This window comes from Coptis chinensis, chromosome 1, assembly GCF_015680905.1.
Source record: "Coptis chinensis isolate HL-2020 chromosome 1, ASM1568090v1, whole genome shotgun sequence".
Classification (NCBI taxonomy): Eukaryota; Viridiplantae; Streptophyta; class Magnoliopsida; order Ranunculales; family Ranunculaceae; genus Coptis; species Coptis chinensis.
The window spans coordinates 10,445,379-10,502,889 of NC_141456.1; the positions used below are offsets into that span (position 1 = coordinate 10,445,379).

The 57,511-nt window shown below is 36.5% G+C and overlaps 1 protein-coding gene and 2 pseudogenes across 4 annotated transcripts; all 3 read left to right on the forward strand.

Annotated features, from left to right (window-relative positions):
* The first annotated feature begins 8,675 nt into the window (after positions 1-8,675).
* LOC147522049 (U4/U6 small nuclear ribonucleoprotein Prp31 homolog) lies at positions 8,676-11,905 on the forward strand (annotated as a pseudogene). Its single transcript, XR_015211952.1, has 6 exons — positions 8,676-8,823; positions 9,018-10,009; positions 10,119-10,189; positions 10,966-11,068; positions 11,225-11,300; positions 11,546-11,905. The product of XR_015211952.1 is annotated as a U4/U6 small nuclear ribonucleoprotein Prp31 homolog (transcript).
* A 1,176-nt stretch (positions 11,906-13,081) lies between these two features.
* On the forward strand, positions 13,082-22,433 carry LOC147522050 (ras-related protein RABE1a-like). Its single transcript, XM_086567032.1, has 6 exons — positions 13,082-13,298; positions 16,248-16,327; positions 21,715-21,732; positions 21,812-21,874; positions 21,955-22,047; positions 22,135-22,433. Exons 1-6 carry the CDS (start codon positions 13,082-13,084, stop codon positions 22,216-22,218), a joined length of 555 nt encoding a protein of 184 aa, XP_086423158.1. The 3' UTR covers positions 22,219-22,433.
* Positions 22,434-41,333: 18,900 nt separating this feature from the next.
* LOC147522051 (putative pentatricopeptide repeat-containing protein At1g26500 pseudogene) lies at positions 41,334-46,420 on the forward strand (annotated as a pseudogene). Of its 2 annotated transcripts, none has more exons than XR_015211959.1 (2): positions 41,334-43,587; positions 46,289-46,420. The product of XR_015211959.1 is annotated as a putative pentatricopeptide repeat-containing protein At1g26500 pseudogene, transcript variant X1 (transcript). The 2 variants fall into 2 exon arrangements; XR_015211960.1 differs by lacking the exon at positions 46,289-46,420 and having other exon boundaries at positions 41,334-43,335; positions 43,448-44,507.
* The last annotated feature ends 11,091 nt before the right edge of the window (positions 46,421-57,511 follow it).

Consider the following 57,511-nt stretch of genomic DNA (forward strand, 5'->3'; position numbering starts at 1 on the left):
AGTATATTCAATATAAATTTCGTCTCATTGGACATTCTCACAAAATTTTTATCAAACTTCTATTATTAAACAACAAAAATAACTCGAAGGGTTTTTATAAAAGTGCATTATTATTATTATTATTATTATTATTATTTTCTGGAGTGTGGTTTTCAAGTTGCAAGAAATTAGGATGAGTGACCAATGTAATATTCATATCTCATAAATAGATCTATCTACATAGTTCAAATATTTTTTAGAATAATTTAATATAACGGCACCCGTTCGTAGGACGGGTTCGAAAGTTAGTCTTCAATAATAGCAGTCCCTTTTCAAGCTCATTGAGGATGTCCACGTCAGCAGGGGGATTACGACAACTTAGGAGAAAAAAAACTGTAATCTAAAAAAAATAATATATAACTACGTGCTATCTCCCAAAGAGAGTCCTAATCTAAATCATACACTTTAAATAGATGTTTCTTAATGAATCGAATAAATCGTTACTGCCTCTTGCATTTCCAATTGTGATTGCTCTTCCTGTTTTTGGATCGGAAGTCCTCAACAAACTGAGCAGCTTCACATAACGATGGGCGACATTAACTCTTTCTAAGCCCGACTTCGAAGTTATCTCTGTGAAACATCCTCTGCACAAGATTGTTTCAACGTCAAATCCTTACTTCAAGTAACATCAGTACTAACGGACTACTCCTAGAATCGTAGATGTACACCAACAAGTGAACCTAAGCAGCAACAAAGCATTTGAAAGTTGATCTAATCAATCTTCCGAGATATACTGAAGGCCTTTGTTATAACCTTAAGAGTACGTGCTTCCAAACAACAATATATTTGATTTTCATCAGGCACTATATAATATATTTTTTTTGAGTTAAATTCTTTTTGATTATTAGTTATCAAGTTATTCTTTTTATTGATCCTGAAGAAACCAAGAATATGTATATTGCAATTTTATTTTATGGAAACTCATTGTCTCCACAGACCACAATACACCAAGCGTGTTCTCACCTACTTGCCAAAACATCATACAGTCAAACATGGAGCTCTGTGTGGTGTTACCACATCGATCGGTGGTGGACCACTTGTGAGAAATCTACATGGTCTTGGACTCACAAGTAAGGTAATGGTGTTGGTGGGACGACAAACTCTTGAGTCCGTGTAATGTGGGTCGAGTAGTAATCTTCATAGCCGGGGAAACTAAGTGGATCGGTCTTTGGTGATTTGGGATTGTATTAGTTGGGTCATGCATTGATGAGCGGTGGCATAGGATGTTATCTCTTCTACAACCGCCACTAGGTTTTAGCTTGCACCAACAAATAGCTCCCCTCAAACTCATGTTAGTTCACAATACATACGCCAGCTCGCTCAGATGACTATGGAAGTATCAAGTATAAGGCATACACTGTTGTTTGAAGCACTTTTAGGGACCAAAAAACTATATATATTAATATCTCTGCAAAACCTTTCACGAAAAGTTGTTGCTGCTCCAACTGCTATTGCAGCCACTGAGGATTTCTTCTCAAGCAACTTGGTGTTGCTAAGACTATAATTTGAAGAAATCTATGGTCACACACACTCTCATGCAGCACGAGTCACTAAAGCTTACAAAACAGTTGCAACTCATACAAATGCAGAGAATCCTGAAGAAATAGAGTTTAGTACTGAGAAGAGAGTGAAATACAAGCATTGGCAAAAGGTTTCTTATGATGGAGCCTATGAGACAGAAACGGGCAGAGGAGTAGTAGCAGCTGTATGCAAACGGCAAGACAGAAGTACATTTGGTGCAGTTTATAGTAAGTTCAAGTGCCAAAATGCTATGCAAGCAGAATGTAAATGTGTTACTTCTTGCTCAGAGACTACAACTGTCACACCCCAAATTTCCAAAAAATCTAAAATAGGGAATTTTCTAGGATATAAATATCTCAATTGTCACCCTATTCAATCATCTGAAAACTCAAGATGAAACGAAACCCTAATAACCCATTTTTTCCAAAATTAACTCACAGTATAAAAACCACTTACATTTCACTTATTAAATACACATATAATCACTTATTTAAATATGAGTTTTATACACTTTACCTTTAAGCCAGCACATCATCTTAGGATAGGATATTTACGTCCCTGCATACAAAACTAACGGATCCTACCCCTCTGCAAAAACAGAGTTAGACATCACAATAAAAAGATTTAGCTCAACCAGTCAAATTTCCATTCATAATCAAAACCTCATTTAAGACATTGAACTCTAGTTGATACCACATAGTTATCACTAAAACTAATATATAATATATAATATGGTGGCTGCACTTTTGCTCAAAGCTGCCTATGTATCCAAATCTTTCAAGATTGGAATCAAGCCTTCGTAGTTCTTAGTCTTATTTATCTCGCATAAATATCATATATCCCTCTTGTAAACTTGTACTTGTGAGTCACAGCCATCTATGGACTTTTAATGCTCATAAAACCAAGCCTCTTATGGCATAAAACTCAAGTCATTCATGGCACATTCAATGAATACCTTAGGTCATTCTCGCCACATTCAAGGAATACCTATCATATCACTAACGGGCCATTCATGGCACATTCAATGAGTACCCTGGGTCATTCCCGCCACATTAAAGGAATATCCAACCCTACATTCCCGTACACTCAAGGAATACAATTAACCCGCAAGGCGAATACCTTAGTTCCTCTCTAGGGCAGTCTAAACAATCTGGTCATTCATGCACATTCAATGAATACCCGGGTCATTCATGGCACAGTCAATGAATACCCCTTTATAACGCTAACGGGCCATTTATGACACATTCAATAAATGCCCACCTAGCATATGACATCATCAGTCATAAAATCTCATTTCTAAAACTTGAGGTGTGGAGAGATTCAAAAAGGGGTGGTAAATTTGTTTACGCATTATTGAACTTTATTGCATATATTATTTCAGAGAACGGAAGAGTATCTTGTTTCTTGTATTATTGTTTACGCGTTATTAATATATCGATGTCTAAGTGTCATAGCGTCGTATATCATAAAAGATTGAAATGTCACATAGTAGTTAATACACATACACACGTATATATAGAAATGTCTTAGCTTAAAGCCCAGCACGCTTATAACCCTAGACCTATCCCAATAGAAGGTTAAACTTGGTCAACTTGTCAAAGTCAACCTGCCAAGGGTCAACCAGTCCTAAAGTCAATCTAATCAAAACCCAAAGACTAAGAACCCAAGTCTAAAACTTAAGCCCATAAGTGAAATCTCAACATAAAACACTCAAGCCCACATATTGATTTCGGCCCAAGCCCAACAAAACAAAAAAACTTCACTGTTCATCTTCCTCACCAACGCCACTCGCCACCACTATTAAACCACTCGGTTTTAACCCTCACAAAAAAACCTTCCAATCTCGATTCCCTCACACTTCAAAAATCGCATCCCACGCCATTAACGCTCCTGTGACAGCTTCACCATCACTCAAACACTAGCCAACCACACCGAAACTACTCAGTTTCAATCCCCAACTAAAACCCCAACAATATTGTGTAATCAAACTTGTTTTTTCCCCCACTCCTCACCATCGTGTTTTTACGGCCATTAATGCTCTGTCAGAGCTTCACAGCCCTCAAACAACAATCATTCACTACCCATCATTCCCCGACAACCCACGAATCCTAATCCAACCCAAAACAACAACCATATAAGTTCAATCCCACAACAAAAATAGTTCAAACCAAATCCAGGATGATTTCTGTTGTTGGGCTTACGCCACCATTAACAGCCCATAAAGCTTTACCAATTCAATTTCATAGTCTCGCAAATCAATATGTTAACATGTTTATCAATTTGATGAGGAAAAAAACGAGGAAGAATATCTTGGAACAAAAATACTGAGTGGAAAACTAGGTTTTTCCTTCATACCCGTAAAACTGTAAAACTCTAGGTTAGGTGAAATAGAAACAATATAATATAACTACTCACCCATAATTAGCTCCGACTATCAGCTATCTATCAGAAAAACCTTCCTTTTCCTCTCTCACCCAGTAAAACTCTTTTTTTTTTTCTCTATATAAAACTCTCTGTATTTTAAAAAACTCCGTGTGAACTCCTTTTTGTTTTTCAAATCCCCCTAAAAACAAGGAAGGAAGGTTTATCTTTTAACCTTACTGGGTTTCCTATCCTTACTAATATCTATCATATTTTTGTTTTTATCTATTATTATTATTATTATTATTATGGTACTAGGAAAAGTAAAAGAAAAACACGGGATGTTATAACAACTTTCAAATCTGGTGGTACTCGGTGATAACCAAAGATTAATGAAAGCTCTTGCAGCAAATGATAACAGTTTTCTATGGAGTTCTGAAGACAATTACAATGAGATTCAAGCAACAATGACGGATTATCATGCAATAAACACCTCCTTACAGGTTCATTTCTTTTCAATAGCTAGAAATTGTAATAAAGATGCGAATCAGGTAGCTAAATGGGCCAAACAAGTATGCTGGGATTAGCCCTCAACCTGATTGGCTGCATGACAATGTAGAACTTCTGGTCAAAGTTTAAGTATTAAGGAAAGTTTTCTAACGACAAATAATAATAATAATAATAATAATAAAGAAAAAGAAGAGATAATCGTTAATTAGACTTTGATCTTCCTAAATGTGAGCCAACCAGGTTGACTAAGATGTGGCGTTAGTCTATCTCCTATTTTCTTCTAATACCCAAACTACAACGTCACTTCCATCAGTTGGACCACCATTTCGATGGGGAGTCCATTACCCCAATTAAAGTGGCAATTATTTTGCATGGATTGAATCGAACATTCATCTTTGGTTTTTAATTAATTTAGTTGGAGTCTAGATGAGTGGGACTGTTAGAGGACAAAAACTTACTCGAACTCATGTTAACATTATATTCACCACTTGGAATCAAATATGAGGTTATGCAATATCAAATTATCAAAATCGATTACCTCACTGTTTCCCCATGGGAATGTTCCAAGGCCTAGAAGCATTTTGGGTGCCTTAAAAAGGTTAGAAAAAGATAAATATGTCTTTTCATTGGACACACAGATCTTGACATGTGTACGCCATTTTTAATTACAAAAATAAACACTCATATGTGTGGCACGTTAAGGGTAGTCTGGATATTAGAAGAAAACTAGATAATTTGCCCGGCATTGGCCGGGCTTACTGCATTAATAGTTGATGATGAAAGTACTCACATGTCTTAAAATTTGATTGAATACCATTAAATGTACGAACAAAACATGTAGTACAACTTATTTGATATCTTTCTCTATAATTTTCTTATTAGATATCAAATGCTTGAAAAAAATGCTAGCTATCGGATTAAGACACAACCACCTCTCTAAAAGGTATACAATGGTGAGAGAGAGAGTCATCCATGAATAGATTGGATTTTCCGAAAGGAAGCATCAAAATTAGATACAATATCAGTTCAAAAGAAAAATGAATGCATAAATTAATAATAGAGAGAAATTGAAAACAACGATAATAAGAAAAAGGAAAAGGAAAAACCATACCTGATTTAGTGTAATTAAACAGAGCGACAGAACTGGTGCGTCAAGAGACCAAAAAATATAAGAGAAAACTGCGAAAAGTATAGAAAGCAGAGTTTGATATGATTTAATAAAAATCCCAAGTTTCCAGTCAAAAAATCTTGGACCTCATAAGCAAGTGTAAATGAATCCTTAGCTTTTCAATAGATTAGCTGATAAATTGATTATTGGAGAGTGAGAGCGATTAAGGTTTTAATAGAGACAACAAAGGGTGGAAAAACGATCATTTCACATGATTTCCGACATCAGTGCATATAATTAGTTTCAAGTAATGAAAAATAGCATTTTAAATAATTCGGGTCATAGATAAATGCATTTTAAGATTTTAATTCAATGCAACAAAATACAAATATATAAACCGTGAGAGTCAAATATAGTCATAGGTAAAGTACCTTCTAACACTGAAAGGTAGAGATTCCATTTACTTAGGTTGTCTTTCAATATAGCCCACTAATGGAACCAAAAACCAAACCCCAAAAACTATCCTTGTGTGACCTAAAAGAATTTTGAGCATAAAATTCACAAAAACTGTAAATATAGTCATTACTCACATTTTTACACATCCATCATGGGACGACGTAAGGTCGTGCTCTCCTGAGAGCATTCTCACACAGCTAACCTGAAAAGCAGATTGCATGCCATTAGCTCAAGCACAACTGGCATGGTGCCACTGCATCATGTATTCATAGACAACTTGTCTCCCCCCTATAGGCAAACCAACGTAACCATTATATAGAAAAAGAATGCGGAACAGGCTTCCTAGGACAATTTCTATTAATAAAAAGTTTGATGCACCAAAAATTGATATATAATAAAAATGACAGTGATGCAAACAACAATAAAAAACAGATGGTGACATCGAATGGATAAAGAGAGAGTGAAGCAAACTAAGTAACTAACAGTGTAACTGATGATGACTTGGCGAGGTAACTTTACAACCACAGGTATCCATAAGAAATAGAGAATGAGAACATCTTATAACATAAACAGTTGCAAAGAAACTAACTACATAAATACATACAGAGGTAGGTGAACAAAATTTCCTAGAAAAAACCTTTTGTACAAAGAGAGGTCTCTTCAAGGGGTGGAACCTTAACACCAGTGGCTAATCCCATCAGTAGCAGCTCAGTGCCTCATACTTCATCGGAATTTAATGGTTAAAATTGGCTTTTGATAGCATGTTTGCGACAATAACTATATCTCTGCAAAACCTTTCCGCGAGAAGTCATTTCTTTGCTCCGGTGCTATTGCGACCAGCGAGGATTTCTTCTCAAGCAACTTGGTGTTGCTAAGACTATAATTTGATGGAGCCGACTTACTACTTTGGTTCGCCCCAATAGGTTTAAAATTACTAATGACATCCAATGTTGATATATTCATTTTTTTCTCGCAATGGACACTGGGACTTGGACTATAACCTTCAATGTTGTTGCTTGTGCAGCAACAGTTTTCTGCCTGCGCCTTTTTGCTGCTTCCTCCCCCATGATTGTAGCCATCACACTTGAATAAGCTTTCTGCAACAATCGATAGAGCAATAGAGCCGACATCCGTGCCTAATCCTTGACCAAATCAAGATCACAATAGTCCAAGAACTCGCACCGATCAATAAAATTTAACGACTTATCTGGCCCATGTCGCAAGCAAAGCAATAAGTGTGCCCTCTCCAATTCAGACCGAGAGCATCCCCTCCTTAATCCAATTAATCCAAACTAAGCAGCTAGTTCTAAAAGCTTATACCACAAAACAAAGAAAAAAAATAATGAAATAGTTATACATGTGCAAGCTCCAATTTCACATTGCCTCTTCTCATATGCTACAAACACACCCTTCAAAAGATTTGACAATTTCAACATAAAAAGAGGAGAGGAAAAAGCTTAAATTCACATACGTTTGATTTATCTCCTTATCATTCAGACCACCCATCATCCACACACATTTTACATAAGATGGAACAAAAAACAAACCCACTTCATCTTTATCCAGTGTCCGAAACTTCGACTTGAGTAGCAACTTGTGTATCTTAACCAACAAAGTTATTAAAAAAAATTGACAATTTCAACAGAAAAAGAGGAGAGAAAAAAGCTTACCTTCATATACGTTTGATTTATCTCCTTATCATTCAGACCACCCATTATCCACACACATTTTACATAAGATGGAACAAAAAACAAAACCACTTCACCTTTATCTAGTGTCTGAAACTTCGACTTGAGTAGCAACTTGTGTATCTTAACCTACAAAGTTACTAAAAAAACTATGCATTTCACTCAAAAACATCAAACATACCAAAATGTAGTACTTTTAAAAAAAAAAAAAAAAATAGACATCAAATGCCCAACATATACATTCATCGAATTGCACAAAAACCATGAAATTCAACATAATCCCAGCTCAATGATCGACATTTCCAATCCTTAAAAATCAGAAGGTGAAGCACTAATTCGAGGAGCTATAAATTCACAAAAAGATTACTTTTTTATTTAATACCAACTAAATTATTTTCACTAATTTATTACCCATATCAAAAAAGTTACTTGGTTAACTTAAGAGTCGTTGTGTTTCCTGAACAATGAAAACAAACAATCAACGGTTTAAAAAAAATGGGCTCTTTTAAGAAGGAAGATTGAAAGAAGGATTGAGAAGTTTGAAAAGAAGCAAACCTTGATGATTCTTCGAGGTAGATTGTTGCTCGCCATTGAAATTCAAGAAACAGGGAGAGAAAGTGAAAGTGAAATTGAAAGAAAGTAGACAGAGACTATTTTTTTTTTTTTAATATTAGCTTTCGTTTTGTTTTTTGTTGTTTTTTTTTTTTTGAGAAAAATAGAAGAAAGGTTTGGGGTTTGACTAAGGGAAAAGGTTATCTGTTTTGGGTTATTACTATTAATGGCGAACAATTGTAAAAATAGGGCGTGCATTTCATTTTTTTTCCTGCCGAATAATTGTAAAAGCTGAGGTGCTAGCTCAGAGAAAAAAAAAGAGCTGAGGTGGCTTTTTGGGAGCATTGTGGATTGTTCAGTATTAATAGTCTTTGATAAGTGAGTTAGTCCACCTGGTTGACTCAGGGTCAGGATTATCTCTGGACCAAAGTATAAATAGAAACCATCTAAATGTGGACCACGTGGTTACCGAAAAAGAATTGGAAAAAAACGACTATATATAATACAAGAGAGCTTCTAGGGCATCGATATTCCTTTTTTTTTATGGTTTGCTAGCCTGAGCGTGGAATCGAGATGGACAACACTGAGGTATGTTTACTACACACTTGATGATTTGATTTTACTGGAACGTGTCAATTGATTTTGTTCGCAATTTTATCGACGGCAGATTAAATTTCATTCTGCTTTGTTGAAATTGTTAGTTACTTAACAATGTTTCATAGTTTGAATCTGATTTAAAACTTATTGTCCTTTTCATTCATTTTGTTTTAATTTATTTCTAGGACATAATTGGTGATTCTTTCTTAGCTGATCTGGACGATTTGAGTTTTTGTGACTCAAAAGAAGAAGACATGAATGTCAGTGTGAATTATGATGACCTTGAGAGCGTTTCAAAATTGCAGAAAACACAGGGCTACCTTGACATGATGAAGAAAGTTGAGGATAAACTCGAGAACAAGGGGAATATGTCAGACCTAGGCGATGATAATTTAGAATACAAGCTTATAGTTGAGTGTAATGCCCTATCTGCTGATATCGACAGTGAGATTGTTACTGTCCACAATTTCATTCGCAGCCACTACCGACACAAGTTTACAGAACTTGAGTCCCTAGTACCTCACCCAGTTGATTATGCTCAAGTCGTAAAGAAGATCGGAAACGAAACCGATTTAACCTTGGTTGATCTGCAAGGCCTTTTGCCTTCAGATTCTATTATGGCTGTTATAGCGTCCACTACTAGCGGGAAACCGCTGCCTGAAGAAAACCTCAAGAAGACAATTGATGCGTGTGATTGCATCCTCTCTCTTGATTTGGGAAAAAATAAGGTCCTTGAATTTCTTGAGAGTATATTGGGATATGTTGCACCTAATCTTGCTGTCTTAGTTGGAAGTGCTGTTGCTGCCAAGTTACTTGGGACTGCTGGAGGTCTACCGGCTTTAGTGAAGATGCCTGCTTGTAAGGTCCAACTTCTTGGTGCAGAAGAAAAGATTCTGGCAGGACTTTCTTCTGCACACGTAGGCTTTTTACAGGAAACAGATATCTTGCAAGGCACACCTCCTCTTTTAAACCAGCGTGCCTGCCGGATATTGGCTAGTCAATAAGTGGTTGCTGCACGGATGGACTTTACGAGATGCAATCCAACAGGTAATACTGGAAGGCAGTTCAGGAAACAGATTCTGAAGAAGATTGAGAAGTGGCAAGAGCCTCTGCCTGTTCGAGATGCTGACCATAAAAAGAAGAGAGGCGGTGGTCGTATCAGTAAGAAGAAGCATAGGTAGAGTTACTCCACCTCCCCCCTTTTGGTTTGTTTTAATTATTTATTTTTTGTACTACTTTTGTGTTTTTCGTATTGGGATTAACTTTTTTTCAATCACATCTTTTAGGTATGGAGTGACAAATACAAGGGAGCTTGTCAACCAAATACAGTTTGGATTGCCAGAGGAAAGTTTTTTAGGTAATATAAGAGGTGTCTTTGCCTTTTCATTCAAGGGAGTCGATGAATGATCTGCATGTGGTACGATAATTAAGTTCTAGTGCAATACCTATCTACTAATAAACATGCAAATTAATAAATAAATAAATGTGGTAAGAAATATAAGCTCTACTGCAAGGACTGATTGAGTATAGATTATCCAGGTCAAGTCTATCAAAGTTCATTGTGCCTTGGTAGCTGAAGTAAGGAGCTCTAATGTTCATTGTATCGTTTATATTTCCTGGATCAAGTTATAAAGTTTTCTTTTGTATTTTAGTTTGATAAAAGAAAAGGGTTAATACCAATTTATTAGCTATGCCGTACTTAGTTATGACTTGTGAATTGTGATGCTGTAAAGCAAGATAACAACCTTCTAGAGAGGCATGGGACATGCAATATTTAATTTTGTCAGGGTATTTTTTTCATTAGCTGCACAGTGTTAATATGATCTCTTCCTCATTATTGAGATAATTGAAGTCTTTCTTGGCAAGGATTTCTCTGCTATGGCCTATGGGTGTTTGTGGGTTGCTTTATAAGTTCATCTTAGCTGGTCAATTTTTCCCATATATATTGCCTCATCTTTTGCTACTTACAGCTGGGGGTACAGTACTACAGTTCCTTGTTATTCATATTTTTATATGCTTTCTGATACTTGATTGGGTTTCTAGATGTTTTAGAAGTTAATGGATTAATATTCTCGAGGAGTTTTTTTTTTTTTTTTTTTTCCTCTGACTGCTGTAATCCTCTCCTTCATGTAGATGATAGATTTGGGGAAGGTTATGGTATGCTTGGTCCATCTGGAAGTGAGGAGGTCCGACTACCAATCCGTTGGAGACGATTAGTGGCACACTTTACAAAGAAGTACGCTTTTTTTTTGCTGTCCTGCTATTAGTGCTTTATTCTTGATGTGGAATGCTATTGATGTTCACCGTAATTTCTTCATGTATTATATCATCGATATTTTTCTTTTGTTTGCTTACCTTGCTTCGTGATCTCATACTTACTTGTTGATTTCAGGTTCAAGGACATGCACGTTGTGAGGAGTGGTGCTTCCACAGGATTTACTTCATGTCAGGCATTTACTCATGCGCAGGTGACTATCGAGATATATTATCCTTTGTTGTATTAAACTATTTATCATATCATATAAAGAATGCTTGACTTCTTCAACTGCTTCAAGACAGGGCCTATTAAGGTTGATGGTCCTCAACTCCTAGTTATGACTTGAGTAGGGTTTGGCTTGAAATTGATTTTAATAGAGCCCTGATCTCAATTTGCATTTGCTTAATTCCAACTTTTTAACTTTCCCTTTGATAAGTTGTTGGTATCTCTCTGCAGGGAATTTAGCTCACTAATCCCCAGGTCCTTGTAAACCCGTTCGGCAGCTGAATGCTATTGGAGATCAATAGGAGATGAATATGAAGGCAACTGGCTATCGATTATCTTGTTTCCAATGGCCTGATTATGGGAGATTATTGATGTACTCCTGTAACAGTTTGGGAACCGATCCTCTATGCTCTTTGAAATGTAAACTGCAATGTAAAAGCGAACTGATTTTGTAGAGAGGAATAGTCAAAGTAAATTTCTGTTGTATGGAACTTAATCGTTTTTCCTATTCCATGTCATAAATTTCTTCTGTACGGAACTTAATCGTTTTTCCTATTCCATGTCATTATAGAGTTTACCTTCAGTGTCTAACATGTGGTTTCATTCCCGCTAAATTAGTGTCTACACTTCGCACTTGTGGAGTTGTGGCATGTGTTTATCTATCTATTTATCAGTGTCCGATGATGCATGCTTTATTTTTATCTTTTTCTTCGATTCAGGGATAATGGTAAACCTTTTATCAAAGAAGCGAGCTGCATATAGGAAAATTATGAGACATACTACGGCAATTGGCAATTGGTTTGACTAATGACGATGACTAATGAGAATGACTTGGTCAGTAGCTTTGAAGTCTTTGATAGGCCACAAGGTCAAGAGGAGCATTTCTTCCTATACATATCAATACCATTGCACCCTGAAATTATACATTTGGAAGAATCTTTTAGTTCTTCCAAGAATGCGTTTTCTTTGTCCACTCCCCTTGTTACTGTAGTAGGTGAGAGCTGATAGCCTGAATGCCTGATATCAAATGATCAGGGTGACATTCTAGACACACTTTATATAATTATTTATACTGTATATTTCCAACTCTCGACAGACATCCTTGAGGGGACATTCATCAACCAGTTGCATGACACACTGGAATAACTCATTTGTGAAAACAATGGATATTCATCTAACCAAGTCAGTAAGGCATTAATCAACTCATTGTGAATGGGGAAATGGTTATTCTAGAAAAAAAAACAAAAAACTCATTGTGTCCTGACTAATTTCGAAAGAAAGTAAGGGATATTTTCAAGTCAACAAGAACGAACATTCTTACAAGCTGTCAAATTGATTAGGTTCACTATTACTCAAAAGAGTCAAAACCAGTCAATGTGCCATTTGTTTTCCACCAGAAAAAGATGCAGTGTCTAACGTTGGATTTCGACTGTCTGCTATGTCCATGACGAGGTCTTAGACGTGTTTCCAAGTTGTAAACTGTAAAAATTGAAATCCCCAATAATGGATCATCTGGGAACTCAAATACTAGACTTTGTTGGTTTTTCTGTACCCAGTGGTGTTTGGTTAAGGGAAGTTTAGGTCCACCCACACCCACTCTCACCCCTCTCTTTTCATAATCGCTATTTCCACCCCTTCAATTCCCTCACCCAAAAATCCATACTAGCCACTTTAACCCTCCCCGACACAAAAAACACTCCCCATCCTTTGTCTACACTATTCCTAACTCTGTTAATTACCATTCAGTCCTCCACCATCCCATCGGAAATGTTACGTGCCGTTGTGAAATTTATATTAGACAAAATTAACCCTAAGAAGGTATTGATATTGGGTTCAGTACAAAGCCGTAACTATCGTGGAAAACTTGTCCCTGACGAGGAAATGATGTTTAAGTTGGAGACATTGGAAGAAAAGAAGAGTGGGGGTGGTTTGATGGTTAAGGGTGTGGATTATTTTCCGTCTGGGAGTTTGATTGATGGATTGGGTGCGGCGGTTTTGGGGCAATGTCATGTTAGGAAGATTACAGGGAGTTTGTTTGTCAGAGGGATTCAAATCGTGGGATTGTTTTGAAATTAGTGTTGACTTTAGGCTAGAATCCCCGTTCCTCATATTTTCCGTGGTAGAATATAATAAAAAATAATCCCAATAATATTATATGCACATGGGGAGACGTTTAGAGAACTCAATTGCAAGATAGTTTAGAGACCAAGTTTTATTTATGTAACTCAACCTGATTATGATTACTTTATATTTTGTTTGTTTTTTAATGTAATTTGTCAAGATTAATTATTTTAAATAAAGTTTCATCTTGATATTATTTTTGGGTACTTTTAATATATTTTAGGGAAGTCTAATCACCGCCAATATCTTATCTATGTATAAATCAATGAAATATGATTTATGCTCAGTACAGATTTTGACTACAATGTGATTAGTACACTTAGTACAATTCTATACAGAGAGCTTACCTTAACAAAAATATCTCTATTAGATGTTAGCTATTTTGCAAAATAGGTTAGAGGATTTTTTTTTCTTCTTCTTCAGTGATGGGAAACCAATCCTATACTACTTTGCTATGTGAAATGCACGATAAATTCAATCCCAACTCATCTGAAATCAATAGATAATCCGTAAGGGAAACCAATAATATCGTCGAGTGCCATCTCACATAGTATATATATATATATATATATATATATATATATATATATATATATATATATATATATATATATATATATATAATAAGCCTCAATCTAGCGTCACATTTTTGTGTGAGTGGGTACAATGAGGCATCCAACATCGACCAATTAACCTTGGTAGCATATGGAAGACGTACAAACTTCTACACATGGGAATCTAGGATGCATAACGTAACAATATTTTTAGTCAGTTGGTTATGTATTCTTCTTTTTCGTGTGTAGTTAAACAAATTTGGGGTGAATGTTCGAAGAAAATGTCAAGGCATAATGAAAAATGTACAACCTTTTACATTGTTCCTCGGAGCCTCAAGAACTACAAATGCTCGAGCTTTATACATATGGAAGAATTGCTAAATGCCTAAACCAATAAACAATGTGTAAGTATTACAAGGGATAGAGGTAGGGCAGGGAACGGGTCAGATACCAGTTAGATATTCCAATATCCGAATCATCCGAATCTTAATAAAAAAAAATTGAAATCCCCAATAATGGATCATCTGGGAACTCAAATACTAGACTTGTTGTTTTTTCTGTACCCAGTGGTGTTTGGTATCCGGTGATTCTGGTCTCTTTATGCTGTATTCCACCCACACCCACTCTCACCCTCTCTTCTCATAACCGCTATTTCCACCCCTTCAATCCACGTCATCAATTCCCTCACCCAAAAATCCATACTAGCCACTTTAACCCTCCCCGACACAAAAAAAACTCTCCATCCTTTGTCTACACTATTCCTAACTCTGTTAATTACCATTCAGTCCTCCACCATCCCATCGGAAATGTCACGTGTCGTTGCGAAATTTATATTAGACGAAATTAACCCTGAGAAGGTATTGATATTGGGTTCAGTACAAAGCCGTAACTATCATGGAAAACTTGTCCCTGATGAGGAAATGATGTTAAGTTGGAGACATTGGAAGAAAAGAAGAGTGGGGGTGATTTGATGGTTAAGGGTGTGGATTATTTTCCGTCTGGGAGTTTGATTGATGGATTGGGTGCGGAGGTTTTGGGGCAATGTCAGGTTAGGAAGATTAGAGGGAGTTTGTTTGTTAGAGGGATTTGAGTCGTGGGATTGTTTTGAAATTAGTGTTGACTTTAGGCTAGAATCCCCGTTCCTCATATTTTCCGTGGTAGAATATAATAAAAAATAATCCCAGTAATATTATATGCACATGGGGAGACGTTTAGAGAACTCAATTGCAAGATAATTTGAAGACCAAATTTTATTTATGTAACTCAACTACTCAACCCGATTATGATTACTTTATATTTTGTTTGTTTTTTAATGGAATTTGTCAAGATTAATTATTTTAAATAAAGTTTCATCTTGATATTATTTTTGGGTACTTTTAATATATTTTAGGGGAGTCTAATCACCACCAATATCTTATCTATGTATAAATCAATGAAATATGATTTATGCTCAGTACAGACTTTGACTACAATGTGATTAGTACAATTCTATATAGAGAGCTTACCTTAACAAAAGATCTCTATGAGATGTTAGCTATTTTGCAAAATAGGTTAGAGGATTTTTTTTTTCTTCAGTGATGGGAAACCAATCCTATACTACTTTGCTCGTTGAAATGCACGATAAATTCAATCCCAACTCATCTGAAATCAATAGATAATCCGTAAGGGAAACCAATAATATTGTAGCGCGCATGTCTAACATAGTATATATATATAGCGTCACATTTTGTGTGTGCAGAGTGGGTACAATGAGGCATCCAACGTCGACCAATTAACCTTGGTAGTATGTGGAAGACGTACAAACTTTCACACATGGGAATCTAGGATGCATAGCGTAACAATATTTTTAGGATGCATAGCGTAACAAATTTGGGGTGAATGTTCAAAGAAAATGTCAAGGCATAATGAAAAATGTACAACCTTTTACATTGTTCCTCGGAGCCTCAAGAACTACAAATGCTCGAGCTCTATACATATGGAAGAATTGCTAAATGCCTAAACCAATAAACAATGTGTAAGTATTACAAGGGATAGAGGTAGGGTAGGGAACGGGTCGGATACCAGTCAGATATTCCAATATCCGAATCTTAATCCAATTTTTTTGCAAATATATCTACATCACCCATAACCTCAACAACAACAACAGCAGAGAAAACAGAAGAATTTTCGTTCTTTTTATCTTCTCCAAAGATTCTTTGTCAATTATATATATATATATATATATATTTTAAAATCCTCTCTTATTTGTGAGTTTGTAGACATTAGGAATTGGATTCGGAACATTGAACAACATGCATCCGATAATGTGAACAAAATATTAGTAGGAAACAAGGCTGACATTGTCACACCCCAAATTTCCAGCCAATATTTAAAACAATGATATTCAATCATGTGGAAACCCGGGGTGAAACAAACCCAATACCCTATTATCAAACATGATATAAAAAAAAACTGAAATCAAAAGAAAATTAAAAGGAACAACTCTTCATTACATTATTAAACTACAAAGAAACTAACCAACTCTACTCAAAACAAAACCGTACACTTTAGAAAAACTTAAACTAGAAGACTCCAAGAGCAACTCCAAATCACGTGTCCACATCCACTCCACTCCACCATCTATGTTTCCAAGAACACACCCACGTTGCAAAACAAAGCAAACATGGGTCAGCAAATTGAATTTGTTGGTATGAGTAAGACTAAATATAAAATAGCAATACGTTCATATCTTTCGAATAAAGAAATATAATATTCAATCATTTCAACTTGGAAGACAAGTTAGTTCCATATTCTCAAAACGGCATGTAGTTTCTTCCCAAGTAAGATTTTACCCCCGAAAACAGGGATGAAGGTTTATCTCTTTACTTTTCCTATCTCCACTAATCTTTATTCTTTTTATTTTTATCTATTATTATTATTATTATTATTATTATTATTATTATTTATTGTACTAGGAAAATAAAAAAAAACGTGGTGTTATAATATACACACCTTAAAGGAATCTGGTCCCGAGATTCTAAGAAAGAATATAGATCAACCAAGCAAACACTACGCCAAACAATAAATCTTCATAGACTCTAAAGTTAACAGATTATATCCCAACAACTAAGCTTTATGAAAATAATCTAAAACATGTCATGAAGATTTATTAAACACGTCATTTACAACTTGCATATAGAATTCATGATAAACATATATAAGAAATGAAATATAGGTGTATACCTAAGTATACACACCTTAAAAAGAATACACATATACAATAACGTATAACCTTACCTGTGGACATACGTAAATTAAAACCACGTAATGAGAAACACCACTTTATACGAAAATGCATAAGAACAAAATCCAAAACGATAATAAAACAAACTTGAAAACAACAAGAAACTTAACACCACAAAGAAACAATCTTACCACCCATATACTACAATCCAAGGATCACCTAGACCTTCTCATTCTAGGCTAACCTAAGCTCCGATACCAAACTGTCACACCCCAAATTTCCAGACAATATTTAAAATAATGATATTTAATCATCTGGAAACCCGGGGTGAAACAAAACCCAATACCCAGTTATCAAACACGATATAAAAAAAAAATTGAAATCAAAAGAAAACTAGAAGGAACAACTCTTCATCACATTCTTAAACTATAAAGAAACTAACTAACTCTATTACATCTGTCTCAAAACAAAATCGTACACTTCAGAAAAACTTAAACCATAAGACTCCAAGAGCAACTCCAAATCACGTGTCCTCATCCACTGCACTCCACCATCTATGTATCCAAGAACACACCTGTCACACCCCAAATTTTCATAAAATCTAAAATAGGGAATTTTCCAGGATATAAATATCTCAATCGTCACCCTATTCAATCATCTGAAAACTCAGGATGAAACGAAACCCTAATAACCCATTTTTTCCCAAAATTAACTCACAGTATAAAAACCACTTACATTCCACTTATTAAATACACATATGATCACTTATTTAAATATGAGTTTTATACCCTTTATCTTTAAGCCAGTATGTCGTCTTAGGGTAGGATATTTACGTCCGTGCATACAAGACTAACGGATCCTACCCCTCCGTGATTAGCTCCGACTATCAGCTATCTATCAGAAAAACCTTCATTTTCGTCTCTCCGTAAATTTTTTTTTCTGTATAAAACTCTCTGTGTTTTTAAAAACTCCGTGTGAACTCCTTTTTGTTTTCAAACCCCTCTAAAAACAAGGAAGGAAGGTTTATCTCTTAACCCTACTGGGTTTCCTATCCTTACTAATATCTATCTTATTTTTTATTTTATATTATTATTATTATGGTACTAGGAAAAGTAAAAGTAAAACACAGGGTGTTATAATATACACACCTTAAAAGGATCTCGTCCCGAGATTCAAGGTAAAGTGTAGATTAACCAAACAAACAGTACGTCAAACAATAAATCTTTATAGAGTAGAAAGTTAACAGATTATATCCCAACAACTAAACTTTAAGTAATAATGTAGAACATGTCAGCAGGGAAATTAAAGTAAACACCTCATTTACAGCTTGCACCCAATGATCATAGTAAACCAATATCAGAAATGAGACATACGTGTATACACAAGTATACACACCTTAAAGGAATACACATATACAATATCATATAGATAGGCATACTAATGTGCAAATCACATACTTTGAAAGTGTGTCCATATACGTATAGAACCCAAGAAATACGTGTATAAGCTAGCATACACAACTCAAAAGAATAAACGTAATTAGTTTCTTCAATTGCCAACACTTAAGTAAACTCATTATTTCTCAATTTAGCAAAACTCATATTCTTCGAGTTAAACCATACTAAGAAGGCAAGGTAGTTCCTCTCACACCGAGGCAGTTAGTTCCACTCTTAGTATTTCCCAACTAATCCAAGGCATTTAACAATACATATACATATAATAATTTCCTTTTCAGCGATCTTCCTTGTCAAAACTATTCGTTTAAAAACTCATATATTTCATCTACCATCTTGGTGTTTACAAATATATTAACATTTCTCTCAATGTCTCACGAACACCACATGTCCGAAATTGAATATATAAAACGTATAGGCTGATTCATATCATCAACGACCTACACTATGTCCACCATCACATAGGATCAAACACCTATAATGTGAGGCATGCACACTGGCTCACACACCAACGATATGCAAGTATACACTAGTTCACACACCAACGATGCATATAAGCTCTCTACCATCACATAGGATCAAACACCAATGATGTGTGGTATGCACTATGGATCACACTCCAACGGTGTACATGTATACACTTGATCAAACTCCAACGATGCATACAGAGAGATGTTATGTATATTGGATCACACACCAACGATATACATAACTTGGACAATATCAACAATTCCAAATCCAACCTTTACCAAAGGGTTTCTTTATTCCAATTTACTCAAATATGAAATTTTAAAATAACAATTTTTTCTTTAGCCAATACTTACTTAAAATAGAAAACTCAATTAGGAAAACAACACTATAACATGCTGAATAATTTCGATTCTAAATTTCATAAGAAACTAACCGTTAAAACAACCAGCATTTTATTTTCATAATCATACGATAAATTTTTACATGCTAAGTACCAATAGAGGAACTAGTAAACAACAAATTTAAACATACCTAACATTAACCAGTGCAGTTCTTAACATAGTGTCCCAACTGTCCACATTTATAACATTTGCCTATTAGTTCATTTGGTTTAGAACATCTTCGAATAGTATGCCCAGCTTCCCCAGAGTTCAAACAATTACCATTAAATTTCTTTAGCGAAGTACTAACGTCTTTATTCACATGCTTACTTGTTTGCCTATTATATGGGTGATGCCGACTTTTTCTCTGCCCTTGACGTGGTTGATTAGAAATAAGGTGTAAGCTGACTTGTTTTGGGGCATTCTCTTTAAACCTTTCATCTTTGGATTAATTATCCAATTGTTCATATTTTAATGCCAAATCTAACACGCGATCGAACGTTTCTGAATCAAAGGGTATCAAATAACTCGATAGATATGGCTCTAGTCCACGGATGAACTTCTGGTTCTTCTTTACTTGGGGTATCCACTAGATAAGGAGCATACCTCGATAGTTCATTGAACTTAGTCACGTACTTTGTAACAGTTTTCCCTCCTTGGGTCAGATTAAAGAATTTCTCAGTTAATTGCTCCTTAACAACATTAGGAACAAACCTTCCCTCAAATCTTACCTGGAAATCCTCCCAAGTCATAGTTCCTACATCCACATTATCCTTGATAGACCTCCACCAAAATAAAGTTGACCCCTCCAATTGATGAGAAGCCAACTCCTGCTTCTGCACCTCAGTGAGTTACATCTTAGCAAACACGGACTCACATATAGTAACCCATTTCTTAGTATCAATGGCCCCTTTCTCTCCCTTGAATTTCTGGCCTCCTAAAGTTGCAAAATCGTTGTTTCTCCTAGCAAAAGGATCACCTAGATTAGCATGTTGACCACTCTGAATGGTTTGCACCAACTGAGTTAATATTGCTCCCAAATCAACACATATGGTATTACTTCCAGTACCAGTAATGTCATTGTAATCTCTAGCCATCACCTTAAAACAAAACGGACTTCTATTAGTACTCCAAACATCTTAAACTCAAACACACCCAATCACCACATTCCGAGGATCATCTAGACCTTCCAAATCTAGGCTAACCTAAGCTCTGATGCCAAGCTGTCACACCCCAAATTTCTAGAAAATCTAAAATAGGGAATTTTCCAAGATATAAATATCTCAATCGTCACCCTATTCAATCATCTGAAAACTCAAGATGAAACGAAACCCAAATAACCTATTTTTTTCCAAAATTAACTCAGTATAAAAACCACTTACATTCCACTTATTAAATACACATATGATCACTTATTTAAATATGAGTTTTATACCTTTTACCTTTAAGCCAGCACGTCATCTTAGGGTAGGATATTTACGTCCCTGCATACAAGACTAACGGATCCTGCCCCTCTGTGATTAGCTCCGACTATCAGCTATCTATTAGAAAAACCTTCATTTTTCTCTCTCCGTAAAACTTTTTTTTTTCTCTGTATAAAACTCTCTGTGTTTTTAAAAACTCCGTGTGAACTCCTTTTTGTTTTCAAACCCCCCTAAAAACAAGGAAGGAAGGTTTATCTCTTAACCCTACTAGGTTTCTTATCCTTACTAATATCTATCATATTTTTTGTTTTATATATTATTATTATTATTATTATTATTATTATTATGGTACTAGGAAAAGTAAAAGTAAAACACGGGGTGTTATAACACCCACGTTGCAAAACAAAGCAAACATGGGTCAACAAATTGAATTTGCTGGTATGATGAGTAAGACTAAATATAAAATAGTAATACGTTCATATCTTTCGAATAAAGAAATATACTATTCAATCATTTCAACTTGAAAGACAAGTTAGTTCCGTATTCTCAAAATGGCATGTAGTTTCTTCCTAAGTAAGATTTTACTACCGAAAACAGGGATGAAGGTTTATCTCTTTACCTTTCCTATCTCCACTAATCTTTATCCTTTTTATTTTTATCTATTATTATTATTATTATTATTATTATTATTATTATTATTATTATTATTATTATTATTATTATTATTATTATTTATTGTACTAGGAAAATAGAAAAAACGGGGTGTTATAGACATGGATGAGAGCAAGAGGGTAACACCAAACTTGGATCAAAATGTCAAATTCCCCAAGAGTTTTCTAAATTGGGCCTGATTGATTTTTTTTAAACTAGGTTGTGCCAACTTCTAGGGGTCAAGCCCTTGCTGATGAATATAGCATCAAGTTCTTCGAGACGGTAAGTTCATACCAGTATCACATTTCATCCTACTAACCCATTGTCAACATATTGACCCACACGAAACCTGTTTTATGCAGAGTGCAAAAACTAACCTGAATGCAGAGCAGGTTTTCTTTTCTATTGCAAGGGATATAAAACAAAAACTTGCAGAAAGTGATTCTAAAGTTGAGGTACACTCTACTCTTTGAACCAATTCGTGGAATGAGGATTAATACCTGGAACAGTGTGTTCTGACTCATTTATTCTTGTTTTTTCAGCCCCAGACCATTAAGATTAGTAAACCTGATCCCGGCAAAGGTTTGAGTACAGTTACTGAGAGATCAGCTTGCTGCGGTTCCTAAAGTTGTTCAGTCAATAATGATTGTTCTGGAAATTCTAGAGTTCATACTATAATCTAACTCTTGAGAAAGTCATATGTGGATGCCAATATGTTTCAGGGGGCTCCTTTTGCTCTATTACTCTATTTGTGTTTGTTAAACCTTTGATGTTGTAATTTATCCTGTAGAGTGAATCCTTGGTATACTTTTAGGTGTGGGGATACAAGTTGCTTTTTATGCTTTGTACCTGTAATTGGCTTACTCTTAGGGATGTCCATCTTGCCCGAAACCCAAAACCCGCCCAAAATACCCGCATCGAACCCTGTCCGAACCCGAACCCGAACCCAAACCGAAATACATAGGATAGGATTTGGTCACACTCTAAACCCGGACCGACCCGATAATTTAACCCTAAACCCATTAAAAGGGCTAAAAAACCAGAACCCAAACCCGAACCCGAACTGAACCTGAACTCCAAACCCGATTTCAATTGCATACTACTAATCTCATATAAAAGAACGAGTTAGATAAATATTTGGATTATAATCTCATTCATGTTTACAATGATGAGTTATTTAATATATTGGATTATGCATGTGCCAACTAGCAAAGTCGGTAAAACCTTTAGGTGATGATACCAGAGGTCTGGGGCTCGAACTCCGCCAGCATCAAAGAGTTACTAATCTCATTTAAAACAGGCTTGCCAATGATAATAATAATAATAATAATATATAGCCCGACTCCTAAAAGGACATTAAATAAGTATCAAATCTAAAACACCCACAGCGTCACCTATAAAATGATTTAAAACCTAATCTTTTGTGCATATAATCTACTAACCATAAAGAACATTTCTATAAAAATTCAACTCGTTTGATATTCTCTAACTTAGATAAAATTGTCGTCCACTTTTGAAAATATATATAAAGGTCCAAAAATGTCTAGTTTTTGCAATCACCTTTTGCCAATGTTAAAAATTGTCAAACGAGTTAAATTTTTGTCGAGATGTTCTTTATGGTTAATAGATCATATGCACAAAATATTAGGTTTTAAATTATTTTGTAGGTGAAGTTGTGGGCATTTTAGATTTGGTACTTATTTAAGGTCCTTTTAGGAGCCGGGCTGTATATATATATATATATATATATATATATATATAGGGGCTGGCTACCTTGACAGCTCCAATTGACAACTTATCTTGACAGCTCGTCACGTCCGTTTGATCACAACCCATCCAACGTCCAAGAACTATTCCTTATCAAACAAAGAATTCAGGGTGGGTATAATGGTCATTTTGATTTTCTATTCATAAAAAAAAAAAACCCAACAAAACACTCACGAGACTTCTTCTTCCTCTCTTTCCTCACTCACTCTCTGAGAGAAACCCACACCGGTTTCTTCTTCACAAAAGATCACCCGACTATTCAATTGGAGCCCATTATCTTTCTTTTTCACAAAAAATCACTATACTATTTTTTTGGAATTAGCCATCTCTGTAAACCAAGGTAAGTTAATCTTATTTTATCGTTCTTTTGGTTTTTCCGATTTGTAAGAAGTTAATATTCTTTGCTTTGATATTGTCCTTTTGAACTTAAGTGCTTTCTTTTCGAATTAGAATTCTTAGTTGTTTGTTCTCGAAGAATTGCTCTATAGCCCTCTTTTATACCATAATCGTTTTTTGCTAATTAGAATAGTAGCGTTAAAATTGTCAATTTAATATATGGGAGTCATTAATATCTATTTTGCGTCATTTGATATTTTCTCTGTTTCTTTTTTTGCTAGAAATGGAAGAAAATGTTAGAGCTTTTGTTGGCACTTCTTCTTGTTGTACTGATTCTCAAAGTAATGACGTTAATAAATTAGTTGCCACACACTTAGGTATGAAATTTAATAGTGTTGATGAAGCAAAGATTTACTACGAGAGTTTGGTAAACAGGAGGGATTTGAGATTCGTGTTCGGACTATGGATAAAAACAAGCGGGTGTGGAATTGCCTTCTAGTTGTCTATTGGTTTGCTCACGAGGGGTCCATAACAAGAAAGAAGAAATTGAAGGTGTAGCTTCGAAGTACCGACTATTAGATGTGGTTGCCAAGCTAGAATGTGAGTTACAAAAGAAAACTTGAAGATATATATGATGTGAGTTTGGCTGAAAATCGCCATAGCCATGGTTTAAATCACTCCATCAAAGAGACAATATATGAAAGGTAACAAAAATATGCCTAAAGGCTGCAAAAAGAGTTTGACAGAGGTTTTTCATGACAACGGTATACATGTAGGGAAAGTGGCGTTTTTTTTCCATGGGGATGAGATTGGGTTTCGGAGAAAGCATTGTTGGAACCACCATTATGGTTTGACGAGAAAAATGCCTAAAGATAATGATGTAACAGCCGTGCTTCACTATTTTAAGGCGTAAGAGTGCTGAAAATCCTCGGTTCTACTATCTTTGTTCAATTAGATACAAAAGGTGTAGTAGTAAATTTCTTTTGGGTTGATGGAAGGTCCCGTGTCCAATATGAGTACTTTGGGGATGTCGATCTTTTGATACAACATATAGAACTAATGTTCTGGTATGCCGTTTGCCCTTTTATCGAGAGTCAACCACCACATGCAGTCCATTCAGTTTTGGTTGTGCCCCGCTACTTGATGAAGAAGAAGAGACATTTGTGTGGTTGTTTCAGACATGGCTTGCAGCTATGGGTGGTCGATCCACCAACTTCAATACTTAATCGACCAAGATTTAGCGATGACTGCAGCAGCTTAGAAGAGTTTTCCTACTATTCGACATCGATTTTGTCTTTGGCACATTATGCAGAAATTTTCAGAGAAGTTGTCATTTGTCTACCATAGGCTCGATGCTTTGTGTTCGAGCTTACATATATTATTTGGAAGTCATATAGGATTGTTGATTTTGAAAGTAGGTGGTCCGCACTCATTTGTTGAAGTATAACTTGACTGAAAAATACTTGGTTGACAAAAATATATAAAACCGTGCGTCTTGGGTTCCGGCTTATCACAATGACATTTTTTTTCTTTGGTATGCATACGGTGAAGTGAATCAATGAATTCTCATTATGATTAATTAGTTAGTTCGACGACTACACTTATGGAATTTGTCCATGGTAATGAGAGGTCTTTGGAATCGATAGCCGGAATGAAAGGGAATCGATTACCGTCACCGAACATACTTCTCGCATTGTGGCTAAGGATGCTTTCCTCCTCGAAGCATGCGGTAAAGTTTATACCATTAGTGCTTTCAATAAATTCAAGAAACATTTAGAAAAGGCTAAGATGAAGTATAGAATTGTTGGAGAAGAGATAGACATACATGGAACAGGAATTTATCACGGTGAAGACAAGAGACATTAAGCAAACTTCAATTTGGAAAGTGACTTTTAATAGAGGAACTTTGGAGGGACTTGTGAATGTAAGAATTTTCAGTTCGAAGGATTACTTTGTGCTCACATTTTAAAAGCTTTTTCAAGCGTTATGACATCGAAGAGATTCCAGATCATTTTATTTTGAAGCGGTGGGCCGCAAAAGGCAAACACATCTGAGGCGGTGTTTGATGGTGGACTAGTGGCGGTCATGAAGACCATGAGCCATTAAGAGTTGCCCATTGTATCAAGGTTGCTACTCAATTGGCTTATGATGCATCAACTAGTGTTGAGACATATGCATATTTTATTCAAGATGAGTGAAATGTCTATTGGAGTTTCGAGCTCAAGGAAACTATCAACAAAATGGATGCAATGAATAATGAAGCACCTCCAGTTGAAGAGCCTATAGTTGATACCTCCGCAATAATTTATTTAGTTTGTTTTTTTTATCTTTGCAATGATAAAAATCCTATTTGATTTTAACTCTTAAATCTTCTTTTCAGCTCTTGGTTTTAAATCCCAACATTTCTCAAACGAAGGGAGGAAGAAGAAAAAACGGAGAGAATGAAAGGCCCCGGGAGGAAGCCTTAGAGAATCCAGAAGAATGTGTAAAATCTTGTAATAAGATTGCTAAACCGACTCTCGAAATTGTCGAAAAAATTAAAAACAAGAGTGTGGAATGACATGCTTGTTGAGTGTGGAAGGACCGTTGGTTATGTTCTTACTGTCTTGTTTTTTTGGGTGTTTTTTTTCTAATTGTAAGAATTATAAAACTATGCAATTTTTTGGGAGCTTACACCAATGATTTCGGTTTTTTTTTTATGTCGGATAATTGATACTAGAAAAATGGTATGAGGCAGCTGATCCTAGGTTGTAGAAATCATTGGTGTAAGTCCCAAAAAATTGGATAGTTTTATAATTCTTACAATTAGAAAAAAAACACCAATGATTTCTAATTAGCAATTCAAACAATTCAAACAATTCAAACAATTTAAAAAATTCAAACAATTCAAAAAATTGACATCATTCGTGTTCGTGGTGGCACTTCATTCCAATTTTTTGAATTGTTTGAATTTTAAATTGACTATCCAGTTTTTTGGGAGCTTACAGTGTGGAAGGACCGTCATTTTAAACATGCCTCCACGAACACGAGGAGGATTAAGCACCCAAACCCGAAAAAGAAAATGTAACGAAGTGCCACCAATTCCCATTGTTTATGAACCCAATGAAGAAATCACAAAATCAACAATGAACACTTAATGTTCATACTCTTGTTGGACTATGAACATTCAGTGTTCATACTCTTAGTGGACTATGAACATTGAATGTTCATACTCTTGTTAGACTATGAACATTCGGTGTTCATAGTTGATGCAATCTGATTTGCCAATGATGTCAATGAAGTTAGCATATGATGTGTATGTCAATGAAGTTGACATACGCCAATGAACTGAAAAAGGGTAACAAAGTTCGAGGAAGACATGGACGTGCCCATATTTGATTGGAAATGTCAAAATAAGCATAACCCACAGCTTTGTTGTAGGCACCACCCTCGGTCCCTAAATCCATCATTTAGGTCTTCAAAATCATTTAGGCCTTCAAAAATCCATCATTCTTCAAAAACAAAGAATGTTCATAGCTCATGACTATGAACATTGATTGTTCATAAGATAGTATGGACTATGAACAATCAATGTTCATAGTCATGAGCAATGAACAATTTATGTTCATAGTCATGAGCAATGAACATTCTTTGTTCATATCCATGATTGGACTATGAACAATGATTGTTCATAGTCATGAGCTATAAACATTCTTCGTTCATATCATTCAAAAAATGAGTTGGTGCAATATTGTCAGTGATAGAAAATTAGTCAGTCTAATTAAATAGACTAATCTAACCCTAATTAAACCCATGGCCTTACGCGGTATCGTTGAAAATAGTCAAAACGGGGTCGATCCCCTATCCCGCGGATTTCTGTTTTAGGGACAATTGAATACTAAAATATTACCTAACCTAATTCGACAATGTTGTTTTATAGAAATTTGGAATTACTATTTAACTAAAGCTAATTATTTTAACTACGTTTACTAAAATAATAAATTAAACAATTGAAATTAAACGAACGATTGGAGAGAAATACTAGGACTTTAGATTCCACCACTAAACCTTTTAGTAAATATTTTAAGATTAGGTTTCAATGTTTCAAATTAATAATGAAACATCCTAATGAGAAATCGATGCTTCTCGATTTTATCGTGACAACGCTTAATTGTATATAAAAAAACATCTTTCAAATTCAGCACAAAAGATCAAACGTAAAAGATTATTTGTCTTTTTAAGGCACAAATAATATCCAAATATGATATTGGCAATGGAACTTCGGGCTATGATTATTAGGCGATCGGTTTACACTACCTAGGATGCTTGACATACAAGGTGCACAAACAAAACTAGCTATTAATCGAGAATGCGACAAAAGAAGGTTGAACAGTAAATTGTATATGTGAAACAACCGAAACCCAATCATAAAACAAATACATCAAGGCTAGGGCTTCATCATAGCCCTAGCTTTAAAAGTTTAGCTAGACATAATAACAATTGAACTTAAACAAAGGTAAGGGAAAGAATAACTCATGCGTTCCGGAGCCTCTATTCTCTAGTTCGATCTCCAGTGTTGTGTTCTCCAGCTTCAGCCTCCCTTTCCGTTTTTCTGTGTTGTCCAGCCCCGTTCCGAGAGAGAGCCACACTTCACTGCTCCCAACCAGCGACCTCCACGCTCTGTGCTGGTTTGGTTCTGCCTTCTTTTCCAGCCAAGAGACGCCTTCTTCACTCACTGCTGTTGCCTCTTTCCAGCCCCAAACCTCCCAAATCTGACCTCCTTCATTTGCTTTGTGTTCTACCTTTTCTCGGTAAAACCAGCCCCCAATTGCTCGCGCCCCCTTTCTTCTTTATTTTCACTTGTATATATAGAGGTTTCGGTCTTTAGCAGTGTTTGATTTGGAATGGAACTAGGAGTATCTAATTTGGTAGCGAGATTTTCGAATTCGATCAGTTTTATTTGAATAAGGACTTTCGGCCTTTTGTTCTCTGTTCGTGAAAAATGTTTCTGTTCATGAGCGAAGGGTGGAGAAACATAAGGTTTGATTCGGTGCTCTCATGTGGACATGAACCGGTATGGCCATTAATTGTTAACTGTTCGGTCCAACCTTTTAACTCGGTTACGGGCTTTGGTCACTTGGGCTTAGTCAAGCCGCTAGGAAATAGAGGCCTCTCTATATAGCACAATCATCCAACTTCCAAAGACTTTTCAACCTTGTTCACGATTCATACCATTTCTGCAAAAAAACCAAGGAAACACGATAATCAATACGAAATTATATAAAATAACCGGACTAACTCATATAAAATTGAAGGAATATGTAATAATTGTGACTTATCAAATACCCCCAAACTTACATTTTGCTAGTCCTCGAGCAAAACTAAAACTAAACTAATGACAAAAACAAAAATTCTAACTCACTTTCGTAGGAATCACGATTACACTTAGCATGTGTAACAAGCCTTTAAACCTCTAGGTTACCCCTAGTGGACGAGTTTAGTCTCGTGAGGGTTTTCAGAAATGGTACCCACAAACATTAACATAGTATATAACAAATGGTGATATAATTTTCTCAGAGATAAATTTTTTTTCGCCCACTACTAAACAAGTTCATCAGCAATTGTCACAGTTTACATCATCATTACCAAGACTCATCACTACTTCCAAAGATAGAAATCATTGATTACTACTCCAAAACAAAGCGTGTGTGTGTGTTTAGCCAAACTAATACAATCTCTTATCCAAGTAACGGAATTCCTAACTTACTATCCAAAGAACATATCAACCTCAATCCTCACCATTCATACACTCACAAGAAAGTCTCTCTCTTAGATAAGTTTTCAATTTTACCTCGTATGATGAGGAAATGAGTAAAATAATAGAACATCCCACATACTTAGCGGAAAAGATCTTTAACTTATGAAATTTCAAAACAAATTAGTCTCATGGAAAGAACATCAATCACATGTGAAGTGTCCGTCCTTCACTTTAGCATCCTCTCACCTATTCTACACTTCATATCATACTTTTTGTGATAAGTCCTGGTATTAAGGCGGGGCTTAGGATAGGTTGACAAGAAAATGGTAAAAGGAATCAAAAATTTCTGAGAATCAACTAAAGACCATTTTGTACTTGACCTTCATGGAAAATTTCTTCACTTTGTAGATCACATTACTTGACTTTCTCACTACTTCTACTCAATGATTTTTTTTTTTTTTTTTTTTTTTTTTTTTTTTTTTCTCCCCGGCAGCGGCGCCATTGACACAACCTCCTTTTGTGTATGTAAATGGTATAGTCGTTGAACAAAAGAGAAGCGTATCAAAACCTAATTATCCCTCAATGAGTAAAGGATGAGTAGGGTATCATTCCACTTTTAAGTGTATGTTTATATGAAGGACGATGTGGATTTGGAAAGGGGTTTGAGGGATTAAAAACTATGATTATAGATATTGTAGATTCTAATGCTAAACTAAACTAAACTAAACTAACTAACTAAACTTATACTAAAACTAAGAATTGGAAATAGGGAGAGAATATGAGAGAGATAGATTCAAGAGATTCAAATCCACCAATGCTTTTGATTCAATGACCTTTTGCTTCATGTTGTTCTCCAAGTAGACTACAATCGGGCAATCGAGCGAGTGCCGATGCCTTTTTGGGTGAAACATCGTTAAACAATTAACTCTACTTAAGGTTGTTCCTATGTTCATGTTACTAGTATCTTCTTTCCTTTTATGTGAGCTTGGGCATGAATATTCAATGAATCACCATCTAAACAAACCGAGGGAATACTTCCTTTTACTCTAAAACATTACACAATTAGAAGAAAAGTAGAGAATAATAGTATAATATTCAATTACAATAAATAAAACTCTATTCTAGCATGATATTCAATTGTAATAAATAAAAACCTTAATCTATACTTCCATCCCCCTGTGGGCAATGGAACTAATAACTAAAAACATAAAGAACTAACCCATGAAGAACACCATAAACCGGAAGAATCATTAAACCTTAAGCTTAGGCCATCTCCTCCCTTGAAGGAGAAGATTAGCCTTCCATAAAGAAGGAAGAACACGAAGAGCGAGAAGAAGAAGAGTTGAAGAACATAAGACTAGAAAGACTAACTTATTAAGACTCGACTAGTTAAAACCGATCTTTTATTATTAATCTCTCTCGCCTCAAGTTCGGAGACAAGAATATAAGTGAATTGGCAAATTACATGAGGCACTTAGGTCCTCTATTTATAGGGGTTACAATGAGTTCTAGAAGCATTCCAAACCGTCATTTATTTCCTAATACAAATAGACTTCTTTCGAGTCCAACTTCATGTCCAAAACCGAAGGAATTGGCTTTATTAATGCGATCCATGCGTCGGACTCATTATCCATGCGTCTCGGACTCAAGCAATGCGTCTCGACGCTTTCGATCTATCGTCCCGGACTTCATTCAATGCGTCACGGGCCTTCGATCCATCGTCCCGCACGTAAGCCGATTTTCTCTTTTTGCTCTATCCTTCTATCCTCTTTTATGGGCTTTGGTCCAAGCAACGAATCCTTTGGCCTTGGGCTTCCAAATAGACTTTAATATAGGTCCAAGTCGCATCTTTAACAGCTCCAATTCCTTGGCCTTCTCCATGATTGTCCACGGGCCTCCCATGTGATCCTTAATGCTCCGAATTGCTTCGTTTTACCCTATTTTCTCTAATATTCTATAAAACTCTTTTTTTTACCCTAGAATCTTAAAACACAACTTATAAACACTATTAGTCCACTAAGATGGCTAAACAAGAGGCATAATCGAGGGTTAAATAGCACTTTTGAGCACTTATCACAACTCCCAACTAGCCTTTGCTAGTCTCTTAGCAAATAAGATAAAAAATAGATAAGTGATCAAAATCATATCCTAATAAAAATAAAATCCTAACTTCACTTTCGCAGGCATCGCGATTGCATTTACCATATGCAACAAGGCTTTAAACCTTTAAGTTCCCCCAAAAAGGACGAGTTATAGTCTCGTGAGGGTTTTCGGTGATATACCCACAAAATCAATCAATAGCATGTTCAAGAATGATAGTATTTTTCGAGAGAGAAATTCCTTACCCACTTTGTGCTTACTCCAATAGACAATCTCCATTGCTAATTACATTCTTTGCAAAAAGACTCATAGATTATGATGAGAGATAGTAAAATTGACAAAAATTCTCAATCAAGGCTTATGTGTGTACTTAGTCAATTTTCTATACTCTCCTAGTTGTTTGCTCACATCAAAAACATTAAGCTCGACTGTCATATTACCAAAAGAAACTTTCATGACACCATTTCTACAATTTATAATGGCATTAGTCAGAGGCGAAATGGTCTACCAAGAATCACGGAATATTTCCTTTAGAATTTTGGACAGGTTGAGTATCAAGAACCACAAAGTCCACTGGAAAATAAAATTTATCTACTTGAATCAAAACATCTTCAATAACACCACGAGGGATTTTAACAGATCTATCAGCAAGTTGTAATGTTATTGGAGTGGACTTAAGCTCTCCCAATCCTAATTGCATATACACAGAATAAGGGAGTAAATTCACACTCGCTCCCAAATCAACTAAAGCTTGCTCTATCCTATGACTTCCTATAACACATGAAATGGTGGGACAACCTGGATCTTTAAACTTAGGTGGAGTTTTGTATTGAATGATTGAGCTTACTTGCTCTCTGAGGAGGAATGCTCTCTTACGCATTGCATCTTACGTTTCACAGTACACAAATCTTTTAAGAACTTGGCATAGGCAGGAACTTGCTTAATAGCCTCAAGAAATGGAATATTTATATGAACCTTTTTAAAAACATCCAAAATTTCATTAGATTGTATTCCTTTCGTTACTTGAACCAATCTTTGAGGAAAAGGAGCTTTTGGTATATAATGTGGCACAGGACTAGACTCTACAGGAATAGAAGGTTGCCTAGAAGCTTCACTAGCATGAGGACCACTAATATCACTCTCCTCACTTTCACGTTCACCCAAATCAGACCTAACCTCTACCCTAGGCGTCTCAACCTTATTATTAACATGTTTACCACTCCTAAGCGTAGTAATCGACTTTACTTGCTCATGGTGGTGCCCTTGGCTCAAGTTAGAGCCTACCTCATGTTGACCATTTGGATTAGCTACTGGTTGACTAGGAAATTTACCCTTGTCCCTTTCATTCAAAGTATTAGCAATTTGACCTATGGTGACTTCAATCTTCCTAATGGCTTGAGCATTATCTTGAGTAGCAAGTTGGTAGCTTGCATAAACCTGTTGGGTTGTTGCCGAAATTTCATGGCGTTTTGTGATAATTGAGAAATGGCTTCTTCTATAGGTGAAAGTTTCGGTGGTTGGGGTACATATCTTGTTGTCTTTGGGTTGGAGTTACTAACCGACTTCCTGGTGTATCCCTTTAGACCAAGACATGTTAGGGTTATTACGCCACCCTTGGTTATAACTATTATTAGAAAATGAGTTATTGCTTGGGTTACGGTATGTGTTAAAAGCATTGACTTGTGCTGATCCACGCCGTGGCAATTATCAATAACATGATCAAGACTATCGCACAAAAGACAAACCAGAGTCTCAACATTATTAACTTGAGCTTGAGATTTTGTCTCCTTTTCTAGCTCAAGAGCCTCAACTCTTCTAACTAAGGCAGCTAATTTAGCATTCGCGTCAAAATCCTTATCAACGTGAAACATAGCATTCTTTGTAGTACTACTAGCCACCTTCTTAGGTTCACGACTAGTTTCCCAATTTGAACCTTTTCAAAGAACGCTCTCTAAAAACGACCATGCATCATCCACAGTCTTATCACAGAAATCTCCCGTACTCATGGTCTCAACCATGGCCTTAGAATTAAAATCAAGGCCCTCATAAAAAATTTGTACCAGTCTACCTTTCTCAAGGCCATGGTTAGGACACTGCAAGAGTATGTCTTTGAATCTCTCCATACACTTCCACAACGACTCACCCTCATTTTGGCAGAAAGATGAAATTACTTTTCTAAAAGCAGTTGCCTTATGATTAGGGAAAAAATTCTTTAAGAATACAATGCATAATTTTTCCCAGGTCGCGATAGAATTAGATGGAAGAGTGTGAAACCAACTCTTCGCTTTCTCTTTCAAGGAAAATGGGAATAACTTCAATTTTATAGCATCGTCACTAAACTGTTGAAGCTTAACAGTCCCACAGATATCCTCAAATTCCCTTACGTGAAGATACGGATCTTCCTCATCCATTCCCCTAAACTTAGGAAGTAGCCCTAGTAGATTGGGCTTTAACTCAAAATGATTAGCATTAGTCGGTAGAGGAACGATGCAAGATGGTCGAGTTGTCCTAGTGGGATAGATAAACTCCTTAATGGATCTAGGTACTTGGGCAACAACTTCGTTATTATTGCCTCCTTCCATTTTTATTTTTTTTTTATTTTTTTATTTTTATTATTATTTTAAGACTCTATAGGACGACACCCTAACAAAAAGAAAACTAACTTAATACCTAAGACTATAATTAATGCAAACGATGCACACACACAAATAATATCAAACAATTTTATTTCAAACCAGATTGAATTTTCAATAATGTCTAATATATTTGCTCCTAAACCCAAATAACACGATTCCCAGTTCTTGTGCAAAAGCACCGTCACTCGATCCACGTGTCAAAAGGGCTTTCCTAGTGAGCGGGCTAAAACCTGTCCTAATGCAATATGCCTAAGGCTGGTCAAGGTGATTTAACCTTCCTAGATGCAAGAAACAATGAAAACAAGCAAAACACACAAAACAAACAAAATCCAAGCCCACAAAGGAAAGAGACGTACCTCCGGCGTGAGCCTTCGAGGGCTACTTGCGACGCCGGGTGACGACAGCAAGCAACTTCACAAAGTCCACAACAAAATCACGACTATCAACTTTGTAAGAAAAAAAATCTTTGCTTAACTATCTGCAAAAATAACTAAAATTAAATACGTAAACTACGAATTAATATAACTACAACTAAACTTAAACTACGAATTACGATAAATAAGACTTTAAAACTCAATTGTGCCACTACAATCCCCGGCAGCGGCGCCAAAAACTTGATAGAAAATTAGTCAGTCTAATTAAATAGACTAATCTAACCCTAATTAAACCGCAAGCGCACAGCTATCGTTGAAAATAGTCGCGGCAAACGGGTCGATCCCACATGGATTGCTGTTTAGGGACAATTGAATACTAAAATATTACCTAACCTAATTCGACAATGTTGTTTTATAGAAATTTGGAATTACTATTTAACTAAAGCTAATTATTTTAACTACGTTTACTAAAATAATAAATTAAACAATTGAAATTAAAACGAACGATTGGAGAAATACTAGGACTTTAGATTCCACCACTAAACCTTTTTTAGTAAATATTTTAAGATTAGGTTTCAATGTTTCAAATTAATACGAGAAACATCCGAATGAGAAATCGGTGCTTCTCGATTTTATCGTGACAACGCTAATTGTATATAAAAAACATCTTTCAAATTCAAAGACAAAAGATCAAACGTAAAAGATTATTTGTCTTTTTTAGGCACAAATAATATCCAAATATGATATTGGCAATGGAACTTCGGGCTATGATTATTAGGCGATCGGTTTACACTACCTAGGATGCTTGACATACAAGGTGCACAAACAAAACTAGCTATTAATCGAGAATGCGACAAAAGAAGGTTGAACAGTAAATTGTATATGTGAAACAACCGAAACCCAATCATAAAACAAATACATCAAGGCTAGGGCTTCATCATAGCCCTAGCTTTAAAAGTTTAGCTAGACATAATAACAATTGAACTTAAACAAAGGTAAGGGAAAGAATAACTCATGCGTTCCGGAGCCTCTATTCTCTAGTTCGATCTCCAGTGTTGTGTTCTCCAAATGACCTCCCTTTCCGCTTTTTCACGTTGTCCAAAATCGCCCGAGAGAGAGCCACACTTCACTGCTCCCAACCAGCGACCTCCACGCTCTGTGCTGGTTTGGTTCTGCCTTCTTTTCCAGCCAAGAGACGCCTTCTTCACTCACTGCTGTTGCCTCTTTCCAGCCCCCCAGCGACCTCCAGCTACAGCCTCCTTCACTGCTGTGTTCTACCTTTTTCTCCAGCCAAAACCAGCCCCCAATTGCTCGCGCCCCCTTTCTTCTTTATTTTCACTTGTATATATAGAGGTTTCGGTTTTTAGCAGTGTTTGATTTGGAATGGAACTAGGAGTATCTAATTTGGTAGCGAGATTTTCGAATTCGATCAGTTTTATTTGAATAAGGACTTTCGCCTTTTGTTCTCTCGTTAAGTGAAAAATGTTTCGCTCATGAGCGAAGGGTGGAGAAACATAAGGTTTGATTCGGTGCTCTCATGTGGACATGAACCGGTATGGCCATTAATTGTTAACCGGGTTCGGTCCAACCTTTTAACTCTCGGTTCTGGGCTTTGGTCACTTGGGCTTAGTCAAGCTAGGAAATAGAGGCCCTCTCTATAGCACAATCACTCAACTTCCAAAGACTTTTCAACCTGTTTCACGATTCATACCATTTCTGCAAAAACCAAGGAAACACGATAATCAATACGAAATTATATAAAATAACTGGACTAACTCATATAAAATTGGGCGTGAATATGTAATAATTCTGCACTTATCAGTCAGCATGCGCCTATTTCCCAAGCACTATAAGAGGGCGGGCGCCTATTTGGGTTTTACTTTTCAGTTGTTATTTTCGGTGAGTAGATTGTGGGCTTTGTGACTATGAACAATTGGACTATGAACATTGATTGTTCATAGTCATGAGCTATGAACATTCTTTGTTCATAGTCCACAAATTGTTCATAGTCCACAAAGAACTGTTTCTATACCCATCTACTATATTAGGAAGAGAGAAGGCTATTGTTGTCAATTTGGAACAGATAAGGTGTATTATTACTACTGATGAGGTTTTATTGTTGAATTCACTTGATAGTTATGTGTTAAGGTATGTGGTGGAGTTGCGAGAGGAGATTGACTAGTCTTTGGTGTTGGGGAAGTTTGGCAATCGATGGCGGTAATGATGTTATCGAAAAAGAACTAGAGGGAGTTTTGATAATGTGTTTGGGAATTCGTCGTCCCCGGATTATTTGCCTTTTGAGTTTAGAGCTCTTGAGGTTGCACTTGAGGCTGCTTTGTACATTTCTTGATGCTCGGTGAGTTATATATAATTTTGTAATGCATGTTCCCAAAAAGTAATTCAAAGAAGGAAACATCAATTCTTGTTTCTCTACTACATATGCTAGAAACCGAAAGCAACTTAGTGGAATAATTCTCTCTGTGTAGCAGAGATTATATGACTTGAATGCCGTCATATATTCCAAACTGTATAAAACAAATGCTAAATATAGCACAAAGTTTAGCTTTAACTAAACTTCTAAGCAATGCTCTAATTCTCCAAACATACAATAATATGAATATTAGTTAAACGCCTAAAAGTGCTTCATTTAATACTCCCTTGAAAGTTTATGTTGTTCTTAGAGATACAACGCTCATCGTTTTCTTATTTAATTATTGCTATACCGGGTAGATTATTTCCTAGGTCTTATCTCTTTTTTTTTGGAAAGGAGAATTTTATTAAATGTATCAAAGATACAAAAATGTCACCAAACAAAGTAATCGGTGAGAGGGACCTCACTTTACAGGGACCTCGCAAGTTCTGAAACAAAAAAAGATCATATACGCATACCTAAGAGGATTAAGCACCCAAACCCGAAAAAGAAAATGTAACGAAATGCCACCAATTCCCATTGTTTATGAACCCAATGAAGAAATCACAAAATCAACAATGAACACTTAATGTTCATACTCTTGTTGGACTATGAACATTCAGTGTTCATACTCCTAGTGGACTATGAACATTCAGTGTTCATACTCTTGTTAGACTATGAACATTCAGTGTTCATAGTTGATACAATACAGTTTGCCAATGATGTCAATGAAGTTGGCATATGATGTGTATGTCAATGAAGTTGACATACGTCAATGAACTGGAAAAGCGGGTAACAAAGTCGGAAAGACATGGACGTGCCCATATTTGATTGGAAATGTCAAAATAAGCATAACCCACAGCTTTATTGTGGGCACCACCCTCTCGGTCCCTAAATCCATCATTTAGGCCTTCAAAATCATGTTTTTGCCGTTTTAGAAAAGTTTTGTTTTTGCTATATCTTTTGATAGGAGATTCCGTTTTTCGATTTGGTCAATTGGGTTAATTCTATTTTGATTAGTAGTTCTTAATATATGGGTATCCCAAAACTTTTCATTTTTTGGAAAATTTTGAGTTTTGTGGAAATTAGAGTATTTCATTATATAAAAGGCTGGTAGTTTGTATTAAAGTTTTCAGTTTTGGTTTTGAGTTAATCATATTAAGAGTTACCACAATTGGACTATGAACAATGATATTAAGAGTTAATCATATTATGGGCTATAAACATTCTTTGTTCATATCACAATTGGACTATGAACAGTGATTGTTCATAGTTCGGTAGCTATGAACACTCATTGTCCATAGCTATGAACAATGAGTGTTCATAGTCCATATTATACGTTCTATGAACAATCATTGTTCATAGTCCAATTGTAGTATGCACAAAGAATATTCATAGCTCGGGACTATGAACATTGATTGTTTATAATAATGCATATGGACTATGAACACTCAATCGCTCATAGTTCAATTGTGATATGAATGTAAAAATGTTCATAGCTCATGATGCGTTGGTATGAACAAAAAGAATGGTTAATTTGAGATACCCCTTGTTTTGCAGTGAGAGGAGTGATTTTTCCCGATAATAATATCATCTTTATTTTTGTTTTGGTAAACGGTTGAGATTAGATCATCTCATTTATTTTAGATCGGCGGTCGAGATTAGATCTAACCATTTTGGTAGTCTTCCACACTTGCACAGCTTATACATTGTCGTATATAAACTTTCTTTGTTATATAGTGTTGTACATAGCTTATATAGTGAGGTATGAACATTGATTGTTCATACCCCAAATATGTATGAACAATGAGTGTTCATAGCTCATATTGGGGTATGAACAGTGATTGTTCATACCCCAAATAAGAGAGGGTACAATGGTCATTTGACTTTCTATTCACAAAAAAAAAAAAAAAATAGATCCACAAAAAATCCACGACCCCATTCTTCTTCCTCCTAACAAAAGCCATCTCTGCATAAAATTTCATAGTTGGGTATTGATTTGTGTATAATTCTTCAATTTGGAGATGGGTTTAATTTACCTTGGAGTTATCCTCATAAATATGAAGTGGGTGATCGGTTATCTGTTGAAGTGAATTCTTTGACTTCCATTGAATCATTGATAAAGAAATACCTTATATAGTTATGACACCTTTTTGTATGTAAACCATTGGAAGGAATTAAAGATATGGATGGTTGAGTTGAGAATCTTGGTGAGTTTTGTATCTCTTTGATTCTATTGTTGAAGGAGGTAATCAATTTTAAATGAGTTCTTCAAACTTGATTGAGTTGGGTTTCAAGGATTCAACTTTAATTATATTTTCCTTTTGATTCTTAAGATTTGATTGTGGGTTAACCGATTCCATTGAAGTTTCCAAAAAGCGAGTTTTCATGAAAAAAAAACGTGGTAGTGGGTTTCTCTCGAAAACTTGGTGGTGGGTGTCCCTCAGAGTGAGGAGAGAGAAAGAGGATGAGGAAAGAAGAAAGAGGCCAGTTTTTATCTAATTTTCTAATCTAATTTGTGAAAGAAAAATAAAATGACTATTGTACCCTCTCATATTTGCTTTGTGAAATTAGTGCAAGATCCGGGCGTTGGATCGGGTATAATCGAATGGACGGATGAGCCGTTAAGATGGGCTGTCATTTTAAGCTGTCAAGTTAGCCAGCCCCATATATATATATATATATAATATATATATTTTCATAATATATATTGGATTATGAAAAAATTTATGTCGAAATTTCCAATTTTTTCAGTAATTGCACGTGATCATGTGTATATAGTTCATTCCGAGTCCATTTATTTTTAAATCATATCAAATAATTATGTCCGAGTATAGGTGATAATTACTTCCAAGTTTATTAAAAGTTTTATTTTGTTTGAATGATTGGTGGATAGCTGAATATGGAATAAAATGTAGATATATATTTCAAATAAAGTTTTTTTATTGTCTTCTTTCTTCATTTATATCGGGCTTTATCCTACCCGAAATTCTAACCCGATGGGTATCCGAAATATAGAATTAAGATAGGGTTTGGTCACACTTCTCAATAAAACACCCGACTCCGAAACCGACTTGCTGAAAACCGGTCCGAATTCGGATAACCTAATACATATTCAAAACCCGAAAAATCGGGTTTGAGTCGGATGGGGTATCCGTTTGGACATCCCTAGTTACTCTATTGCCATTAAAACACGAGAGCCATTTTTTAGAATAGTTTCATATAGCGGCACCCGTTCGTAAGACACGGGTTCGAAAACTAGTGATAAACAAATGAGAGAGAAAAAACTGACCACCTATGAGATTGGGGGAAACTAGGGATGTTCATGGGTCGGTTCTGGGTCGGTTCTTACCGGTTTCGGTTATGGGTCTATTTTTAGCGGTTCCTATCGGGTTCGGTTCTTTCGGATTTTTTCTTATATTTTGAAAATCCGGACCCATACCCATTAATTAAGTCGGTTATGGTTCCGGTTTTGGTTCCTTATCGGGTTATACATTTTTATTGCTAAAATTATTTTTTTTAGTTATATAACCGGTATAAAAGTTGGTTTACGGGGATTACAACACTTGTCATCGATATTTTTGTCCTCTCATAAGAAGTAATGGTCCTAAATTCAATAATAATATTTAAAAGTTATCTAAAAATTTTAAATATATTCTCATACATTATATGTATGTGTATATTTTAAATCGAACATATGTATATTATACTATACGTAATGCGTCATATATAGAATAAATACCACATGTACCACAATTGTTAGTTAGCATTGCACGTATTTGTTATCTAATATATATACATGTAATATATCAAGCACATACACGTTCATATATTAGTTAATATAGACAGTGCATAAGTTAATTCATAGTATACAACTATAATGATAGACGAGACACGTAAATATTATTATTAATATTTATAATACACATATTTAATGTAATATTATAAAAGATGCATTTAATAACACACATTCACTATTATGCTAAATGTTATATATATTTAGTATAATTTTACACCTAACAAATATAGACTATATATAATAATAATATTTGGGTTTGTTTTTATTTAGTGTAATATAATACTAAATTCTATATATCAAAATCAAACTAATCGGTTCCGGTTTCGGTTCGGGTACCCATCGGTTTTTTACTATTTGGTTATAACTGGTTCGATTCTTTATCGGGTCGGTTCTTGAAGACCCATTTTAAATGGGTATAACATTTTAGGACCCAGACCCGCTATAAATGGTTCCGGTTCCGGTTCGGATTCGGGTTCGGGTAATTGGGTACCCATGCACACCCCTAGGGGAAACTGATTTGGAGAAAATCTCCACTTGTTTTTTGGTTTTCTCAAATCCCATGAAAAACAAAGTAAAACACAACCGACTCCACCGGATCACACCATCTCTTTCTAAACAAACAAAAACCCCCGCACGTTTTTTTCATCAAAAACCTCAAATGAATCGAAAAACGAGACCACTCCTCAAATCTCTGTTGATCCACAACTTGAAACACTTAACCGATTCAACTCACCAAACTCAACCCAACTCCCTAATAAAGCCAACTCAACTCCTCCGAGTCTGCACAGTTCTATACCAACAACAAAATGCCACAACCCCAAAACTCCATACCCATCTTCAAAACTGCAAATTTAATCTCACACATGAATTTTTCCTTCAAGTTTGTAACAAGTTTCCGTATTCATGGAAACCCGTTTATAGACTTTTCCAGTTTTCTCAAACTGAAGAACAAAACTTGACACACACGTCAACTAGTTTTAACAAAATGGTAGATATTTTTGGTAAAGCTAAGAACATAGAATTACTATGGAAAACTTTGGAACAAATGGGTGAAAGAAAATTAGTGAATGATAAAACTTTTAGAATTGGTGTTAAGTATTTAGCTGAAGCTAGGGAGTTAAAGAAATGTGTTGACATTTTTCATTTAATGAATGCCTATGGCTTTGTTTATGAGTTAGAGAGATTGAATAAGGTTATTGAAACACTTTGTGGGGAGAAATTGGTTTTTGAGGCTAAGTATATTGTTATGAAGATGAAAGAGTTTGTTCAACTGAATGGTGTTACTTATAAGTTGTTGATAATTGGATTTTGTGAAGTTGGTGATACTATTGAAGCTTCAAAAATTTGGAATTTAATGGTTGATGAAGGGTTTGAATTGGAAGTCGATGCTGTTGAGGCTATGATGGATACATTTTTTAAGAATAATCGGGTTGATGAAGGGTTGAAGCTTTTTCGATCGGTTGGTGACTTGGGGTTGTCTAGTTATAGGTTAGTGATAAATTGGCTGTGTAAGAAAGGGATGGTGTTACAAAGTTATGTATTGTTTGATGAAATGATTAAGAGAGGTATTCATGCTGATAATGCAACGCTGGCTTCTTTGGTGTATGGGCTTTTGTGTAGAAGGAGGATTAGAGAAGCTTACAAGATTGTTGAAGGGATTGAGAAGGTGGATATATGTGTGTATCATGCATTGATAAAGGGGTTGTTGAAGTTGAGAAAGGCTAGTGAAGCGACACAAGTGTTTAGAGAGATGATTAGTAAAGGTTGTGAACCTATAATGCATACTTATATTATGCTTTTGCAAGGACATTTGGGGAAGAGAGGGAGAAAGGGTCCAGACCCTGTTGTGAATTTTGAGACTATTTTTGTTGGAGGGTTGGTTAAGTTGGGGAAGTCATTAGAAGCTACCAAGTATGTGGAGAGGATAATGAGTGGTGGTGTTGAGGTGCCTAGGTTTGATTACAATAAGTTTTTGCATAGTTTTTCAAATGAGGAAGGTGTTACTATGTTTGAGGATGTGGGAAAGAAGTTGAGAGAGGTCGGATTGGTTGATCTTGCAGATATATTTCAGAGGTATGGGGAGAAGATGACTACTAGAGACAGGAGGAGGAGATTACCTGAGGCATGAGTCTAGTATGACATCACAAGGAAAGACCCGTTGGAAGCCCAAGAGAAAACAAAAGAACTCGAGCTTGAATTGGAAAGACTGACTGGTGAAATAAAGTATCTGACAGTCTGGCCAAGAGAACAGTCATCTTAAGGAGGATGTTCTTGTTAAAAAGGAGAAGTTGGAAGTGAGTATATAGCAGTGTGAGGAACTTGATTTCAATCTGAAAAGAATGACAAGTCGAGGAAGAGTACAACTCCCAGTTCAGCACTCTTTAAGAAGCATTGCAAGCTCCAGAAGCAAAGCGCAAGGAGCTAACAGATGTCAAAGAAGGATTTGACGGGATCCCTGGTGAACTAGAGAGCTCAAAAAAGAAGGGCGGGAGCTTGAGCAATAGCTACAATCTTCAGCAGGTGAAGCTCAAATGTTTGAGGAGCAGAGTAAGCAGACTGCATCCGAGACAGCCCTGGAGTCTTGGTGAGAGTTTTGAGCCTATATAGTCAACCCTTAGAAGCATGGTTGGTGTGATCATTGTATCATGCAAGTCTATCTTCTCCGATTTCAAAGACCACTCTACATGACAATGTAGGAGAGAGCTAGCGGCTCGAGCAGCTTGAGTTGGATTGCGGGTTTTAACCAAAAGCTGATAGAGTCTTGGGACTGGCAAACGGAGATGACCTGTGAGTGAACCTCTAGGCACCACGCACACCACTGGTGCCAACAAAACATGTAAGTGAATGAAACAGGTTTATCCATACATATGAATCTGACACAGGATATACATATCAAATAGTCTGGTTATTCCATGTAATTCTTCTATCATGTTTTTTTTTTTTTTTTTTTTTGATAGTGAAATTCTTCCATCATGTTGAATGCGAAAGTATCACGAAGTTATTCTCTCCGCATTTTACTTGGTCGAACCCCCACTTTTGTGTTGTACACTCCAGTAATACAACAAAATTCCAATAAAAAAAAATACAACAAAATTAAAGCACTGTCTAAGCACTATGAGAGGAGAAAACCTTCTGGTATAGCTCACTTTATACGATAGACTACACTTCTCGGTCTTGATGACAAGTTCACCATATTACTTGGTACACAATTTTTGGTGTACTGAAGTTGATCAGCAATGGGCCATGGTTTCATCTGATCATAATCAAAATCTAGATGCAACATTTGGAAATGAACACGAATCCGGATCATGCTTATGCGCTGTGGGCACAGAGGGTCGTCGCGCCTACTCTCTGTTGCTATAGTGTCACCGAGCAGCTGACCACCTCCTTCCTCAGATGTATAACTCGTTAATAGTGGATCATTATAGAACTATGTTACATGGATCAGATCCTCGCAGTTTCCATGTATCTAAACAGGTATTGTGCCTTAAGCTGGAAGCTTTATGCCAAAGGCACGATACGCCACAGGAACTCAACGCCAGCAATGGTCTAACCACTGAAATCTTCAGCTAATTTCTTTCTCCCTCCCTTTGGTTTACTCTGTTTCATTTGTTGTTAGTTGTCACTATGGAGAATAGCATTCTAAGACAAAAAGCAACGAAATCCCCAACTTCAAGAGTTTATATTGGTAAACGGCACAATGAACATGCTCTCAGTCATAGATGCATTGCCATAGAAAAAGAGCATGTTATGGATAAGATACATGTTTATCTGATTTTATTGTCACCCATAAGAAAATTTAGTTTTTTTTTTTTTTTTGTCAGGAAGCGAGGTTTTTAGAGAGGTCCCCCTACCCCTTTTTATTAATAAATAAAGTTCTTGTTACATTCTCGCACATAGTTTACCCCTAGCAACATCATAAATGATTTTCTTTACATCTTCAGAAAATGAGCTCGGGATTAACTCTATATAACTAGCAGTAGGGATATTACTAGGTAAAACCTCGGCTAGTTTATGAGTTTCCCTATACACATGAATAATATTAAAAAACTCAAATGCTTCCTTCATGTGCTTAATACTCCTTATTATCTTCTCTGCTTGCTAAGAATGCTTGCTCTTCTTTGTGTTGAGTGCATCCATTGCCAAGGAATCAGTTTGTACTATAATTTCCTTGCTGCCGTGTCTCAATGCCATGCCCATACCATGTGCCACTGCTCGCAGTTCAACTGACGAGCCATTGTTGGCTGCTATAACCTCACCTGTGTCATTGTGCAGTGCTGCATCCCATCCCCCCACTAATCCTTGTAACGTCCCATTAGTGTTTAGATTTTGAACCCCATTTCTCTCTTTTCCCACTTACCGACCTTTATTTCCTTCTGCTTAAACTGACCCTCTAATTTCCAAGTTTCTCTGAACTGTTTTGCTTCGGGCCTTTGATCCATTGTGATGTTCATTGCCCAGTACATGGATCTGTTCCATACCAGTCGTGGGCCATCTTGTGTACTCCCTTTGACCATTGTATCAGTACCCATCCAGTGTATCTCGTCTTGCCACGAAAGACTCAGAGCTCTATTCTCTGCTGACGCGTACTCTATTCTGCCTTGGAAACATTGCATGCATGAAAATGGTGTTCTTGTTTCAGTCTCTCTCCCACAGAACACACATCGATCATTTACTCCTAATTTCCATTCTTGTAGTTTCTTAAAGGTTTGATGACCACCATTCATCGCCATCCAGCAGGAATGGCGGAAAATTCTATTTTGAAACCACACTGAGATGTGCCACTGATCTTGCTGCCTTATGCCTCTCGGCTCTCACACCCTCCTTAGCATCATCATTCTGAACGAAGGTCATTCTGCAGTTCTTTGAGTTCCAGCAGCACACAATTCTTCCATTCTTATTATAGCCATAGTTATGCTCTATCTTCACCTTTGTTTCCACCAAGCCTAAGTATAAAACAGTATCATAGTGCTGCTCATAGTACAAAATATCGCGATATATCGCGATATATATCGAGATTTCATGGAAAGATAAATAAATATCGCGATACTAATTTGGATAAATACCAGTACAAAAATCGACGATATTTGTTGATATATCGCGATATTTCGACGATATGTTTTGTTGTCGATATTGTCGGAGATAATTGGTGCTGGTGATTGCAAACCGACGAAGAAAATCCAAAAAGGCTACTCCTACCCTCTCCCACGCGAGATTGCCAACCCACGAATTTTGATGGGTAGTTCTCAACTCTCGCACAGCTCTGAGTATATTAACTCCTGGAGAGATCTTCTTACTTTCTTAGCATATTTCATCAAACAAGCTGAGAGTTTCTTAGTATACTTTCTTTGACAGAGCTTCGACCTTTCTTTTAAGAAGGTAAGAAGGATAAAGCGGTGCCAGCTTCTCCCACTTATTATTGCTCGTCTCTTGTTCAGTTTATTACAAAGAGATAGAGATCTTGTATTTATTCAAGTTTAAGTTACTAATAATACTGTTTTTGATTATTGATTCTTATTATTATGTTCTGTTTCAAGTTGCTACTTCTCATGGTCGCAATGAAGGTGGTGGAGAACAACCTTTGTCTAAAATAGAAATCCATAAAGCAACTTTCTCGCTTCAGGACTCTGCTTCTATTAAAGCATCACCGCTTGTTCTTGGCTCCAAGGTAAAGATACTTATTCTGTTTTCTTTTCACCATTGGATTATGCAAAATTGTTAAACCGTATTTGGTTTTGCTTTGTATATATTGCTTGCGTGGGGTGAAAATACAAGGTGGGTAAATGTGGAACTTGAATACCGTGAATGCATCTAATGAGGACTGGGTTGGAGTCTTTTCCCTATAAATTTCAAGTAATGCTATTTTCTAAACAACCTTATTTTGAGTTGTGATATATTGAGTTTGAGCACTATTTTCCTCGGGTCTCACGCTTGTTTCTTTATTTATTTTTTTGCAAAACGCAAGTTTGGTTTATTAAGTTTATCTAAAATATACATCATGCCTTAGGCATAATTTCTAAGATCTAATTACAATTTCATTTGAGAAAGGAGTGCTAAAAGCATGTTTGAAGAAATAAGTCGGTTATGCTCTATATATTCATGTAAGTTTCTAATTGGAAAATAAATTGCTTTCGTCTCTTCTTTTTCCTCTATTTGAGCATGTTTTCTTCTTCATAGATGATCAACAATTCGGAGGGATCATATACAGCTTTGGTCCTACTTGAAGTATCATATTCGCGCCAGATTACACAATATAACTTTTTTCTAACCGAAGTTTTAACAAGTTACTTTGTGCTTCATTCATTTTTAGCATCGTTTCTAGCACGACATAGAAGATGAAAATCATTGGTATTGAGCCTATGGGTATGCTATAATAGGGCTCAAGAGGTCATTTCACATTTCAGATCGTGGCTCGGTTTCATGTTTAAAATGAAAGGCCTTCTTTATATTTTGTAACCAAATTCTGTTAGACTGTTTAGGTATTTACTTGTTTATATATTTGTTTTGATTTTTGGTTTCATGCTAGACATATAGAGGATGATATCCGTAGGTTTGGACCTGTGGGATCACTTGTATTCCTGTATGTGCACTGCCTTGAGGAGTTTAGGGATCATCATACTCTTAGATTCTGCTTGAGTGCTCATTGGACAATTGGATTGCTTTTTCACATGAGTAAATATTATGCCAGTGTAAGGTAGGTAGGCTGAGCCTTACAATCTGGGAAATAGAGGTTGGAATGCACAATACTTATCAATTTAAGTATTTATTGAGATTTGTCCTCACATGAATACATGTACTGGGGTTGTATTTTTCAGCTTGGGTATCTGGAAGGGGCATAGTTGGAGGTGAGAGGAAAAAAGGCAATTGAAAAAACTTACCCCACAAAGATTTATAAGAATAGAGTTAAGTCTTCAGTATATATTATGTGGTCAGTTCGAGGAATAATGGTTTGATGCATGATATAATGTAGATTATAATACTCATTAGTTTCATGAGCCAATTATATCGGCCTTATGAGAGTCTTTGTCTGGGGTTAGCCCTCACATATTCGCTTGTTGTGTTTAAGGGGATCATTTCACGCCTACGTAGATTAGGCTTGATATTCCATGTTTATGAAGAAAAGATTTCTCGTATAATTTTGTGACCACTTATTTGTATTTCACACCGCCTTCATTCATCTTATTTGCCTATGGTTTCGGCCACAAGCCCACGATATACATAGTTGATGAGAATCTTTAGTTTTGAGCCGCTCGAGCATATATATATGTTAGTGCATCAGCCACCATGTTAGGTTGTTAGTAGGGCTGGTCATCGAGTCGAGCTATTCGTGAGTAACTCGAGTTCGGCTCGTCGAAGGCTCGACTCAAACTCGTTCGCACAAAAGTATGAGTCGAGCTTGAGCTTAATTTAAAGCTCATTCTAGATAGCGAGTAGTTCGAGTTCGAGTAGCTCGCGAGTTACTCGTGAGCTACTCGAGTCGAGCTTGAGCTTGAGTAGCTCGCGAGCTACTCGTTTATAAGCCCATACGTAGTATATAATTTTATAATTTATAATGACATTTTATACTTTTATACCCAACTATAATTTACAATTTATACTAGTTTTAATGTTTTATATACATTTTTTCGAGTTTGAGCTCGAAGTTCGAAGTTCAAACGAGCATAATCAACTTCGAAGTTCGAACTTGAGCTCGAGCTCGGGTAAAAACGAGTCGAGCCGAGTCGAGCTCGAGCTATTAGTATAACTAGGCGAGTCGAGCTTGAGCTTCAATATTAAGCTCGAATGCGAGTTTGAGTCGAGCTTCAGATGTCGCGAGTCGAGCTCGAGTATAGCAAAACTTCGACTCGTAGCTCGATGACCAGCCCTAGTTGTTAGCTTGTCTGTAGATATGTGTGATTTCAAAACCGTCAAGTGTGTTGATCACCTGATTAATTTGTGTGCCATTACACCGTTTAGCTTGCAACAAGTCGGTTCCGCACGACCGCACCACCGAATAATTTATGCGCATCATGGTTGCCGCTTTTGAGGCTTTAAGAATGGCTAACATCTCAACTCTGTCGAAAACAAGTTAGTGAAGGACCCATCATTGTACCTGACCAAAACATTACCAACATAACTTTTATAACACCCTCATGGCCTATAGATCTTGAAATCGAGATCCTTCCTTTTTAAGAGTTATTTATTCCTCATTCGGGTGCTCCCAATGATGTCACAATCTTGTTTTAAGGAGCTACTATGTACATGATTCTACCAATTTTAATTGTTGCTATCCCCGTTATTCGTGCATTATCTTCAAACTTTGTCGATAGACTACCAGTTTTAATATTCATTTCTCTAATAATAAGTTCAACAACAAGAGCATGGGTTCTTGAGGAGCTTGTCAAGATTCATTATCCCTTTGGTCCTAGATCAATTCACGCTTAATATATGACCCTATCTTTGTTTTTGCTTGTAATGAAAACAGAAATTGAGTAACACTTTGTACATTTATCCGTTTCAGGTTACTATTTCATACATTGATTTGTAGTAGTGGAGTTGGCTTCTGATTCTCTTGAGGTAAAACTTCTACCCATTATGTATTAGTCTATTAGATCATTTAAAAGCAGAATGCTATGCATTTTTATTCATTAATTTGTATAGATTGGTTAATAAGCTTACTATTGGTTTTGGACTACGGGAAAACTATTTATGGATTGTAATAAAAACGAACTCCCTATATAATGAACTAACGTACATACTGTTAAGCAGATTGCAAGCATTGCCAATTAATGACAACTTAATTCATCACACAATCTTATAGTTAGCGATCCAATTACTAAAATCTTGTTAAGATAACGTAACTAGTTATGTTCCTTTTATATTAGTTAAGGTCATGTTGGAACTCATATGAATAAAGAAGTCGTTGACTCGGATGTCCAACCCCCACTTCTATTTCTATTGCTAGTTCCCTCGAGGCGGCAGAGGTTAAGCGTAATAAAATGACAAGCATACAATACACACCGTAGGCGAGTCCCTTTCTTCGAATTCCTGCTTCAAATTTTGGCTAGGAGAGGCGTAGTCGAGACTAGAGTCCTAACCTTCACTTTCACCAAACTTCGATCACATCATATAAGGGCCCTATAAAATCATCTCTAGATACTTTAGTAAATCCCGCCTTTGCCTTTGCATGATTCCCCAAGTTGTGGATAACAGTTTGGTCGCCGTTTGCGAATGAAATTATGGAATTTTTGAATTTGAAAGGGTAACACGGGGGTGAGGTTTGGACTTTGAGTTCTACATGTGAGTAGTGTGAAGGTGTGGTGTATATATATATCGCAAGTGTGGTATCTCCTGGTTGGAACTAATAGAAGTGTATAACAATGATATAAGTGGAAATGATGTATATGTTGTTTTCATTTTAATTCTTGTATATAATTTATAGTATTCTTTTGATTCGAGATTGGTTACTTGACTTAACCGGCATTGGTCGAGATGGTTAAGTAGTCGGTTCTACTTAATCAATATATATTTGAGTAGTTGGGTACTTGGATTTACGAGGTATGAGGTTTTAATATATGTTATGGAAGTATATTATATGATTTTCGTGGTTATGACAGATTTTAAATTTATGAAATATTGAAAATACAAAGGAACTCTCTGCCGATTTTTTTTTTAGAATGTGATGTTAAGTGGTGGTTTTATATTTGAGTTATGTATATCATAAGATATTTTGTATTCTTGAAGTCATCTAGAAGAGGATTGTACCCATCTTTGGTCCTTGTCTTTGGGGGTAGAGCAAACTCTTCCATGAACTTATATGTACCAAGCTACATCCAAAGGGGTAGATGTGAACATATTATAGTAATTGAGCTGAAAATTTTATCAAGCCTTAAAGCAATTGTCGACAACAATTTAAAAACTTTAGCAATACAAGTATGTTCTCGGTGGTTGCTTGTTTTTCTATTTTGCAGCATAAGCATAGCTAAAAACTTAGTTGTTGCACTCTAGGTATGTCGTGTTGTCTCAGTGGTTTGTTCTTCTCTACTTTTGGTTGTTGTGCACTAGGTACACCGTGTTTTTTTTCCCAGCAAATATCAATTTTTCTAGTATTATGAGTAAGAAAGTCGAGCATTTATTAGTAAGAATAATTCAAATAACCCGCTCATTGTTGGTGCAAGAAGTGGAGTTTGATTTGGCAAGAGTGGAGTTGGCTTCCGATTCTCTTGAGGTAAAACTTCTACCCATTTCGTATACTAGTTTTATTTGTTGCTTGTTGTTTTTTGCAACAACTGAAATTGTGGGTGTTTGTATGCATATAAGGGATATGTTTTGGTTGTGTGCCATGGTAAAGTCATTTGGTTTGTATATTAGGTAGTGTTAGGATTTATTCTTGGTTTAATTATCAAGTGTGCAAGTTATATGTTTTTATATTTTATTTTGCATGACTTTAAATTAATTTGAATGGCTAATGTAATTTAACTTGGTATTCAGATTCTATGGATGAACCGATAGTTATAGAATTTATGTTTGTCTTTTGTTGTCTTTTTTTTTTATACGAGTATTTTTAGGCATAATTCAAAGTGGTCAAAAAGTTGAATAAACAAAGGAAACTCTGTCAAAATATTTTTAGCTCTTTTGTTTTATAAACAAGCAAGTTAGTGTTAAAAATATAATGCAATGGTAAAATTGTCTAAATGATTTATACCGTTATTTCTAAGTACATGAAAGATATGATTAACATTGGTAGAAGCATGAATATTAGAATTAGATGTAGGAAAAGCGCCCGACACAGTTAAGGCAACATTGGAATATCAATAAAAGTACACAGTTAGCATTGGAATATTCTTGATATCACTCAAAGTACAGTTTGGTTCCAGAACACGGTGCACCTACGGGTGATCTGAGAGTTCCTACTTGTTTAAAGATTGGTTAATTCCGATCACAAGCCCGGATGCCGGTTTCAAACTTGACTGTAATTGTTTGATATTATTAATATTTGGATGCTTGACTATTAGAATTAAATGTAGAAAAAAACGCCGGATTACGCTTAAAGGCAACATTGGAATTTGAGTTATAGGACCACATACTTGATCCATGTATTTTTAAATAGGAATCATCAAATTTAATTATGTTTTGGTTTGATGTATATATTAAATTATTCTCGTTTGTGATAAATGAGGATAGAAATGCCAAAGGGATTTGATATCGGGTGGGACCACGCTATCCGTATCCCTGGAAATAAAAACGGGACACAGTGCAAATACTGTGATAAGATTTTAGCTGGAGGTGGCATTACAAGGCTGAAAGTACATCTTGGCGGAGGGAACAAAAATGTTGAGAAATGTTTGAAGTGTGGAAAGGAAATTCGGTGACATATTCCGACAAATAATTGAGTCCGAATTGAGAAGAGAAATGGAAAAAAGATAACCAAGAACATTATAGAGTCGCCATGCATGCACACCCTCCCTCGAGAAGACTCGGGACGAGGATGACAACAAGTTCGAGATGGCACGACAACAATCTAGGGATGAGTACCGGAGGTTCTCGCGAGGCGGGCTCGTGGGATAAGAGGGCTCCAACCGGAGAGAACACCAATGTTGCAAGCACAAGCTCTCGAAAGGCAAAGGTCTTATGTCTCTTCTCCCGCTCGAAGAGCACTAGGCATCCCGAACTTATTGATGTCGATTCGCCGAGAAGGCCCGATGTTAATCAACCATCCGGTCCACCGATGACGCCACCGGTAAGTCAAAAGTCGGGTGTTTAGAACGGTATTGTGGCTAGATTTGTACTTTGGGGAAACTTGTCTCCAAATGCGGTGCCAACAACCCGTATTATAAGCCGATGTTCGATGAGGCATGTCGCCGGCCTTGAGTGACCCCTCCTTCCTATCAACTACTAAAAATTCAGAGTTGAAGAGGCTTAAGCGCAGCGCAGAGTAAATTGTATATTGACCATATGAAAATAAAATGGTCTACATATGGTGTCACCGTTATGTGTGATTCCCCGGACCGGTCCAACGCGACATGTAGATCTTGATGAACTTCATGGTGTATTGTGGATGGGCTCATGACTTTTGATTCGGCCCATTTGATCTATCGAAAACACAAGAAAGATCACCGCCACTTCATTGAAACACATGAGGCGTGTTGTTGACAAGGTTGGCAAGGAGAATGTTGTTCGATTGTAACGGACAACGGGCTAATTTTAAGAAAGTTTGGAGAGATGCTTTGCAAGAGAAAATGGTATACTTACAAATAAGTTTTATTCTCCCATTTTAGATTCTTTTTGCAAATAGGTTTTTGTATGAAACTGCCTACTAAACTACTTCATGTACAATAGGGTATAACCTTTTCGACCCCATCTGCCGCATTCTATAGACCTTATCTTGAAAGAATTTTCTCGAGCCCCATCGACGAAAAGCAATCCTTGATCGGTGAAGGATATCACGCCCTTCATTTATAACCACTCTCGAAGTTGTTTCCTTATGAGGGAAGTGTGTGGTGGAGACTTAGTCCGAAATGGGTCCAACTAGATTTGCCAAGAATTACATGGCATTGAAAAGTTTGTCAAGAAAAAGAACAAGCTCTCGGCCAATGTTTACTTCCTCGGGGATATCTTGAAATCAAGAATGATAATCCTACGATCCGGATGATGATGGGTCGAGGATATTATAAACGACCGAAATTTTGGCGTAATGTGAAGGGGATTGTAGCAGATTAGACCCATTGTGGTTTTATTGCGGAAGGTGGATAGGGATGATAAACCCACCATGCCATTTTTACACGATGGGTAGAAATAACAATTGAAGCAAGTTCGAGGAAGATTCGCCGCCTGAATGGATTGTTGGAATCATTAAGAGGAGGTGGAACAACCAATCGGGGCACCCATTACACAAAGTTGGTAATATATTTGTTAACTCAAGATTTATTTAATTGTACCATAACTGTTGTAAGCTAATATGCTACAAATTTGCTTGTAGCACACTACCTTAATCCCTGCCGTAATTTACGGCCCCGATAGTGAAAATGTTGCATACAATGGGAGTTCCTCTCAAAGAATGCGACATACCATTAACCAATTGATCCCAAACCTATCGATGAATTGGCTTGCTTAAATGAATGTAAAGCTTATCGGTAGGCTTCGGGGTATTTTCTCGCCCAATTCTTGTATATGGAAGAACCAAAGTCATGCCGGGTTAGTTTTATTGTTAACCCACTACTTAACTTGTAACCGACCTATTCTAGTTTTAGTCCATACAAAATTATATAATATGGCCTACATTGTTTGTCATCGACGCACCGATTGGTGGATGAATGTTGAAGATCATTATGTCGACCACTTGAAAACGTTAGCTATACCTGGATCCTCTCATAAACTACCTCATCATCCGATGTGAGAGGAATTGAGCACGCTTGGATTCATACACTGGCGGCGAACGTTGTAACTTCGAGAACCGAAGTCACCGGAGGATCAAGTCTTTGTCCACTACAACCTTCGACCGAAAAGCAAGCATGTCCAACTAAAGAACCAATTTGAAGAAGAGAAGAAGATCTTGGACCTCACATCATTGTACCCAGTCGATAATGACTCGTGACCGGCATATTTTTGATTGGATCGATGACAGAGAGAGAACCCCTGAGGCATTATTAGATGAAAGCGGACGTCCTAATTCATACATTGCAGAGCAATCTGGTGTGCCAATAGATGGAAATTAGGAACCTATTCCGAATCCCAATCCTGAGGATAACTTTGAAGCGTTTCAATCTCCTAATGACACTCAACTTGATGGTGAAACATATTATGATCCCGATGCATGGAGAATGCCTAGTGATGGGGAGCACGATAATGCTTACAATGTTGTTGATGACGATAACGATAAGCGATGATGATGATGATGATCATGCTCAAGTTCGTGCCGATGGGCCTAGTCGAGGAGTGGTGGTGAATCGGGAGATGGTAGTGGTCCGAAATCGAAAGGTGGTGGTGGTGGTGGTCCTCCTTGTTTTGATGATGATCATGCTCGTGTTCGCGCGGCCGTCCAAGTCGAGGAGGTGGTGGTGGTCGTGGAGATGGTAGTGGTCCGAGTCGAAGTAGGTGGTGGTGGTCCCCCGGTTTTGATGATGATCATGCTCAAGTTCGTCTGCTAGTGGTCAAAGTCGAGGAAGTGGTGGTGGTCGTGGAGATGGCAGCCGGTCCGAAGTCGAGTAGTGGTGGTGGTCCTCTAGGTTTTGATGGTAATGATGGGGTTCACCACAACAACCTAGAGTTTCCATCAGTGGTGGTGTTGGTCACAACGGGTGACAAACGACCAAGGTCACATCATCCGGCCGAGGGTGGGTCCTCAATCAAAGCCGTCGAGGGGTGGATCCTCTGACAATCGGGGGTGGGTCCTCTATGCAACGCCCACCAAGTGGTAAGGGTGGATGCATTGTTGTTGGTCTCAACAAGCAACCGGGTGGTTCCTCACGCGATCTTGATAATAGAGGAGTATACTTTTTCGAAGAGGATGAGTTTGACCATGCAACTCAAGACGCACCATGGTGCTTCCGCCCAACGAGGATCTCGTCAAAGAAAAGGTCGACAAAGGAGAGCGAGATCCTACCACGAGCACGGACTCCGAAAGAATTGTTTTTGGGCAAGGTCGCTTCATGGGGTCGATGTATGTCAGGGACTCGTTGGGCGGGCCAATTTGAGGATTGTTTTCTTACGATCGGCCTTTATGGATATTCTTCTACCGGGTTCAAATATGGTTGAATATTCTACGACTCTTCATATCGCGAATCCTCCAAAAGAATATTCACGCTCTCAATATTATGGAATTGGAATGATCCTCAAGCATACTCTATTGCTTCCACCTATGCTACTTCTTCGAACAATATCGTCCCCCTCGGCCTTATGGAGATTGGAATGCTCCATCTCGCGAGTATTCTAATCAATCTACATTTGTCTTTACCTTCGTACAATATGCACCTCCTCGTCATTCTTATGGAGGACGGAATGAAAGGGACCAAAGTATGGAAGATGTTCACCATTCTCGGACCATAGTGTGGACATGCCTCCACCGCATGGGGAACTATATGGGAACCTCCTTGTCGACCCGCTTATTGAGGAAACCGGGTATCCGATTATTGGTTACCTTCAATTGTGTGGCAAGAACTTGGATCACCAACGATAACTTGTAATGGAAAAACTTTAAGAATTGGTTCGCCAAACCCTCACTGGAACCAAATATTGTAATGATTTTCTTTTTGAATCGGCATTACATGGTGTCAAAGGCATACAAGAAGGTCGCAAATCATTCGGGCAAGAATTTCTTTGTAATGGTTTGGAGTGTCGACCTCGTTGGTTTGGAATAAAGTTAAAGTGTTTTTTGTATTGGTGGGTCGGTTTTTTTATCATGTTTAATGGTTTGGAGTGTCATTTCTCATTGGTTTTGAATAAAGTTTGAGTCATAGTACAAAATATCGCCTGCTTTTGTGAGTTCTTTATGTCTATGGATTAGTTATAATTGTTATGTTTTTTGTGAGCCACTTAGATCTTGAAGAAAAATGTAGAGCTCCATGCAGCTCGAATGCCGTAGTAATTGTTCTAGTAAGGAGAAAACAATAATCTTCCTATGGGGTTTTATTTGTTTTAATTAAGCCGAAGGGTGTCTAGTAACAAAAAGAAGCTATATTGATAAGCTTTGTCTTTGATGGACACTTGTACTTAGGATTGGCGTGAGAAGCTAGAATAGGGAGATGACAATCATATAAAACAAATTTCAGATCGATTCTCTGGGGATTTGATCCGGTTCTTGGAGCCGATATTTATATCCTTCACTTTCATATGTTTTCTTCTTAATGTAGTGTTGGGCTTGCTTATTTCTTAGTTACAATTGCATCTTTTGAATTTCTTGGCGACGATCAGACGCTTTCAATAGCATAGCATCTCTCCACTTTTTGATAATCGTGGAACCAACTTTTCCGCCTCGGAGAAGTAAACTGGCCGCAAGTTCATACTAGCTTATGTTTCTCGAGCTAAGAGGTGAGTGAAGATGCTTACTCGTTGTGTAATTATGACCGCTCACAACCCAGAACCAAAAGGTCTTATAATTTGTAGTTATCCCGATTTTAGTCTTGCCATTGTGCAATGCTTGTTGCTCTTGATTGATGCCCCTATTACTTGCTTATCCCTTAAGGATTCTATTAGCTTATCAACTTTATTTTAACTTCTAAGAGTAGCTATCTTGAAATCTATAGGTTTGTTTCTTAAAATCTATAGCTTGTCTTGAAAGAATTACCTTTCCAACTCACATATGTTATTCACTTATTTGACTTGCTTTCTTCAATTCTTAATCTAGCTAGTTTATCATTTCATATCGTTTGGAATTGTGGAAATCAAAGATAAGTAGAAAGTCGTAACAATTTTGAAATTTTATTCCTCTACTTTGAGCCCGAAAGTGAAATTTGAACCAAAGTCGTTCCTTCCTCTAGTTAGCTTGAATTTGTCGATATTTGATTCGAGGGTTGGTTACTTGACTTAACTGGCACTAGTCGAGATGGTTAAGTAGCCGGTTCTACGAATCAGTATATTTTTTAGTAGTTGGGTATAGTTTTATTGGATTTCCAAGTTATGACAGGATTTAAGTTTATGAAATGTTGAAAATACAGAGGAAATTCTGCCGAAATTTTTGTAGGATTTTTTTGATTCGAGGATTGGTTACTTGACTTAACTGGCACTAGTCGAGATGGTTAAGTAGCCGGTTCTGCGAATCAGTATTTCTTTTAGTAGTTGGGTGT

Bases quoted from the DNA above. Each gene is read 5' to 3' on its own strand.
- LOC147522050 (XM_086567032.1), top strand. From the start codon at position 13,082: ATGTTACGTGCCGTTGTGAAATTTATATTAGACAAAATTAACCCTAAG. The intron at 21,875-21,954 runs GTAAGTTCATAC...TGTTTTATGCAG, and splicing joins GCATCAAGTTCTTCGAGACG to AGTGCAAAAACTAACCTGAA. The intron at 22,048-22,134 runs GTACACTCTACT...TTGTTTTTTCAG, and splicing joins AAAGTGATTCTAAAGTTGAG to CCCCAGACCATTAAGATTAG.